The following is a 71,333-nucleotide window of genomic DNA, read 5'->3' on the forward strand; positions in this document are numbered from 1 at the left end:
TCGGTTCATTTGAAAAGTTTTTTGCATGATGCAGATGATACATGTTGAGATAAACATTGCAAATATTGTGTGTGTTTGCTGTTTGTTCAATAAGTTACAACAATTAGGATTTATTCTGTATTGTTCATTAATATAATTAACCAGAAAGTGATGGCATCGACTGTGTATTCGTTTGTAGCCTACATAACATTTTTAATGTATTTGTTCAGCTTTAATGTGACAGGGAGAAAACACAGAGGCCAGCTGAAAGTGAAAAATAAAAGTGCAGATTTAGAGATCAGTCGACATAAGAGACCTGACCGAAAGCTCACAAACGGATCCAGTAATAATGTGTTTTACGGTGGGTTTTATATGTTAGACAAATATGATGCTGTTCTAACACGTTCACTATAAGCAGCCTATTTAAGAAACACTCAGAAATATTGACACATAATCTCCAATATCTTAGGAATGATGTTCCTTCAGTGACAGGTGACATCAACTGTGTGCACAGAGTCACAGCTGTTCAAAGTAATGACTGTCAACACATAAAAGAAGTAACTCTAGATTTTCCTACAAGCAAATATCCAAACAGGATTTACATTCTCATTTGCAGAAAACCGCTGCAGATTAATGCGCTGCGAGACATGCTGTGGGTTCACGGAATCAGTTACCAAGTTAATGGACCCAGAGTTTCAGTCACCTCATGTTCTGAAACTAAAGATCAGTAAAGCATTTAAGCTGCATGGAATCATTGTCTCGGAAACAAGTGAACCGTCCAATTCTTTGTGTTTGAACTGAGTACGTAAAAAAACAGCAGGGGAGGGTCTGTGAGAAAAAAGAAATATGATCCAGAAAATCCAGTTCCAGCAGAGGTGGATGAGGTGTTCAGGGGTTATTGTTTGTAACCGCTACAAACGCACCAAACTGGGCCTGACAGAGGCTCAAAGGTCGCTTCCCATGCAAAGGTTTTGATCTTTAAAAACAAAACTGTACGGAAACTTTGACCCGTGTGTATACGAAGGATATGGAGACGCAGATGGGGAAATATTGTAGGAAATGATATGTGAGATGAATCATAAAATCAAGTTGCGTTGTATTTTTCATCTATTAAAAAAGCAATGTCCTTTTGACCCACGTAGAGCATCAAGTAGTCTAAGAGACGACCTGAACCAAAGGACCATTTTAATGTTGATTTCGGAACTTGAATCCTTTGGATAATATTTGCCATCCGCAAACATTTGAACATTTGGGACCTGAATACAAGATATTTAATTTGATAGTGAATATTCTATCTGTTTTAAAGAAGTTGTGGCTAAACAAGGCGATAACACTTTAATCAGTGAGCTTTGAGGTGCACGGAAGCAGAATTTTCTCTATCTTTTGAATAAGACTAGACTAGCTGTTTCCATACTTTATGCTAAGTTAACCAGCTGCTGGCTGTAGCTTCATATTCACTGTATTGTATCACGTAGAAATAAATATTTCTCCTTATATCAAAGTAGTATTTAAACAGGGACAGTGTTCTTAGGAGACAGAGATATGTGCAGCTGTTTGACGCCAACATGTTGACAGAAACATGAGTCCTATTGCAACGGATTCTCATACAACGATACGTATGATATCTTATGAAAAGTTACTCCTCTTTTTTCTTGCATTTTCCTACAAAGTCCAGAATCACGTGTCAAATTTCACTCATTAAATGCATAGACTCTTTTCAAAATAAACTTGCATTTTCACAGGAAACAACTAAGTTAGGGTTTAGCCAACAAAACTACTTAGGTAGGTTAAGGAAGAAGATAATGGTTTGAGTTATTTAACTACGGTAGTTACGTCACAAATAAATCAACGTTGACTTCTCGTCACAAACAACAGTCTCCTGGGTAAAATAAAGGATTTTTAGTTTGACCCCTCCACCTCCCCTTCTGCCCATCATGTGTGGGTTTTTGCAGTCTTTAAACTTCTTTGTTAATGATGACATGGATTACATACAAATTGATTTTGTAGGATATCTACTTATTAAAGCACATTCATTTTGGTAGGCATAGCTACGAACGCTGTATGAGAACAGCATCTACAGACTAAACAACAGGGGACCAAGAATTGATCCCTGGGGGGCCTCTAAAAACTGTATCAGCCTTTCTACAGATAAAAACAACAAGAGACAACAATAAGTAGTGGTCCTTTAGTATGACTTTCATTCAGATTCCAAAAACGTTCAGGTGGCACAGGTGATAAAAACTCAGAAAAAATAAGTCAATCATCATCACCTTTTACATGTTCTGATAAAGTTCCAGTGAAGACTTTTTCACATTTCTGTTGATTTCAGGACCACTGCCACTCCTTGTATAGTGACTTGTATAGTCAATGCACAATGAGGAGATGTATCACGTGACGTGTCTGAGCTTGTATTACATCAATAAAAAAGAGCCCCACCCCTTTTGGACTGGAGCCAAACGATCAGGGTACGAGTGAACGTCTCGTTGTGATCAGAGGGAATAAAGACCCTGATGGACGATACATAGAGGAGAATGTCACATCCTGTCATCACTGATCCTCACCTTTGTGTTCCTCAGGTTGGGTTCATATACACTGATGGATCTGAATTCGACTCCACTGAATGGCTTCCTAATCAACCAGACAATTACCGTGGACGAGTGTGGAGTCAAATGTTAGGGGTTAGGGAAACTAGATTATATAAAACTAACTTTTGATTTGGTAAAAAATCTGTAAACATGAGTTATTGAAAAGTGCATCTGGAGAACAACGATCCTCATTAAGAACCGGTCACACAAACAGTTTAGTTCTTAAATAGCACATGAGAGAGATTAAAGAGAAATTGTCACATTGACCAGTTTTTTGTTTTTTTTCTAATTAGAATAAGTTTCACCATGTCGAGTCACTTGCAGATTCACAAAACACTTATTTGACTTCAGGATTAGTATGACTTATTTGGAATAGATTTGGAGTTTAAAGCTGCAATAATCAACATTTGTATATGAACTATTATCACATGACTACCTGTATATGAAAGAAGTTGCTCATAGTGTCGAACCCACAGGAAATGATTCCCTAAGTTTGCAGTTCCCTTAAGCTCTACTGAGCATTTATCAACTTTACTGTTTAGTCATAGAACTGTAATGATGTGAACCTGACAGTAATATTAATATTGAGTAAACTTTCAGGACCCCTAACACTATTAGCACTAAATGTGTTATGTTTCTGATGATTTCCATGATGTGAAGTTTTTCTTTTTACTATCGGTGATATTTTCTTGAATGCAAGTTGCCCAAAAACAGAGTGGAACATAATAGTAATGATATGTTTATTTAGGATGGCACCTCTCATAGTCTTTTAAATAATGGCACTGCCATTATATGCTGTCCAAGATGGACAAGTGCTAGTCATGTTTGTGACTAGAAATGTTCCCACTTTCTATGCTGTTTTGAGGAATTTGATTTACAAATTTTTATGTTGACTGATTGACTCAAAAACCTCAATCATAAATGTTTTAACTGAGCAACACAAAGTGACACAAGGTATTCCTCTTGGAACATTGGAACAAATGTCTCTGTCTTTTAACCATTGGTGACTTTTGTACTGCAATGACTATACCTGTCTTTGTATTGTATTGTATTTATTTGTTGTTGTTTTAGAATGTCCTGCTTTGTATGGACCCATGTGTCTGAAATAAAGTTGAATATATTAGTCCACTTATTAGAGCTGAAATCTGGAGCAAAATTAATTTTAATTGAAATACTGTTGAAAGAACCAAGCAAAAACTAACATCCTCAAACTTATTTAATCTGTAGAAGCTATTTATATTTATTTATTCTTGTGTTTGACTACAAACTGACCTTTTTATTTGTTTTCTTTCTTTAACAATAACAGATTTTTTTTAAATGTTTGTTAACATTCAGGTTGGTGTTATCACAAATAATGTATATTTTCTGTGTAATGTAATTGTTGCAAAAATCATCACTATTTAAATTCTGTCCTTGTTATTTCATACATATATTTCATCCTTGAGGCCTTGTTTTCACATACGATATATGCAATACATTTTGCATATTTTATATGATTTGATTCCTTATTAAATTTACAAAAAAAGAAAAAGGTCTACGTTGTTATGGTTCTTGACCTCAGTGAAGGATACAAAGAACTGATGCAGACGGCAAAAGATCTGCAGACTCACAGGTAAAATACTGAAAGCATGTCGTCCAGTTTAGCTTTAAGTTCAATAACAAGTTCTACTTACATTCTACAAACATTCAATATGATGAAGACATATCATTTTATTTAATCTGATTATACATGCCTATACTGTACAAAGGACTCATCATTGTTGTTGGTGTTTTTCTCCACTAGGTGGCACTAACAGCTCATTAAAACACAGCTGAATGTTTGAACCTGTTGGACTGTTTATGAGTGGAGATGTTCTGTGTGTTCAAACAGAAAGAACTCAGTTTACTTTTAAACTTAAACTATAGCTTTGTGATAACGTCACAAACTCAAAGCAGTCAGCAGCTCTGACAATTCTCAGTTCATTCGTCGTTGTCGTTAATTCAAACACGAGAACACAAAGTAGTCGTACGGCATTTCTCTCATGTCACTTCACATACAAACATCAAACGTTCTTGTTGAACTTGGAAAAATGACTTTTTCATGAAAACATCATGTACAGTATGATAATATCAATGTGTTTTCAAAGTATATTTACGTTTCGCTAAATCTTTGTAAACCTCTGCAGGAACTTTTTATTATTCTATAAAGAGCTGCATGCTCCTCCTCTTGAAGAAATAATGTGTGTAATGATTTCCACTACTGGAGAGAGATAACTGAAGAACACTTTCTGTCCGTGTTAAAATACAGTCAGCATGTAGGCCCATTGTGATTGGTCCAGAGATAAGAGGGTTGTTCTAGTTCATTGAGATCGTGCACACTGAACTATCATCGTAAAGGGTTTATGTACCTTGTTTGGTGGAAAACTTCCCCCTTGATTCTTAACATTTATTCCTTCTAATGAACAAGATCCCAAAGATTCCCTCAACACACACACAGATGATTCTAGTGTCTCATCGGTATATTGGTCCAAAGCAGCATCTGATGTTCTGGTTGTGATGATCTGATGTCTGAATGAGCTGCTCAGTCACAGCTGGGGGGGTTATCTAGGACGGTTTTCATCTCCTTCATCCTCCTCTTCATCACTGTCTGTCCAGTTCCAGTCTGACCTCAGAGCTGGATAGATGACAGAGGAGACAGAGCTCTTGTTCATTACTCTGATAGGACGCCTCATCAATTCATTAGTCTACTTCTTATTATACTGCTGAAAAATGATGAATCTCTTGTAAATTCTCACCTTTATATTTTAATTTATTTTTGTCTGTTATAGCGAGCTGTTATTTACTGTCATTCTTTTAATGTCTGTATGTTTGAAAGAAAAGCTCACAGTTTTATTAAAGCCTATAACTGTCACCTTCTTGCATGAAACACATTAAAACTTAATATCTTTTCATCACAGTAATCAAAACATCTGTAGTAAAACTGTAAACTTATAAAAGTCCCACATTCAAATACTTTGAGTGAAGAGATAAAGTGAAGTATTGTCATCACAATGTAGTCAAATGTACTTAACATCTGTTTAAGGTGGAGCTTTAATTCTGATATGATGCTGAATAGTTTAAAGGATAATATTGCATGTCATATTTTAATTGTTTAATCTGTTAGGAAAGTCTGAATGTGCAACATAACCATTAATATTTCTTCATCAACTAAATGTTTTAGTCGCGTGTTTTCCTCTGCAAGTTGTTTGAGTTGAACATATTTGTATTTATATGAATAATTATTTTTATATGATAAATATTGAGTTAATTAAGTGAGTTATGGAGAAGGGGTTTGACAACATATGTGGAGATTTCTTCCTGCTGCTTTTTTGAAATGGGAAATTTTTGTTAATATTTGATTTATTATTTTTTTATTGACCGTTTCCTATATTTACTGTTAACTGCTATGTTCAACATGAATAAATACAAATACAGTGAAATAATATGATCCACTATATCCATTAATATCCACATGAATCCCACTAATATACATCATGACTGATTAAAATAATGAAAGATGAAGATATCATTTGTGCTGTAAGTCGTTTAAAAGTTGTTTTGGACACAATGAGTCAGAACAACAAAGACAATCAATGAAAGACGGTGAATAACAGCTGTAACAGACAGGATCAAACACAGTGAGGGTAAACTATGGTTCTATATTAAATATAACAAACTCTTAACGTCACTGTGTTCATGTGTGACTATGAGAGTTGATTTGATCTGAACTACCAGAGAGGAAGCTCTTTAATAATTCATCTCTATCACCAGTCATGTTGTTGTGAAATGGAACATTACTGTTAACGCTTTAAGTTTGGAAGAGAACTGATGATTGTTTCATAACAGCAGTAAAATGCTGGTTTTACCAAAAACTACAACCTGATGCTGCTTCAACTTTACTTTCACTTTCAAGAGGAACACAATGGATGATGCAGCTCCTCCTGCAGCAGACGTTTGGTGTCCTCCTACTTCCTCGTGTTAAAACATATCCATATCCACTCAGGCGCTCACCGAGGTTATCAGTGAGCGCCTGAGTGGTAAAAATAAAGGGTAAATATCAACATAACATGTTCTGCCGTTGTCATGGTAACGTGATATGTTGCAGCAAAGTGGTTTAAAAAAATAATCTAAAACAATGAATGTAACATTAAGGTGAATGCTGCACGAGAACAGCTTGAAATATCAATGTTTAATCTAAATATTCTCAAATTACAGACACATGAAGGAGGAGTCATGATAATAACAGAGGTGGCTCCGCCCCTGAGAGCAGAAACAGGTTCACACCTGAGGCGAAGGTGTTTTAGATAAGACAGAGACACAATACAGAAATAAATCCTTCTTGTGAAGACGTTCTGTCTGGACTTATTGATACAGTGAACTATTGATCTCTACAGACTCACTGTTCTCAGGATGATTGACAGGTAGGCTCCTTCTCTACTTTTAACATTTAGTCCTCACGACAGACAAAGGAAGACATGCTTCACCGAGAGGAAGTCCATCAGAACCAGTGAGTTGGGGAAGGATCGTCTACTACTGTGGACTGGTACTAACAGCAATTGGACCAATGCTGTGTCTTTGTTGGGGTTTCTGTCGTTCTCTGCTCAATAAAATAGTTCATACAAAAATGTTACTTTGAAAAAACAAGATCCCAAAGATTCCCTCCACATAGACACAGATGATTCTAGTCTCTAATCGGTATATTGGTCCAAAGCAGCGTCTGATGTTCTGGTTGTGATGATCTGATGTCTGAATGAGCTGCTCAGTCACAGCTGGTCGTAGCGGGTCAGAGGGGTTATCTAGGACGGTTTTCATCTCCTTCATCCTCCTCTTCATCACTGTCTGTCCAGTTCCAGTCTGACCTCAGAGCTGGATAGATGACAGAGGAGACAGAGCTCTAGTTCATTACTCTGATAGAACTGGTCTGTTACAGCTAGCCGTTTTTTTTCTCCCATTATTTCTTTGTATATATGTTTTAAAGTTAAGCTCATAGTTTGTTAATGCCTAAATTCATTTATGAATAAGTCTGATTTTACCATCAGATAGATAGAAGATAATTACCGAGTGAATTATTTGAATTAAAGTGTTTTGACTATAGGGGGGAATTTTTTCCTACTGCTTTCTGTAAATGTAAATTGGATGTTGATATTTTATGATTTATATGAAAATGTACATTTTACTATATTAACTGTTCATTGCATGTTAAAAAAATAAAAAGAATTAAGTGAAACAAGATGATTCTCTATATCCATTAATATCCACATGAATCCCACTAACATACAGCATTTGTCACAATCTTGGTTTTATTTGAGTATGTTTCCTGTTTTATTTTGAAGTTCCCTGCCTCTTGTGTCTTGTGTCTATTTCACTTCCTGCCTTTGTAATTGTCTGCCCCTCCCCTGATTGTATCACCTGTGATGTATTAGTCTTGTCAGCCTTGTTCTGTTCTCTTGTGTTTCTCCACCAATCAGCTCTCAGCCCTCATGTCTGCCCAGCTGTGTCTTGTTGTCTGATTAGTTTCTTGTGTATTTATAGTCCTGTCTTTTGTCTTTTGTCTGCTGGTTGTTGGTTCGTCTGTTATGTTCCCGCTGGTATGTTCTTGTTCATGCCTCTGGTATGTTCCCGCCTTGTTCATGCCTCTGGTATGTTCCCGTTCATGCCTCGCCTTCATGCCTCGTCTATGTTTCCTTGGATATTCCTGGTTCTGTTTCTCCTCGAGTAAGTTCTGTTTGGACTTTTGTTAATTAAATCCCTGTGAACTGCTCCTCTGCTCCTCTGGTGTTGCTGCTTTTGGGTCCGTTGCCTCTTTGACACCCTGACACTAAACATATGATCTTGATTTGTTAGCCCTTCGCTGATGGTCTCTTTTTCCACCAGGCTGCGGACTTTATCTCCTGTAACCTTCCACAAATCACAGTCAGCATGTTGAGGAACTGGATGATCCAAATTCAAGCTTTTTGTTAGCAGTCTTTTAGGTGCAACAAATTATGAAAATAAATCAAGAATACAACCTGTCACCTCATCTGCTGTTTGCCTCTTTAGTGGGTAGGCCTCTGCCCATTTGGTGAAATAATCAACCATGACACGTATGTACTGACTGCCACCATCTGTTACTGTGAGTTTTCCCACTAGGTCCATACCAACCAGTTCAAGAGGCTCCGTTACCTGGGAGATAATAAAAAGACTTTAACATTACAGAATGGTTCAGGTGTTTTAAAGCTGACAGTATATGAATCCTTTACCTCGATTGGATGGTACTCTTCTTTCATGTTGGCCCTCTTGGACTGGCACTGTTGACACTGAGCAATCTAAACAGAGCAACGGCATTTCAAACTGATGAATATGTTATGTTGAAAATTTATAGTACGATTTGATGCATACAGAATCAGCATTTTCTTTCCTAATATACACATTAGATTCCTCTGTGCGCTACTTTTGAACCTGAATATGAATTCCACCTCACTACTTTGAAGATACTAACTCACCCACTTGTGAATGTCATCCTCCATGCCAGGCCAATAACACCGAACTATGATGGCACAGTGAGTGTTCTCTACTCCACAGTGACCACCAAAATGGCTGCAGTGAAATTCCTCAAAGATTTGGTCAGCTTCCTCTGCAGTGGAGACAACTTTGACAAGGTGCTCTGATTTGATGTATAAGTCTCCATCTGGTGTTTAAATATCATAGTATTGGAGTCTTTGGGAGTTTTACTATATCAGATGATCACTGTGTTTTAAAGTCCATGCGGCATGCATCCTTACCTTTTACTGAAGGTGTTAGCTCTCTTAATAACATACTTTTACTTGCTTGTTGACCCCCTCAGGATACCGATTATGGACTTTTAGATCCATCACTTGCTTAATCATTTTGGGATCCATTGTTTTATTAAAAACACCTATACTATACTTTATTATACTCTGTACTATAACTCTGTCTACGTTTTAACTTCACTTGATCTCTCTATCTATACTTCTCTACACCATTTACTCACAAAGCTGTGACATGTTAACCAACCTTATATAAACTAATTCATTCATTATGATTATAGTTGTCTACACCTGCACGTAGTTGTTCAATTAAAACCTCCTGCACACCAAACGAGAGTTTACATTCCTTTCTCATCCGGATGAATGTGTGCTGAATAGTGTAGAATATAGTTGTGATGAGAGAGATGAGCGTTTAATATGAAACATGATCGATGGTGGAGAGCCTACAGATGTTGAATTACAAGTTAATCTGAGTGGATCAGTTTGCCACAGTTGACATCTGCATTCGAGTTGGGTGAAAACAACTCTGTCTGTGTGTTTGACTTCAACACTGTATGAATTGTAAACGGGTCTCAAATCGACTAAAAAGCAAGTTCTTAATGCTACATGACACAAATATCACTGACAACAAGAACTATGAAGACTTTATTGACGTTGGTTGTATTTGAACAGGCATCAACGGAGTCACCTACTTCTCATTCTCTTTTCATCAAGTTACTTTAAACATGCTGAGATCGGCCTCACAGACGTGGAATGAATGTTCCAGCAAACCGGTCCGACCGTAATGTTACATGACTATAAATATTCTCACAATTACAGACACAGAAGACTAACCAAACACAAAGAAAGTCCCGCCCCTTTTGCATGAAGCGAGATTCACATTCCTCACATAATAAACTCTGCTGTTTCTAAACCAGTTCATCATATTGTCTGTACTGACAGTGACTCATGTTGAAGAGATGTTCTTTCTGGACTTATTGATCTCTACAGACTCAGTGACTCGTGTAGTGAAGACGTTCTTTCTGGACTTATTGATACAGTGAACTATTGATCTCTACAGACTCAGTGTTCTCAGGATGATTGACAGGTAGGCTCCTTCTTCTCTACTTTTAACATTTAGTCCTCAACACAGACCAGCACTTCATACTTTATCTATAGGGAGAGGGTTAAATGGTGGAAGTGACACACAAACATTTGGGAATGTTTAATAAAAACATTAAAAGTTATAAAAACTTGTTTTAAATCAGAAGAAAATTACAACTAAACAGTAGAACAGCTTATAAATACAGTGTGTGTGTTTTAAGAAGATGATAATGAGAACCCAGACAGCATGTTGTGTCAGCAGGATTACAGAGTGTGAAGTCTAAGGTCCATGTTGAACAAAACTAAACCTCATCAAACATCCTGACTTATTTTTTTATTTAACTTAAAGTCTTTTCTTGGGATTTCGACTGCGTTCAAGGGAGCCGTCATCTGCGAAACCTCGGTCAAGCATTATATGAAATCAAGGGGCATCGAAAGTTCTTTTTTTATGAATTCAGTGAGTTTAATAAAAAATGTGGAAACAACACAGACGCTACAAAGAAGACGAGTTGTTTGACTGATGAAGGCGCGTTCACGTCAGTCGGGATCTCATTTTTGCCAAACAGAGGAAATAAAACCTCCTTCAGTGGATTGAACTAAACTGTATGTTGACCAAACGTTAACAGAAGAGTTTTCTTGTTGAAATGTGATCGTGACGGGTTGTAGTTGTTTTTATGTCAGACATTTATGTCCTTAAAGCAAATAGAAAGTGAAACTAAGAGCCACTCCCAACAACAACAGTGATGATCATCTGATCAGAGCTGGTATTTAAAGAATCCCAGTTGTTACACAAAGTTTTGTGTTTCTTCGTGAAAACTATCAATAAGTAATGTTCATAAAACTCTAAATGTATCTTTCAGACCAATAGTTAAATCCATGTCTTGTGTTTCTGGTTCATTTGGACTCGGCTGCTGGTTCATGTTTTAAAAGTATTAAAGTTTGAGAGAGACAGAGACAAATGTATACATGAGAATGATATCTAAATAATATGGAGGTTAAACCATAACTACATGATGATCACAGATAGATAATGAATCATTAAATAGTCTACTGTCTCAGAAGAACATACATGAAATAAACATTGATTGGTCCGGTAACATTTAGTTCCATTGAGTCTCTGTTGAGGAGACCTGAATGCAGCTTCATTATTTACTTCTTCTTAAACCAGGCCAGTGTTTCCTCGTTCTCCTTCACTTTAATCATTCTAATCTACTGAAGTGGCTCCATCTGGTGGCAGAAGTTCAGCACTGGTTCCTGGCTTGGTTTCGGTCCTCTGGTCAGTCATGTGGTCACCAGAAGCACAGAAGAAGAAGTGTTGTAGTGACTAAAGACAGACTGTAGGTGGCGTCTCTTGAACTGTGATGTGATGCGTTGATGACTCTTCTCCTCTGTCTCCTCTCTCAGGGAGAAGATGATCTGCAGCATCCTGCTGCTCATCACACTGACCTCCTGTGTCTCTGGTTAGTTCACAGCTTCACTTTGTGATCCACACACACTAAACACACCTTCAGCCTCACTGACACACTTCATGACCTCCACTTTAAAATGTCAGGGAACAAACACTGGAGTTATTGTTACATCATGCTCCTCTTTCATACCTTTGTGTCTCTAAAGCTCAGGATCAGTAAACATCTACAGGTGGAGCTTAAAGGCTCTCATGGTGACGTTGTCAGTTTGTCTGCTCCTCACTTTCCCTCTCTGTCTCCTCAACAGGATCATTTGTAGTGAATGTGACACAGAGCTCCTATCAGGCAGAGGAGAACCACGACATCACACTGGAATGGACGTTCTCACCCAGAAGAGACGGTTCCACCAACTCCCTTTTTATCCTCTGTAAGATGTTAACGGTTCTCAGACCCTTCTTCCTGTTTCATCTATATCAAGGCGTCGAGGTTCCAGAGTCTCAGCATGAACGGTTTTCAGGACGAGTCCAGTTTGACAAAGACGTCCTCAGAGAAGGACGACTCAGACTCCACATGTCCAGACTCAGGACTGATGACTCGGGTCTTTACCTTTGTGATGTGCTCAACGGTGTTGATGTTGGTTCTAGGGAATGTCACCTCAATGTCACAGGTGAGTTGGTTCCTGGATAAAAAAGAACCTGAGAGGAACATTATTGTGGACTTCCTCAGTTTAATCTGATGTGGACATTTAGTTTTATTTGTCAGTGAGATGTTTTCTCTTCACATCAATGACACAGACTTGTTTGTTCTCTTTACAGCAGCGAGGGATCGGCCCAAACCTGAGACACCAAACACAGCAAGTGGAGGAAGAGATGCTTCACCGACAGGAAGTCCATCAGAACCAGAGAGTCTGGGATGGATCGTCTTCTGCTGTGGACTGGGAGTGGTACTGGGACTGTTTATAGCACTAATCTTCTACAAATTCATCAGGGTTGCCATCACTGTCTGGGTGGTGGAAAAATTCATAAACCCCTCCATCTATTCTAAAGATTCTCTCTAAATACAAAGGATTGCAGTCTCTCATCGGTATATTGGTCCAAAGCAGCGTCTGATGTTCTGGTTGTGATGATCTGATGTGTGAATGAGCTGCTCAGTCACAGCTGGTCGTAGCGGGTCAGAGGGGTTATCTAGGACGGTTTTCATCTCCTTCATCCTCCTCTTCATCACTGTCTGTCCAGTTCCAGTCTGACCTCAGAGCTGGATAGATGACAGAGGAGACAGAGCTCTTGTTCATTACTCTGATTGGACTCCTCATCAACTCATTAGTCCACTTATTAGATCTGAAATCTGGAGCAAAATTTATTTTATTGAAATACTGCTGAGAAGTCTTGTAAACTTGTAAAGTCTTTTGTATTTAAATGTATTTTTGTCTGTTACATATATCTGTTATTCTCTGCGGTTATTTCTTTGTATATATGTTTTAAAATGAAGCTCATAGTTTATTAATGCCTAAATGAATCTTTCAGTCTGATTTTACCATCAGACTGTTTAGTTTTAAACCAGCTCTCACATCTCTATCAACCATCACAGCAAACTTACTCTATTATTTGGATAAACTGACATACTGTGAGTCTAAATGGTTACTTTCTCACATGAAAACATATTAGAACTTAATAACTTGATTTATGAGCAGCTTTAGTAACAGTACTCAAAACCTTCTTATGAAGTAAAACTATTAATATATTTGTGAGAAAACCGTCAGAATGTGCAACTAACCAGGAACGTTTCTCTCTCAGGTAAATGTTTTAGTGTTTTCCTCTGAGGTAGAAGTACAAGTTCTGCAAGTTGTTTGTGTTGAGTTTCATATTTTGTGTTTGTGTGATAATTATTTAGTGAATTATTTGTATAAAGTGTTGGAGGGATATTTAGTCCTACTGCTTTCTGTAAATGTAAATTGGATGTTAATTTTATTGAAATACTGCTGTAAATGAATTCTTGTTTACGTTGCTTTTAATATATTTGTGAGAAAAGTCTGAATGTGCAATATAACCAGTGACATTTATCTGTCGAGTAAATGTTTTAGTAAAACGTGCTGAAAGTTGTTTGAGTTGAGATGCATATTTTGTGTTTATAAGATGGATATCGAGTTTATTGTCTGAGTTATGAAGAATTGGTCGGACCACATATGATGAGATTTCTTCATGCTGCTCTTCATGAATGTAAAATTGACTGTTGATATTTTTTTATGAGTTTATTTTTTGACCATTTGCCATATTAACTGTTCATTGTATTTGTTCAAAATAAATAAAGACTAAATTATTCTCTACATCCATTAATATTCACATGAATCCCACTAATATACATCATAACTGTACATTGTGCTGTAAGTCGTTTAAAAGTTATTTTGGACACAATGAGTCAGAATAACAAAGACAATCATAAAAGATGGTGAATAACATTTGGAACAGACCGGATGCTTTGTCTCGTCCTGTTCCTTCAGGTATGTTCTACTTTATTTTGCCACTTCAGTATTTCCTGTTTTACCACGAGTCCTCACGGTGTCTCTTCATCAGAGAGAAGGATGTTTCTTCAGCATGGGTTCAGTATAAAGTCAGTTTCCTCATTCAGCTGTTTTCCCCTTTAAACCTGCTAAAGAAGCTGATAATCCTGGAACAAACAGACCAATCGCCCTCACAGCAGTTATTTGAAAAAAGAATATGGAACTGTTACGTGCAGTGTTGTGCTGCCCTCTGCTCTCTCTGCTCTGTCTTGGGCCCTTTCTCAATACCAAGTATCGTCAAGTTTGGACTTGCAAACTTGCTAGTTCAGACTTGGATAGTTCGACTCGGGAGTACAGACTCCCGAGGACGCAGTACGTCATTACGTCATTTTGCAATCGGAACAGCAGCGAACTTGATGACGTCAGCAGCTCGGCTCTGGTCCTGTCTACTCCGGTTATCTTCACTGTAATATATATTGACAATAAAACGAAAATGATATAATTATAATATAATAATGTAAAAAATGATAAGGACATCAAATTGGATCAGAGGCTGGTTGCCGTTGCTGTCGGTGCGCTTTATAGAGCAGCTGAAGAGGAGGGGCCATATTAGCCTGTCTCTCTAGCTTTGTACGTTTGTCTAATCATCCTATGCTTTTTAACCTGTCTGCTATCATTTATATGTAGACTTGACAGTTTACTTGGCACCCCTAGGTTAAAAACTAATGCAGTTTAATATTGTATAAAGTCTTTATTTAATGTTTTAGAGGTGGTGATTTATTTTTTGTCAGCTTGGTTTGTGGTGCTGTTGAACTGTAACGTTATACTGAGAGGTGTTTCTAATATTTAGTCTACCCTTCATATACATGGGATGGACCAACACCTCTGAAAAACTATTTACATTTTAACAAAGCAACATCATAACCTTGCTGAAGTTAACATGTATACACAGGACTGTTATATTAGACTACATTAGCTTTATCTAGGCCGACCTGATAAACTGGCCAGTTCAGGGGAGGTTTGATACTTTAGTTTAATATTGGAATGGATTAGCACACATTCCACATACAGACCTGCCATTTGTCTTCTTGGTACTCAACATAAAGAGGCTGATACTCAGTCTGACAGGCCTTGTACAGTTAGGTGCACAAACATCACAATACATCAGTGCAGAAGTAGCCTACCTGTACTTCATCATTAGTCATTAACCAGGACAGACATCAACAGAAACAGGACATTTCATGTCTATAATACAGTCATCATGTAGGCTACTGTAACTTTTGGACTCAGAACCTGGGAGGATAGGTGTGCTCTTACACTGCCTATCAAGCAATGAAATAAATAGATTACATTAATAACAGGAAGCACCGGATCAAACAGGTCAGAGGTTAGAGGGAAACTTTATTCTGGTAGACTTCAACAATTGATAGACAATTCATATTTATAACACAGTTTAATAAATATCAAATAGTAAAAACACATAAATAAGCAATAAATATGATACATAATAGACCGACTGTACCAGCTGGCCGTGGTTCAGTCAGACGGATGCTGCTCCATTAGTCCGCCCCTGGTTGTTGCAGCAAACTTGTTGTTGTTCTGTTTGGCAGTTATCTCCAGGTCAGAAGAGGTTACAAAGTCCCTGGAAAAAAACATAAACAAAGAGTGACACAGAGTGACACAGAGTGACACACTGCCTCTTCAATAAGATATGAATCATCTGAATGGAGACAGGCCTGTCTCCATCCCTTGACCCAGTCATACAGGCAATGAGGGCCTGGGTTTCCTCAGTTGCTTTAATGTTAGTTTGATTGCACAATAATAGCAATTATAACACGTGTGTATAATAGTGAATAAAGACAAGCAAAACAAATCGGTCTGAAGCACAAAGGCAGGGCTCTAACTTGGTGCAAAGTTAAAGTTGAACAATATAAATGTAAAGTTATGCTGCTTAACTTTGAGGCCTAGCCGAGATCAGGCTGCTGTCAGCGGGCTGCATGAGCATCACCGCCCGGTCTCCTCTCTGGTCCTCTCATAGATATATCTATATATATAGATCTATATATATGGATACTCTATATATATATATATATATATATATATATATATATATATATATATATATATATATATATCTCATATCTCCGACAGACGTCGGGCTGTTTTCCATCAGTCTCTATCTGGATAACTCGACCGCAGATTTGAAGTCTTAACAACATTCTCGCTTAAAGAAATGTTAAAACTAAATTCCGTTACACAACAACAGCAGTATTTAGAAAATGATAACTTACAGTTGTGAGTTGTCTCCGTTATTGTTGTGAGTCTACAATATTGAACTTTTTCACAATATTCTAATTTTCTGAGATACTGAATTTTGGCTTTTCATTAGCTGTAAGCCATAATCATCAAAATGAAAATAAATAAACGCTTGAGATATTTCACTCTGTGTGTGAGGAATCTATATAATATATGAGTTTCACTTTTTGAATGGAATGATATTCTAATGTATTGAGATGCACCTGTGTATATGGTGGTGGAGGGATGATCTCAATAGCAGTGATGGAGACATATAGGATATGAAAATCAAAAGTGAGAAACAGGATTTTAATAAGTGAGAGCTGTCAAACAGATAGTAACAAATACGCCATGTAGTCATTATCCTGATCAGAAAGCATATGAATCCTATAATGACGAACATTTTGTTATAGTTTAAGAAGAAAAACAATAACAAAGTAATTGTCTTTTCAAAAGATTGAAGAAAGAAAGTCAAATGTCGTGTTTAAAGTGTATTAAAAGTTAAAACATTGTGAAGCACTGCTGTTACTTTCGGTTTCACGCAGAGTGACGTCAGACCCTCCTCTGGTGGAGAGGGTGTTAGGTTACCCGAAAATATTCTGCAGGTATTATTGGACACCCAAAAAGCTCGAATAGCACAAAGACCAATATGATATAACAAGTCAAGAGCAAACATTATGCTGTACATTGTATAACATCCAATTATAATATCATATAAAAAGTCATATTTATTTGTAAAAATTGTATTAAATAATATTATGTTATAATTATGTTATTATGTTATATAATGTAATATGTAGACCCATATAATGTAATAAATAATAATTATATATATATATATATATATATATATATATATATATTTATTTTTTTTTTTTTTATTTTTTTATTTTTAAATATGTATTTTATTGGTTCGCTACAATTTCCACTGGATTTCTGTTCAGGATGACTCTGACTATGTCCATGTCGAATTTCATGTGATTTTACTGTACAATCAAAATAAATAAATAAAGGCAAAGTGAGCTCAAATGGCATTCATATTCTGAATGTTCTTATATTGAACCTTTAATACAAGAATTCTTTAAGATATTATAATAAACTTTCACTGGATTCCAATTAAGGAAGACCCCTACTCTGTCCATATCTAACTAAAATGTGATGTGAATGTTTACTGTACATTTTCAAGAATAGGAATTGAAAGCCTGCTATTGTTCAACGTTGACATTCATGATTTCCTGTGTTGAATCAGGATGTGGTCAACTACCTTGTAAAACTTAGAGAAGACTGCGATCGACACAGGATGGAGATCATGTCGCTCAGCCTAATGTTCTGTAAGTAATTCACCTTGACTTCACTTAACTTTACAGCACTTTTAATTTGCTAAAACTAAAACTGCTCTAAAGTTAAGTAATTATTTGAAGATGCTAAATGTTTATCATTAAAAATAAAAACTGAATTGAACAATTTCATGGTGAGGAGAGAAGTAATGTGTTATCTGAAGTCACTTTAACTCCGTCTGGAAAAAGTGATTCATTTCTAAAGATGCATTTATCCATTTTCAGAAGACAATTAAAACCAGACACAGTAACATTATCATCCCTTTGATGTTTGTCCGTTGATTAAAGAGTCCACACTTTTTTTGCTCTGGTTTGGTCTCCACCACCAATTCCTGAGAGGAATCTCTGGCTTTTAAGCTGCTAGATGTTCCATTCTTTTCACAAGTTAGTTTCTAACTGTGTCTGTCTGCCGTTAAATGGAGGACAGGGAGTGGTTGCTGTTCCTGCTTCAGAGCGGAATGAGGTTGTAGGGCTGAACATTTCACATCTGGGTCAATGTCAATTATTATTATTTATCTGTTATTTATACTGTTATTTATCCAGCACATTGCACTGCACCTTTACTGCTTCTTTTGCACTTCTGGTTCGATACTAAAACTGCATTTTGTTGTACTAGTACTTGTACTCTGTGCAATGACAGTAAAGTTGAACCTAATCTGTGTCAATGTGGTGTAAAACCAAAACGATGAGCTAAAGTAGGTCAACAAGCATCGTAGAGCTGCAGAGTTGGTCTTTATTCTCTGTTCTCCCCTCCCCCCTCCTGCAGCCACGCTGAGCATCACTCCCAACAGATCTCAGTTCTTCTGGCATGAAGAGATCTCTCTGAAGTGTGTGGCAAACTCCAGCGGCTGGAAAGTGAGAAGGAACACCTCCTTTAAAACGGATGATACATGCAGGTATGGCTGGGGGATTCCAGGTGAGTCCTTCTGCAACATTCAGGACATCTACCCATCAGACACCGGAGTGTACTGGTGTGAGAATCAGCAGGGCGAGTGCAGCAACACTGTCAACATCACAGTGGCAGGTAATACCAAATGTGCATGGATATTCTGCAATTTAACAGACTTTGCAAAGTTTAATACTTTAATACAAGTATGTAAATGTATTCTTTTATTTACCAGAGGGTCTTGTGATCCTGGAGAGCCCTGCGCTTCCTGTGACGGAGGGAGACGAGGTGACACTTGGCTGTTCCTACAAGGAAGCAAACGAAGAGAAGTCATCAAATTTCTCTGCTACGTTCTACAGAAATGACGAGTTCATCGGCACCGAGCCTGCAGGAAAGATGGTCCTCACCAAGGTGTCCATGTCTGATGAAGGCATCTACATGTGTCAACACCCAACGAAGGGGAAGTCACCTCGGAGCTGGCTGGCAGGTGACATGATGTCCTGCTTCTCTTTACAGTATTCACATATTTAAGATGTTTAAGGTTTAAGACATTCGGGTGATTTCTAAGGCTGCTTCCAGTGTTTCTTGTCTCCATAAAGTTAAACTTGACTATTTTTAAATATAGAATTCAGTGTTTTCTGAATACTTTATATCTATTCGTGGGAGAATAAGGCTTTGAAAAAGCATTTAGACCAAAATGTTAGGAAATTAAATTAGGAAAACAATTAACTGAATTTATTAAATATAAACGTGAGGGTGGATTTAGACCCATGACTTCAGTATTTCTAAAACCATGTCTACGGTCCTGCTCCACACCTGCACTTTAAGTCAATCGATTGTTTTTTATTTTTGTGCTTGATTTACTTGATTCCATTCATCAATATAAACATTTTAAAAATGTTTCCATCACAAACAATAAAGAACAACAGGCTGTACGAGGGGCAGGGGAGATAAATAATATAATATATTAATAATAATATAACAAGGGCAGCAGCTTCACACATTGGGGCACCAACAAGCAGGAAGTACCCGAGAGGGAACTTTATCAAGTTTTCTCCACTGGAAGAGAATCCTAGAGGGAACGTTATCAAGTTTTCTCCACTGGAAGAGAATCCTAGAGGGAACGTTATCCCATTTTCTCCACTGGAAGAGAATCCTAGAGGGAACGTTATCCCATTTTCTCCACATGACAGCCCAACAATGAGAATCCTAGAGGGAACGTTATAACATTTTCTCCACTGGAAGCACCTCAGAGAAATCCCATTTTCTCCACTGGAAGGGCCCCCGATGCACCTCATGAAATTGACTCCACTGAAGCCACAGTGACCTCCACCTTTACATTTAGATCAGTGTTCATAAGGCCTTATTGGAAAAAGTAAAATTTGATTTAAGATTTGAATGAAACCAGATGTCATTATGTGACATGTTTGAAACTCATTTGTTATCCTCACAGTGAGACCTCAGCCTAAAGACGTCCATCCTCCTCCCATCATGCCTCTGCCCAGGCTGCTGTGTACCATCCTGCTGTTCGTCCTCTACACTGTCATACTCATAGTGTGTATATGCATGTACCGAAAGATGACACTTCTGAAAGTATAACAATCATCATCATCTTCTCTGTCTGCCTCTTCCACAAGAGGTCAGAGGTAAGGAAATGCTCTCTTGAGAGATGGATATTAGGCAGACTTTGTATTTGTGTTTATTAGAGCCAGAAGTATTTGTGGGAGAAATACTTAATACTTAAAGTTCGCAATTAAAAATCTTTATTTCGTTCTCTTTGGGCGGCAACAGTGGCGATAAGCAGTAATTGCAGGTGTGTTTTTGGCCGTTTACTCGATCGCCGTTGTGTTACCTCACTGGATCATGGATGGTGACTTTACAGACTTTTATCTGTGTGACAATCTTGGAGAATATTATCCCTCACAAGTAAAAGTACTAGTACGACCCTGTGAAAATACTCCACTTCAAGTAAAAGTCATGCATTCAAACGTTTACTGAAGTAAGATATTATATCATCAAAAGTGTATTAAAAGTAGCAATCTTGATTGAAAAGTAAAATGTTTTACTATTATATCAGATATTCAGGATTAATATTTCTGCTGGATTTCTGTTGCATGTTTTTAACTAGTTTAATCTACAGCAATGCATCATATTCTAAAGATAATCATGTTTGTAACGTTGCTGTCCTGTGAAAACCACGTATCTCTAAAAAAGAAAAGCAGCCGTGTTTTCAGCTTCGATATGATGCATTGTCCAGCTGATCCAAGAGGCTTTCTTCGTGTTTAAACCAGAACTAGTTGTTTGTTCATTAGAGAGGCAGTTAAAAAAGTTTCCAGTCCGAGTTCCTTTGAGTCTTTGTTGTTCATGTTGGTGCTTCATATCCTGTTTCACTGAAGTGTGAAGATGGCCTCTCTTGTTACATTACATTACATTACATTACATTACATTACATTACAGTCATGTAGCAGACGCTTTTATCCAAAGCGACTTACAGGAAGTGTATTCAACATAGGTCATAGGTATTCAAGAGAACTACTAGTCACCAGAAGGTTTGATTCTGTGTTATTTTCAGAGGGAGAATGAACCACATTAGAACATTTGGTGGTTTTTACAGGAAAGTACATGAGCTGGTTGTCAAAAACAATACAGCCACATTGAGTTTAAAAGCAGGAAGTGAAAAAAGAAGCAGGTGATGTGCTCACTTTCCTTAACGCATTCTCTCCTCTGGTCGTTCTGCAGCTTGAGCTGAAGCCGAAAAGTACAGCTGATCATCTCACGCTGGAATGAAGAAGAAGAAGAAGAAGAAGAGCTACAACTTTTTTCTATAATTCTGTGTTTGGGGTTTGGGTTCTTCTGTATCTTCTCTTAGCTACTATAACATCTATAGAGGCTAGAACCTGACAAAAAAAATGTTTTTTATTAATGCGTAGATTAAAAAAATTGTAGTTAAATTTAGAAATACATTTAAAACAAAAAAATGCTAAATTGATTTATTTATTTATTTAAGAAAATATAAAATAAATAAAAGAGGAAATTAAACAAAACAGGTTCATAAAAAGGCAAATGAAAAAAAGAAGAAATTAAAACAGAAATATAAATGTATGTCACATTCTATTAATTAATTAATTATTAATTATAAAATGTGACTAATCATTTATTTATTGAGTAATTATTTTTTTCTTCCTCCATAAACATGATGCCTACTTAATAATCTTTCTACACGCACTGAGCACTCTCATGACTTATGTTTAAACAATGTTAAAAATCATTATATAGTTTTCCTTTCTTATTTCTAAGTTGCAATATATACATATATCTGTGTACCTGTGCTGTCCATGTTCATTTACAAGCCGGAAATGAATAAACGGCTTCTACGTTGAGAAACATTCACACAAACCTCACAAAAAATAAGCTCATGAACATTTTAACATGTTATGTTATTTTCCCAAAAATATTGCGAATTTGTAATTGTACGCTTAAAAAACAGACACCACTGCACTTTAACTTTTTATTTGATGATGCTGTAAGGTCTTTTGGTTACACCTTAACGCATCATTTACTTTGATTTGGAGGTCACTCTGCTTCTCTCACCAGACTCTGCTGCTTGTCCCATAAAATATATATAAAAGTGAAATCTGTCAGTTTGCTGTATTTTCCCCGAAACAACTGCTTCAGAATGTTTTTACTCATGTGACGTTCCTGTTTTCATTTTCATCTGTATTATATTGTTTATTGTTGATTTCAGCCGGCTCATTTCAAATTTCACCCTTTCTACACCGATGCATTAAGAAAGATTTGCCAGCAGATGTCCCAATTTCCAAACGCTTTAAATCTGTTTGAATGGAATTTGTTGCATTCAGGTACTCGCTCATGTTATTGTTTTATTTGGATGCTTTATGGGAAAGGTGGGAACATTTTCCGCCCGTCTGATAGGGTCCTAAAGGAGACACCTGAATCATAACCTTCTCTTGAGTTAAATAAAATATATTCAAAAAGACTCGTGTTTTAAGTTCTATGTGTTTGGTCAGAAATCACCAAATTATAATTCTAATCACCCAAACTGTTCTTTAAAATATAACTGTTTATTTACTTAACAATACTGAATAAGAATCATTACTATAAATCAAGAAGCATCTATTCTACAATCACAAGCTACAATGGTGCGGCGTCTTTTCTTTTTACATGTAGCACTCTCTCTCTGTTTCCCCACATGATGAACTCCCAACACATGCAGTCGTTCATAATCAGGTTAACGTAAAGACAGAGTGCCTCATCCTCATCGTTTATTGTTTATCACGTCAATGTACAATCTTTTATTTCCTAATCATTCGAATTTAGGTGTTTTTATGCAAATACTCACTATGTTCACCAGATATAACAAAGTAAAAGGACAACATTAAGAGTTTTTAAAGGTTTACATTCGGACAGCTGATTTCAGAGTGGTTGAAATTATTTTTGGGATGGTGGCTGAAAGAATAGTCTGAAGCCTTGCACACCAGCTGCTATCACAAAAACAAAAATCTATCTGTCAATATGGAGCATCAACGATCGGCAATTGGTATCGGTGGCAAAGAAGCGTGATCACGGATCTCTTAAAGATATGTTGGATGCCTTTATTATTTTGGTCTGATCTGATCGTTGATCTGTGATATGATCTGAACGGTGAGTTTTATGATTTATGATCTTATTCAACCTTTATGTATCCAGATCTTCAGTTCAAACTGACTTAAGATACTCAGACACTTTACATAATGAGCGAAAAGCACACACGCTAATCTAAGACAGTTCAGTATTTTTAATATTAATGTGCAAGATATGATGGGAATAACATTTAGTCCGATTTTCAGTTCAGCTAAATACATACAGTCATACAGTAGAATCAAACAACAACAAAAAGAAGCCATTTCCTAAATGTCACAGGAAACAATTCACACAGCCGAGTCCTTAAATAAACTGAGACCTTTCTCTTAGAAGTTCACAGATTTCTGTCCGGAGGACTTGACGTCCGGTTGGGAGGAATCAGAGGCAGATCCAACAGACAGGCAGACAAATCATTTCATTGAAAATAACTGATCTGATTTCCCTACATCGCTGTCCAACATGAGCATCAGTTTGTGTTGTTGAGCGAAGCTTCAGTTTCAAGCTTTTAGGAGCACTGGCATCTTGATTTGATAAACAAATGCGATTGGTGGATGATTGGACTAGAGCTGGTGTGATTGGCCCATCCGCTCCATCTGATTGGTCAGTTCCAAACGCTGACAGGTACCATTACACTTTATCCTCCATGTTGTAGATCCGACACATTACTGCCATAGCACCCGGAAGAACGGCAGGACCTGCTGTTAGGGGCCTACATGGCCGCCAACAGATGGTGTGGGGGATGGTGGGAGCAGCTGATTGGTCAGTTGATCAGTTTGGGGGAGGGGTGTCACCCTCCAGAGCGTCAGAGATCATCAGGCAGAGCTGAGAGAACGAGGGACGATCCTCGGGTCTCTGAAACAGAGAGAACACAGGATGTAGTCATTTAAAGTGTGAACATGACCTCATAGAAGTTCACCGGATGTTACAAGTGCTCCATCTTCGTTTGAAGTTGTAATGTGTCTCGTGTAGACTGAGGCTGTGTGATAAAAAGGATAGCGCTTGTAATTTGCTCAAGCAACTGAATTTTGCGTATTCGTTATGTGCTTTTTGCATCAATTCATCTTCTTATTGCTGCTGATAGTGTGTATCCCGTGGTAGAATAGCGTGCTCCCTCCGTGGCCCATAAACCTTGATAATGGAGGGTGCTATGAGTGAAACATGAAGTCATCTAACAAGTGTGTATTGTTCAGTTGCAGCATTAACATGTGATACAACAACAAGAAATGAGTGCAGACGGTGAGGATATCGTTGATAGAAAAGGTCAGCATTTTTTCGTAATTCATTTTAATGACCTCCTCATAAATGATGACGTCTGTTGTGAACTTTGTAAAATGTATAGACTGTGAGTTTTTAGCTGCTATGACTGATTTATAATATCTATTTTTTAATGACTGGAAGTCAAAAGACAACAGAGTGAATAGAACAAATAGCTCACATAGATTGCAAAAATCGCCAAAAAAATAAAAAGGTGGGTGAAAAATGTTCTAAATCCCAAGAAAGAATCAACCCTTTTAACACATGCATAATTATAAGCACTCTCACCGAAGCCACTGATTTTAATAACGTGATGGATATTTGTTTAAAAGCTGCCATAATCAATAGTTTTAGGTTATTTACGCGTCAAATTACTGTCATCCTGTTCAATCAATGTCCATCCCATATAAAGACAAAATACAGATCAAAACTGGACTCTGATCTGACAAATAAAAGTTATTATTATTTGGAATTAAAAACAGAGAAGAAGTTTGTCACGGGTCTCACCTCGTGCCAACTGAGCTGCATGATGTCATAGATGGCGGGCGTGGCCATTTTGGGCCTGTACAGGCGATGACCCTTGGTCACCATGGCAACCACCTCGTGGTTCTGATTCTGTTCGAACGGCATGCGACCCTCGGTGAAAACCTCCCACATCAACACACCTGGAGACAAACAAACGTTACTGTTAGAACACCAACGTGTTTGTAGCTGATAAATGTTAAAGAATATATAAAAAGAGGCTGATAGAGATGATTTATTGGTGTTAGAGTGAGCGTACCGAAGGACCAGATGTCTGACTTGCTGCTGTATTTGCAGAAGTTAAAGACTTCAGGAGGAGACCACTTCACTGGAAACTTGGCACCCGATGAGCTGGTGTACTGGTCGTCCAACACGTATCTACAAAACACACATTAAATGGGACCGGAATGGTCACAATGCAAAGTCTGCACTTCAATTTGGGTCAATCTGGATAAAAAGACGACGGTTAAACATGTAAATGTGTTGGGATGAAAGTCGTACCTGGTCATTCCAAAGTCAGACACCTTCACCACCAGAGAGTCGTTCACCAGACAGTTTCTGGAAGCCTGCAGAGATGAAGAGAGAAAGTCTTTGTATCTGTTTGTTGTTCGCCGTGTGATGGCAATGTCCGGACTGAAATATCTCATCAACTACTAGATGCAATAGCCGGGTTTCAACCACTAGAGGTTAGTGTCTATGCATATATACATACACACAATATGAAAAACAAATGGTTAGATTATAACCTGAATCCATCAAAAAACACTACTAAATACTTATATATGTTGTTTTTCAGCGGGAAAAAAATGTGATTTGGGATTAATTTACTCTTTAAAAGTCAAACTTACTGAGATTGCACTTTTCTATGTGTTCTATACTGCAATAAATTCTTTGACCATTGATGAAGGAGACACAATGACTAGAATATTGGGTTAAGTTGCAAACCATTCTGTCAAAACAGAAGAAAAAGTGCAAATTCATCATTGATATTTAGGTCAAGTTTTTAGGTTTTCTTTTAGGACGGACATTAAATGTCAAACGAGGACTCGTTCCAGCTGGAACCCAGACTGGAGTATCAGAGGAACCTGCAGTTACCAGATCTCTGTGGATGAAGCCGTTGGCCTCCAGGTGCTCCATGCCCTCGCTGACGTCCAGGCAGATACTCAGCAAGGACCCCAGACTGAAGCTGCCCCGCCGCTGCCTGAGGAAGTTCAGCAGGCAGCCGTGCTCCATGAACTCTGTGACGATGTAGATGGGCTTCTGCTGGCTGCAAACTCCGTACAGCTGCACCAGTTTAGGGTGGGACAGTCTCCTGTAGGAAACACTCATTATTGTGGACATGGATGCAATGGACAAGAAGAAGAATTCTTACTCTGAAATGTTCTTCAAGTTGTTTAAACACAATGTGTTTGTGTCTGGTTAGCAACAGCACGGACCAATCAGGGTCTGGCAGAGCTACTGGCAGCTAGGGGCGGGGCTTAAGTGTGTGTTAGACGACGCGTAGAGGCGACAGTTTCTTCATTGAAAGATAAGCAAAGAATGCCACTGAAAGCTTTTCTAGATGGAAAAGATGTTTTCTCTTCTCTCCCGACTTCATTAAGAGTTTGATTGACCGAAACCTGAAGCTTATTGTTTAACCCAAAGTCTATTTTCTGTCGTCTTTGCTTTTGTTTTATTTCACCTGTTCAAAAAATGGTGAACCTGTCGAAACTACATTTTTCGATCTCAAGTTTTGCCACAGATTCAACACTGGAAGACATCCACTGAGTATTTAATGGTAAGTATGTTACCACTTGTTTAATCTTTATACTTCTGAACCTCATGAACAACTATTTAAACTAGTTGTTACAAACTGAAGCAAAGACCAGACCGGCATCGCGGCATCAATGGTCGATTAGTGAGGCCACAACCATCACCTGTCAAGGCACTATTCGCGCTGAAGGTGGGGTCAACCACTCACACGTCTACACCTTCACCGAGACCAAGACAAGACCAAGACTTTGACCTTACATCATGACTTTAGCCTCCTCGATGAAGTCCTCCTCGTACATGGCTCCCTCTCGGATGGCCTTGATGGCGACTCTGTGCTGAGCCCTCCACTTGCCGAGCCTCACCACACCGAACTGACCGCTGCCCAGCTCCTTCATGAAGGTCAGCTCAGTGGGGTTGATCTCCCACTTCTCTGCAGGGAGGGAATGAGAGAGAAAGAGAAACGAGGAAGTAAAGATAAAGAGGTGAGTTAATGGATGAATAAATGTTTAAAAACTGAGCCAGTGGTCTGTTAGGACTCACCGTAGCTGAAGCCGGCGGTGGACGGAGCTGACTTGTCCTGTTTCCCTACTGGATACCTCAACCTGACAACAAGACCTGAAATATGAACAAATTATATTGAGAATTCATGTATGAAAGCAAATTTCAAAGCCAGGATGGCGGGCGCCAGTGTGAAGAATAAATATTTGTTGGTGATTTTAAAAAGTACATTTTGCTTATTTATTGTAGCCGCTTGTTTATTAACATAATTAAGTATATGGCCGAGGCAAAACAAAACCAATTGGATTTTGTCATTCACCATCTTGTTTTCGGGCCAGCGATATCTAGGCTTTTGGCCATCGCCATCTTGATTTGCAGCCGGAGCCATCTTCTTGGTTTTTGTCGGTCGCCATTTTGGTTTTTGGCCATTGCCATCTTGTTTTTGACCATCATAATTTGGTTTTTGGCCATCGGCATCCTTATTTTCGGACGTAGCCATCTTGATTTTTGGTCATCGCCACATTTGTTTTTGGCCCTCTTTTGGCCGTCGCCATCTTGGTTTTGGGCCTAAAGCATCCCCTGCTTTATGGTCTGTTTGACTCTAAATGGAGCATCATTTACTAAATGAACATCATGCTGTATTGAAGAAGACTTGAAACTAGAGATTGAGACCATAAACTCATGTTTACAATGTTTACTGAGGGAATAAATCAAGAGAGAAGTAGAGTCATTTTCTCATAGACTTCTATACAACCAGAGGAGTCGCCCCCTGATGGACAGGAGAGAGAATGCAGCTTTAAGACACTTCAGTTTCTTCAGTCAACTTTTCAGAACTGGAGGTCGCTGCTTGGTACAGCCTCACAGATCTGCTAGCATGGTGATAGACGGGTGACGAGCTGTTTACCTGCTGCGTTGTGTTTGTGGTACTCGATGAGGTCGGGGATGGAGCTGAACAGGTGTTTTTCAGCCAGGTAAAACTGCTGAGGTGAGCCTTGAGTCTCCTTGATGTGGTAATGTTTTATAGCTGCACCTCCCTCCCTGCAAACACACAACAATAATATAACATCAATGAGACTCACATCCAGGAGCTCAGGATGCACCCATTTCATTTTAATTATCTCCACAATAGTGTACAGATTCATAAAATATCACAGTTGAATTATGTCGAACAAATGCTAATTTCAGGAGAGCATCGTAAAATACCCCTCTGCATGTTTTAGCTTATTTATTTCAAACTTAAATATACTTTACTCACCCTGCAGCAGACTTGGCGTAGAGGGACACGGTGTAGGTTCCCGGAGTGCTGGAGTCTCTGACGATGAATGCTCCTTCTTTGTCCTGCAGGGGGCGACAGAGAGACAAACACAGACTGACAAAATGTACCTTTAGTTTGTCACGTGACAAAACAGACGTGGATTTATTTTTTCCAGATCACAGAGTAGTTTCTTGGATATTAAGAAATCACATTTAATATTTTGTGATTTCAACATAAATATGCATGTCCTTCTCAGCTTGTTGTGAGTATTTCAATCTTTATTGGAGTGTTAAATGCAAAAGAGTGGGGAGATGGACGCAACAAATGTCCTCAACTCAAACATTTAATCTCTAGGCCTTCAGAGAACTGAAAGCTTTTCTGTAAATTTGGATGGTTTTGCATCATAAAAAGACGTAAAAACTAATAAAACATGTGTTTCCAGTGACAAGTAGAGAGAAAGGGAAAAACAACAAAAAACGTAAAGACAAAGTGTAAAAAAAGTAATTATACATGGAGGGAGGAAACAAAGAGAGTACGCTCACCTCTTTCCTCAGCAGCTCCTCTGCCTTGTTCCTGTTGACTTGTTTACTGAACCAACTACAACAAACAACAAACAAACATCCCAATAACGATCACATCTTCATGAAGATTGTTTTATTGTCACTAGACTTTTTACCAGTCTGGTATGAGCTTTACAAGATAAAGATCTCGCTGTGAAAAGTGATAAACCGGCTGGATCCAAAGTGAAAACAGTTTTGTGAACAAAATACATGAAAAATAACATAATGCAAGTGTTTGTAACTTATTGGTAGTTTGACATGACATGTTATATTAACGAATGATTAACAAACTCACACAAACTGCACCAGGTTTCCAGACCTCTTCTCCGTTACATAGTTACTTGGGATGTAGCCTTCCTCGCTGTGAAACACAAACACAAGGAAATATAACCGTCCCGCCAATGTTGTTTAAATATTTCAGACAAAGTTGATATATAACTTTTCTGCTTTAAAAAAATCAAAAAACAACTAAAAATTATGAGTTTTGTACGCCGTATACGTCTCTGGTGTCGACCTGTCAATCAGTGTGTAGCCCCGCCCTAAAGCATCCCCTGCTTTATGGTCTGTTTGACTCTAAATGGAGCATCATTTACTAAATGAACATCATGCTGTATTGAAGAAGACTTGAAACTAGAGATTGAGACCATAAACTCATGTTTACAATGTTTACTGAGGGAATAAATCAAGAGAGAAGTAGAGTCATTTTCTCATAGACTTCTATACAACCAGAGGAGTCGCCCCCTGGTGGACAGGAGAGAGAATGCTTCACTCCACCTGGTAAAAACCTCCTGAAGGCTTTAACACTGAAGGAACTCTAACGACTCCCATGATCTTAACGTTTTGATATTAGACCGTTAGTGGCAGTAAATGACATGTTGCCCGTTTAAATGTGACAGAATATTCAGAACTCACCCGAACTTGTTTCTGGCCTTGTACCAGTTGACGTCACACTTGTCCAGGATGACGTACTCGCCTCCTTTGACCAAACTCAGGTCGTGCGGCTCGGCGCCGGGGAAGTCGTACAGCGCCACCACCACCTCCTCCTCCTCCTCCTCTTCCTCGCATTCATTGTCGTCATAGTCACCATCCTCGTCATGGTTACCCTCCGAAGGGACAGGAGGAGGGGGCCGCCGCTGCCGGGGGAGGAAAAACGACAACATGTTCGTGGGTTGTGATCGATATGGTTTTTTTTTTTCTCTTTCTCTTTCTCTTTATTTCTTATTTTTTTAAACAAAACATAAATAAATTAAATTAACAGTCACATATGTGAAAATTAAAAAAATAGATTTTCTTGGAATTTTGGCCCTGCATAGATAAATACATCCATGACTAAGAAAAAAATTATCACAATAATAATGATAAAAATGGATAATAATAATAATAATAATATTTTTTATATTTATAATAATTATAATAATTATAAATATAAAAATTATAATTACTATAATTAAAAAAAAAAAAAAAAATTAAAAATTATGAAAATTATAAAAAATTATAAAAATTATAAAAATTATAAAAATAACAATTATAATTAGAATAATACAAATTATAATAATTATAATATAAATTATAAAAATATTAAAAAAATACAAAAAATTAATAAATAGATAAATATCGATATGTTAATAGTGTGTGGGTGTGTGTGAGTGGTTAGCAGTTACCTTCTGGTTTTTTCGCCTCTCACCAGGAATCGGTGGTAAAGGTTTTCTGGAAACTAGAAAAAGAGGAACAGAAACGGTAAACCAAGCAGAACAGTTTCAACAGTTTCTTTTTTTAAACCACCTTCTCTGCCGTTTGATCACTGCGACTTCTGACCTCTTACTGCAAAAAAATGCATATTAAAAGACCGACACGTGTATTTTTAGTGCATTTTATTTTTAGTGCATTTTATTTTTAGTACATTTACTAAGACACTTTATATAACTTTACAAGTACTGCACTGTACTTCATGCCCTACAGGTTTGATGTACTTTACTGTGAAACCCATTTATCTGATTGCTGATAATACTACTGTACTATAAATAGTTTACATGCAAAGCATTAGATGAGTTTATTTAGATGCTATAGCTTTAACTTTTAGAAAGTATATATAAACTAGCAAAAACAGGACACCTAAAATACTCTTTAGACATTAATTTAGAGGCACGGAATGCAATTTCACTGCAGAACAAGTACTCAAAGTACTTTAAAATAAGTATTAAAGTACCTAAAGTGTCCTAAATCCATAGTGTCTATGTGGAGCTGGAGAACCATAACTATGAGCTAAATAAGGCTAAAAAGAGTTGATATAGAAATAAATATAAAAAATGTGCATTTGGTGGTATTTTTACAGTATAATGCCGTATTATTACACAGTTTTTTTATGAAGTAAATCATTCTGAATACTAGTAGTGATGCCTTTTGTTAGAATAACTTTGAACTGAACAACAGCTTACTGTCTCCAAACAGGTTGTACTCCTCGCAGCCCGGAGCCTGTTTCTCCTCCTGGCGGCAGCAGAGCCACGCCCCTTCCTGCCAGAACTGAGGGTGAAACTTGGCCGACACCACAGCGTTGTCTTTGATCTCTACAGAAAGAAGGTTTCTGTGATTAACGTCATGGGTTTTATGGAAAAATCTTTTCAATGAGTTCTTTCACATTTGAAAGAAGCTTCACTTGTGTGGCTCATGTGAACAAAAAGCTGTATTACTTACTTAAATGCTTAAATGTAAAGAGTGTTCAATTTCCCCCAAAGTCTTTTAAGACAAGGAGATGAAAAATGCCTTTTCAACCCTTTTAGATTACCGCGTTCATATTGTGCACTTATTTAATAATTTATGCAAAAATATTTTAAAAAACAATCATATTATTTATTTATTTTATATCAAAATCCAGTCATCTTTTCTAACTTTAAAACTAAATATGAGCTGGTACCAACCAGTAAAATGTGTGGAGCAAGTAGCAACCTCCAAATCTGAACAGTGAAGTCAAAGCTTCATGTCTTAAAGCTGCATTCTCTCTCCTGTCCATCAGGGGGCGACTCCTCTGGTTGTATAGAAGTCTATGAGAAAATGACTCTACTTCTCTCTTGATTTATTCCCTCAGTAAACATTGTAAACATGAGTTTATGGTCTCAATCTCTAGTTTCAAGTCTTCTTCAATACAGCATGATGTTCATTTAGTAAATGATGCTCCATTTAGAGTCAAACAGACCATAAAGCAGGGGATGCTTTAGGGCGGGGCTACACACTGATTGACAGGTCGACACCAGAGACGTATACGGCATCTCTAGGTCACTCCTCCTCAGTCCTAATTTGGTCACTTCCTGTTCATTGGCGGCAAAAAAAACGAGATGGCGACGGCCAAAATGGCAAAATAAAGGCTTCAAAACATCCACAAACCAACGTGTTACGTCATGATACAAGTTAAGTTAATGAGTGGGATTGTTGAAGACAATTTCAGACACAGAACATTATCTAACCAATGGTGTCCAGACTTGATTTAATAAATGATCTAGAAGGCTCCATTCTTGCTGTTGTAAGTAACATTAAAACTAAATGTCCTAAAGCTGATTGGAATTTAAAGGAGCAACCTGACCTGGTTTTCACTTGTCTGACCACCACGTCTCCAGTAAAAGTCGTGCACACAAACATTCGGTGGTGGAAACAGTGGTGGGCTGCTGGAAACTTTGTCCCTCGTGTGAAAACCAGTTTCAGACGTGTGGTTTAAAAGTGTGAAAACAGCTCTGCAGCAGCTCAAATTTCAAACTGTGAGAAGTCCTCTACGTTCACACCTGTATACGCTCCTCTGCTGTTCTGCCTCAGTACAATAGAGTAGAATGAAATAGAGACTGACCCTCTTTGAGGCTCTGGACCCAGAGGCTTCGGCTGTCGTGGCTCGGAGCGAACACGTAGAGGGTGTTGGTGTCGTACACTACCTGGACACAAACAAAAATGGTTGAAAAATACTATAAAAATGCAAGAAAATTGGTGACATATAACAGTTTAAGACTACATTTCCCATAATTTTCTACCTGCCTACAGGAGGGGTTGATTTATTATAATTTTTTCTCAATGTCTGTCTTTATTGAGCTTGAAGGTTCATTCTTTAATCAGACCTAAAATCCCACAATGTCCACTCCAGAGCTTTCAGCCAAATTGAGATGAAGGCCATGAGCTGTGGCTGAAAGCTCCTGGTGACCAAGAATGTCTCTTTAAGAAAGGGGCAAAAAAGATTTACACCTTCTGAGGTTACATTATTATCAGGAATGTATTTCTGTAAATTTGCTTAGAAAACCTTATAAAAAGACGCGTCAGAAAAGTCAGAAAGTTTTCTTCAGTATCAAAGTAATCCACTGATAGTTATCTGAACACACATGAGTACACTGCAAAAAAGAGCTGCTGAGGGCTAATTCAACATGGTTTAAATGGTGTCAATTCACAAAAGCATCATGGGAACTGTAGTTTAAAAATGAAGAGCATGATTATCCTTTAAATGGACAGTGTGTACTAACTATGGTGGCCTTCAGGTAACGTAAAAATGTGAAAGGCTCTTTCTAGATTGATTGATTGTTTGGTTTGTCCCTTCTGGGCTACTGTAGAAAAATGTAATAGAAGTCTAACACATAGTAATAATGATATTAAAAGTGGAACGGAGGAGGTTGTTTTCACTTCATTCAGAGGTGAAACTTGAGCTGAGCACACCTGAAAAGTAGGTCAAATTTGAAGCAGGAAGTAGTTGCGTAATAATACTGTTAATCTTTGCTTTATATTCTAAATAAGTTTGTCTTAACTTGAAGTTGTTCACTGATTATTACTGAGAGAAAAACTACAAAAAAAGAATTATCCTTTAAAGTAACACACAGAGCAGGTTAGATATAACTTATCTGTGTGTGTTTGTACCTGAAACGGGTATTTATTCTGGCAGGGGATGATTCCTCCTCCGTTCTTGACGATCTCGGCACATCTGATGCGGCTCAGCTCGATCGAGCCTCTCCTGAACTTCTTCTGTTGACGGAAAAACAGCATTTTGTTACTATTTCTGTATATATAAGATGTAAACTACACACTGATACATTTCACTTTCTCTTGTGTTGTTGTATCACGTTTAATTCTGTTCTGTTCTGTTCTGCAGGTGAAGCAGTAATTGACTTCACTTTGTTTAAAGTTTTTGGTAAAAATAACTGAAACTAAAACCAAAAGAAAATGAAGTCAATGCTTCATGTGTTAGCATTGACTATCTATATATCGCGAAAAATTTGAAGGGATATGGCGTTCCACCAATGTGGATGAAGCGCGGTTAGTCTGGCGAGACAGTCTTAAAATATATAAGAAGGCCCTCCGTAATGCTAGAGCAGCCTATTATTCAGCATTAATAGATTTAAATAAGAACAACCCTAGGGTTCTCTTCAGCACTGTAGCCAGGCTGACAGAGAGTCACAGCTCTGTTGAGCCGTGTATTCCTATAAACCTCAGTAGTAGTGACTTCATGAACTTCTTTAATGATAAGATTCTAACTATTAGAGAAAAATGTATAATCTACTGCCCTCAACCAGTACCGATCGATCCACAGCTGTAGAACCTGAAATATATTTAGATGGCTTTTCTCCCATCGAGCTTCAACAATTGACTTTAACTATTTCTAAGTCTAAACCTTCCACCTGTCTCTTAGACCCGATTCCGACTAGGCTGCTTAGGAAGTTTTACCTTTAATTAGCAACTCCTTATTAGAAATTATCAATCTGTCTTTACTGACGGGCCATGTACCACAGGCCTTCAAACTAGCTGTAATTAAACCTCTTCTTAAGAAACCTACTCTTGATCCAGAGGGGTTGGCTAACTATAGACCTATATCTAACCTTCTGTTCCTCTCTGAGATCCTTGAGAAAGCAGTAGCAAATCAGCTGTGTGGTTTTATGCATAACAATAGTTTATTTGAGGATTTTCAGTCAGGATTTAGAGTGAATCATAGCACAGAGACGGCACTGGTGAAAATGACCAATGACCTTCTAATAGCTTCAGACAAAGGACTTGTCTCTGTACTTGTATTGCTAGACCTTAGTGCTGCATTTGATACCATTGATCACCAAATCCTGTTACAGAGATTGGAGCATCTAATAGGCATTAAAGGAACCGCACTTAGCTGGTTTAAGTCGTATTTATCAGACCGATCTCAGTTTGTATATGTAAACAATGAAAGCCCGCCTTGGTCCAGCCCCTAGATATGCTGCTATATGCCTAGACAGCCGGGGGACTACCTAGGATACGCTGAGCTCCTCTCTCCTCTTCTCTCCCTCCATCTTTATGTATTAATCTCCTATTTATGCACATTACTGATTTTGCTTCTTCCCCGGAGTTCTTGTGCTTTCTCGCCTCGCAGGTTCCCAGGAATCGGGGTTATATTTGGACTGTCATCGTGCCACCTACTGAGGCCCTGCTGACACCCACTACTACTACCACTATCATTATTAGTCACATTACTATTATTATTGCCTGTACTATTACGCTTATTGACTTGCTTGTACCCTGGAGTCTTTGTGCTTTCTCGCTTCGCAGGCTTCTATAAATCGTGGCTGTACCTGGACCGTGGTCGTGCATCCTGCTACGGCCCTGCTGACACCGACTGCTACCACCATTATTATTACTAGTCACATTACTATTACTATTACCTGTACCATTAAGCATTTTAGCTTTACTTCCACCCTGAAGCCCTTTTGCTTTCTCGCTCTGCAGGTTTCCATGAATCGTTGTGGTACCTGGACCGTAGTCGTGCCTCCTGCTGTGAGCCGACTGACACCCACTGCTACTTCCATTATTATTATTAATCACATTACTATCCCTATTTTCATAACTATAATTCTACTGTAATAATTGCTGCTGTTATTATAAGTAGTCTTATTATATGAATCATTTATGTCATATACATTGAATGTGTTGTAACTGTTATGCTGTTCATTCTGTACACATGACATCTATTGCATTCTGTCCATCCTGGGAGAAGGATCCCTCCTCTGTCGTTCTCCCAGAGGTTTCTTCCTTTTTTCTCCCTGTTAAAGGGGTTTTTAGGGGAGTTTTTCCTGTGCCGATGTGAGGGAAGGACAGAGGATGTGAGGGTCTAGGACAGAGGATGTGAGGGTCTAAGGACAGAGGATGTGAGGGTGTAAGGACAGAGGATGTCAGAGGATGTCGCATGTGTACAGATTGTAAAGCCCTCTGAGGCAAATTTGTAATTTGTGATTCTGGGCTATACAAAATAAACTGAATTGAATTGTTAAAGCTGCATTCTCTCTAATGTCCATCAGGGGGCGACTCCTCTGGTTGTATAGAAGTCTATGGTCTTGATTTATTCCCTCAGTAAACATTGTAAACATGAGTTTATGGTCTCAATCTTTGACAAATTTAACTGAAAGGAAAAAGTTAGTTGCGTATCGGGAAATACGAATTTATACCGTAAATATGAAGCCACAGCCAGTTAGCTTAGCTTAGTTTATAGAATAAAAACAAGGACAAACAGCTAGCATGGCTCTGTCCACAATAACAACATCCACCTTCACTTATTAACACGTTATATTTTGTTTGTATATTCAGAAAAAAAACTTTTAATAAAGAAGAGTAGTTCTTGGCTGGGAGCAGTGACTTCCAGACAGAAACAGGCTAGCAGTTTCCAGTCTTAATGCTAAGCTAAGCTAATTGGCCAGTGGTTGTAGCTGCATATTTAACTGGCAGATATGAAGGTCGCATTGATCTTATAGAGATAATACATGAGACATGTGAAGCAAGTATAAATCACACCTGTATGTGTGTAAGTCGCTTTGGATAAAAGCGTCTGCTAAATGACTGTAATGTAATGTAATGTAATGTATGTGAATTTATCTTTAATAATAAAATATAATATAATCGACCTCTCTCCTTCCGTCGTAGTAGGTCAGCTGGCTCTGGGTGAGGACAAACAGCCTCTCCTTGTAGTTCAGCGGCGACGTCCTCTTCTTCTGCTGCGAGCGCTTGATGAGCATCTCCTCCAATAGCAGCTGTGCACTCATCCTGGCCCCGCCCACGCCCTCAGCCCATTGGTGGATGTTGTCAGAAGGAGGCGGGCCGGAGCTGAGCTGAGGAGAGAAACAAAGATGTTATTTTACACACATTTTGACATGTAGTACAGTAAAAAGTACAATATTTACCTCAGAGATGTACAGTACCAGTCAAACGTTTGGACACACCTTTTCATTCAATGGTTTTTCTTTATTTTTTATTTTTTTCTACATTGTAGATTAATATTGAAGACATCCAAACTATGAAGGAACACATATGGAATTATGTGGTAAACAAACAAATGCTCAACAAACCAGAATATGTTTTATATTTTAGATTCTTCAAAGTAGTTGAATGAGAAGGTGTGTCCAAACTTTTGACTGCAATATTTACCTCTGACATGTAGTACAGTATAAAGTACAATATTTACCTCTGAGATGAAGCGGCTGTGGCGTAGTGGAGAGCAAGGTAGTTCTCCAATCAGAGGGTCGGTGGTTCGATACCCGGCTTCGGCAGTCGATGTGTCCTTGGGCAAGACACTTAACCCCAAGTTGCTCCTGAAGGCCATCGGTGTGGACTGGATGATGAATGTTAGTTAGAGTCTGATGGTGGCACCTTGATGGTAGCCTGTCATCAGTGTGTGAATGGGTGAATGATATGTAACATACTACTGACTGTAAGTCGCTTTGGAGAAAAGCGTCTGCTAAATGACTGTAATGTAATGTAATGTAAGTAGAGTTTAACTCGTGTTTTTCATTAAACAAAACTAAAACACAGCCCAATGCACCGTGTTAAATAAAGAAGATTGCAAAAATAAAAATAGCCCAAAGCTTCCTGAGCTGGAAACGGAAATATCTGATCAAAGAACAAGTAAACAAGAATATAAATATCTCAACAGATGTTTATGGATAACTTAACACGAGGAAACAAAGATTAAATCTGAGTTATGGATGTTTTTATGATGCAGTTAAAGATACAGTGTTTGCATGTTTGTAAATACTATGAACTCACCATCTATATACTTTGTAAATTTTTAGGTATTTCACATATTTCCATTTTGTGCTACTTTATACTTTTTACTCACTACATTTATACAGCTTTTAGTTACATTGCATAACATTAATGCACTCATAATCATATACATTAATAAAATATATATGCAAAACATGAGCATCTGCGTAATGAACACTTTCACTTATAATACTTAAATATATCTTGATGCTAATTACTTCACTGATATTTAGAATACAGTATATAATAACTCTAAGCATTGATACTTTTACCAAAGTGAAATATCTGAGTACTTCACTGGTTGTTTAACGTGTTCTTTGGGTTTTCCGACAGCACTTGAATGCAGCAGAAGGAAGCGAAACGCACGCTGGAGCTGCGTGGACTGTGGACACCTGCTCACAGGTGCTTTAGGCTCATTCAAGGTGATTTAAATGATTAAAATGATTAAAATGATATGTATGGAACCAAACATAAGCATCAGGATTCATATAATACTTTATGACGGCCTCATATTGTGCTTTAAGACACTTTAATGTACTTTATGGTGTTTATTTCTCACTATAAGACACATGAGTGTATTAATATTACTTTCATACTCATACTTTGTATTTCAGGTCATGTTTTCATGCTTGAAGTCGTTTATTATAACAGAGCTGAAGGACTTGAGCTGCTCTGTTCATTCCACGCGCAGGTTGAGCAGCAGAAGTTAAGTTATTATATTACTATAATATAATAACTTTAATAGAGTTTAATGAAGTGACGTCAACAGACGCAGGTGTGTTTTTCTTACCTTGTCTCGTCATGTCACAGGTTAGGTCGTCGGTGTGCGTTTGTTTCCCATGTCGGTGTGAAGCAGAGGATTCAGGAAATGAAGAGAGAGAGAGAGTGAGAGAGTGAGAGAGAGAGAGACAGAGAGAGACATAGAGAGAGAGAGAGAGAGAGAGACATAGAGAGAGAGACATAGAGAGAGAGAGAGAGAGAGAGAGACATAGAGAGAGAGACAGAGAGAGAGAGAGAGACAAGAGAGACAGACACAGAGAGAGACATAGAGAGAGAGAGAGACATAGAGAGACACAGAGAGAGAGAGAACAGAGAGACATAAGACAGAGAGAGAGAGAGAGAGAGAGAGAGAGAGAGAGAGAGAGAACAGAGAGAGAGAGAGACACAGAAAGAGACATAGAGACACATAGACATAGAGAGAGAGAGAGAGAGGGGCGGACACTCAGCCGACCTTCACACACACACACACAAAAACACACACATAAACACACACAAACACGCATAAACACACACACAGACACAGAGACAACACACACACATAAACACGAGACACACACACACGCATAAACACACACACACAAACACACACGCATAAACACACACACACATAAACACACACACACAAACACACACACACAAACACACACACATAAACACACACACATAAACACACACACATAAACACACACACACACACGCATAAACACACACACACATAAACACACACACACACACGCATAAACACACACACGCATAAACACACACACACATAAACACACACACACACACACACACATAAACACACACATAAACACACACACACACATAAACACGCACAAACACACAAACATGCACAAACACACACACACACACATAAACACGCACAAACACACAAACATGCACAAACACACACAAACACATAAACACGCACAAACACACACACACGCACAAAGACGCACGCACACTGCGGTAGAGGCGTGTGTGTGTGTGTGTGTGCGTGCGTCAGAGAGGAAGAGGTCAATGAGGTCATCAGTCAGAAAGCAGAAATGTAAAATATTCCAGCGTTTGAAGAGTGAAGACAGTTTATTTATTTTTAATAAAGACTTTATGGAACATTTGGACAAAAACATGTTTTTGGGAGATGGAGACGTTTAAACATTTAAAGTGTCCAGAACTGAGAAGAGTCCAAAAGAAAGATTGTGTTTTTGGAAATTGAGGACATTCTTTTCAAAGTGAGGTCAAATTTGCAAAAGACGACATTTTTGCAAAGTGATTTTTGGGACATTATTTTAGTCATTGAGGAAGTTTTTTGTTTGTTTTAAACAGTGAGGACATGTTCGGTGGGTCACTTGGAAGCTGAGGATGTTTTTGACAAAGAAGAGACTTTTTTTAATTGAAACTTCCGAGGACAATTTAAGAAAGTGAGGAAAAATGTTTGACATGTTTGGGACACTTGGAAAATGAGGAAGTTTTTTAAAATGTAGGATGTTTTTTGCAAAGTGAAGACAGCTTTAACATTTTTGAAAGTGAGGACTAATTACAAAATTGCTGCTATTTTTAGAAACACCTAACTCCTCATTTTTAGGAAAACGCCTAATTTTCCCAAAATGTTTTTCTATAAATATCAACAGGTTTTGAAATGAGGACATTTGTAGAAAGTGAGGACATCTTCAGAATGCTGAGCATGTTTTTTGGGGGAAACAGTTAGAAATAAACTGAAGGTGACATTTTAAGAAAGTGACAAATAGTTAAAGAAATGTTTTTTGACACTTTGAAATCAAAGGATGGATGTTTTTGTAAAGTGAGGTAACATTTGTCGGACCTTTCTTTTGTAACTTTGGACAGTTTGACAGTGAAAACATTTTGGACATTCATGAAACTTGGAAAGTGAAGAGTGAGGACATTGTTTCCAAATGACGTCTTTGGGGGAAGTGAAGAAAGTTTCATTGAAAAGCAGGAACCTAAAGTTTGCAGTTAGAAAGGGCAAGATCTTGTCTAGACGTCGGTACTCACAATGTCAGAAGTACAAGTGTGTGTGTGTGTGTGTGTGTGTGTGTGTGTGTGTGTGTGTGTGTGTGTGTGTGTGTGTGTGTGTGTGTGTGTGCTGTACTTCTATGCTAAACTGTGGATTAGAGGAGCTGGCAGGAGCTGGATCATCTGTATGTTGAGAGCTGGAAAAACCCTGAACTCTGTGTGTGTGTGTGTGTGTGTGTGTGTGTGTGTGTGTGTGTGTGTGTGTGTGTGTGTGTGTGTGTGTGTGTGTGTGTGTGAAACTGAAAGCTTTTATGTAAATCAGTTAAGTTTAATCATAAACAGCTGAGCTCTGTGAAACAGCTGAACACGGCTCAGGATTGAAGCTAAATATGCTTCATATATGAAAAAATTGCTTTCCTTTTTAAAAAATGGTAAATCAACAAAACTTCAGTTCTTTTACTTTGAAAATCAGATTGCAGAGACATGAAACTTCCTGTATGTACACAGTTCATCAGAGTCCACTTTTATGGCACCATCAGTATTATTATTATTATTATTATTATTATTATCATGAGAAGCAGCAGTATTTGTCTTTATAGTGGTGAAGTCACATTTGTGATAGAAGTGGGGATTGTTTTGATTTGTTGCCTCTTGATGCGTTCATGGACAATCAGACTTCTGAGGTTTCTTAATCGGCTACTAAACAGCAGCGTATATAAAGATAACACTGAGATGTTTCATTTCTCAGTGTTCCTCTCTGTGTTTTGTTTTCATCTGATTGAAATAGTTGGCAACATAAATCATTTAATCTAAATAATCTAAAAGCTTCTCAATGAATCCGATGTGCTGTGACTTTAATAACATTACTACCAGGTAATGTTTGCATCATGACTTTTACTGTGTGTGTGTGTGTGTGTGTGTGTGTGTGTGTGTGTGTGTGTGTGTGTGTGTGTGTGTGTGTGTGTGTGTGTGTGTGTGTGTGTGTGTGTTGGTGGAGTTACTCAGAGTGAAGGATGCTTTGTGGTTTCATTCACGTCATTCTTTCACTTCCTGTCTTTCTCTTTATCTCTTTATCTCTCTCTCTCTCTTTATCTCTCTTTCTGTCTGTAAACACTTCACGTATAAAAGATTAGTTTTTAAATTGAACTTTATCGGTGTGGTTGAGACAGACAAAGACAGATTGATATCTCGTTTCTCCTCACTATCTTCTGTCTCTACTTCAACTTCTCTACTTCCTCCACCCACCTGCCTCCCTCTCTCTCTCTCTCTCTCTTTCTTTCTCTTTCTCTCTCTCTCTCTCTCTCTCTTTCTGTGTCTTTGACGCTCAGCTTTTGCAAAGTTTCCCACCTGAGCGGCATCACATGAAACTGATCGGGGAGATATCAACGCTGACCTTAAAGATTTGAGCTGAAGGACAGAAAAGAAGAACATGAAGAGGAGCTGAAGAAGAAGAAGAAGAAGAAGAAGAAGAAGAAGAAGAAGAAGAAGAAGAAGAAGAAGAGACGTAAACACAAGTCCATCATGATTCAATCAAGTAAGCACCTTTACAGTTTCTGCAGATTAAACTCGTAATAATTGTAGAGGCTTTAACAAACACAGACATTTAACTGAGAAGAAATATAACTTTGAAACAGCTGCAGGATGTAGCATGCCAAAAACTAAAGAGTGAAGTGAACAAATATACATAAGCGAGGCGACGTTTTGAGCACAAAGTGTGAATAAAGAGTTTGAGAATAAACGTGATATTTCCACTCTGTCATGGTGTGAAAAGTAAGAATAAACTCCCAACGATCAAGAGAGAAAATGTGCTTAAAACGTGCACGTTGAGACGAACCAAACGTCCAAAGTCTACTGAAACAGAAATGAACAAGAACGTGAAGTAAACAGTAGTTATGGCAGCGTTGGTGAAAAGGCTGACAGATCTTCAGAAACGGCGACGTTCTGAACATCTTGCACAAAATTTCCTTTAGTGCATTGTAGAAAAACTAGAGATTTAAAAGAGACGGTTTGGTTTGACTCGTCATTTTAACAACACAGACTTTACTGTGGTTCTTTCTGCTCTTTTAATATGATCCTATTGTTGAGTGTTGGAACATGCAGAGAGCTTGAAAGCTGCACCTAACGCCTCTGATGTGACGAGTACGTAGAAACATTTAACGGCTAAAGTGAAGTTTCGGTTGTGTGTGTACCCAAAACAGAGATGAAGTCTAACGATGCTTTTGAAAGTCAGAGAAAGTTCATTCACGTTTGAGTCTCTTGTGTTTTCATCATTACAACGGAAAGCATCTGTTTGAAAGTCTTTGAACACAACACCAGCAGCTCTATGAGGTCGTATTTAAGCCATAGACTGTATATAAGAAGTGGACGAAGTCATCGTGACGTCACTTATTGGTTTGTTGACTTGTTTTTGAAGCATCAAGTTCGGAGATTTGGCCGTCGCCATGTTGTTTTTTTTCGCAACCAATGAAAAGAAGTTACCATATTTGGAAGGCCGAGGAGTGGCGGATAGACGGGTCGTAGTCCAGGGGGAGGTCGTCCAGGCAGTCTGCGTTCAGCTGGAGGAGGAGACAGTAGAGTCAGAAAACACGTTTCCATCAATGATCATCGCTATTGATGTCAATAAACTCGATCAATAAATTATTTTTACTTTACTAGTTTTTAATAAGTTTGAGAAACAGTTGAGAGCTTTGACAAAATTAGACAAAAAAAGAAGTTCAAGAACTTTTCCCAAGTAACAAAATCATGATTTACACATAGACTGTATATATGAAGCTTTTCGCCGTCGCCATCTTGGTTTTTTGCAACCAGAGGTGACACGGGAGGGCGGAGCTAAGTACAACGGATACAGTTTTTAGGCATCCAAAATGTTACAATTGACTTTAATGAAGTGAAAACACACTGTGAAAGGGTTAAAGTTGTAAGAGGTAAAACACGGACAACGTCGTGGTAGAGACCTGTCAATCAGTGTGTAGCCCCGCCCTAAAGCATCCCCTGCTTTATGGTCTGTTTGACTCTAAATGGAGCATCATTTACTAAATGAACATCATGCTGTATTGAAGAAGACTTGAAACTAGAGATTGAGACCATAAACTCATGTTTACAATGTTTACTGAGGGAATAAATCAAGAGAGAAGTAGAGTCATTTTCTCATAGACTTCTATACAACCAGAGGAGTCGCCCCCTGGTGGACAGGAGAGAGAATGCAGCTTTAAGACACACTTATTTGTGCTAATTTGTCAAAATGAAAACTAATATGACCTTATGCATCTGGAGCCAGGACTTAAATTATTAGAGAATCAATGTTCACTAAACTGTAGAATACAATGTATATGGTTAGAAACATGATATCTAAATCACAGGACCAGATGAACAGTGGTGGAAAAGGTATTTAAATACTTTACTTGAGTAGAAGAAGCATAGGTTAAAGTATTATGTGCTTTAAGTATCAAAACCGATGCATTAATGTTGAAGCAGCATATTTACTGTATCTGCTGGAGGTGGAGCTGGTTTAACGATTTACAACTATGCAAAAGCCTTAATCATATAAACTCAGATCTGTCTTTAATTGGGTCCTTAATGTGCCTTTTTTTGCAGCAAAGTGAGATATTTCAACCAGTTTTTAATCTAAATGTTTAACCATTGAGTGTCTCAAAATAAAACAGAATGAGATGAAAATGGTTAATAGAATGGAATATGTTGATTTTCATCAGAAAAAAGGTTGAAATGGTCCTAAAACAGTGCAGTTTTTCATAAGAAAACTAGACTCAAGGACTAAATTCTAGTCTGAAATGAGCTGATGAGAACAATCCTGCATCATAAACTGCATGTTTTGTGTGAAAAATAATCAAACCTAAGCTTTCAGACTAATGTAGTGGAGTATAAAGTACAATATTTCCTTCTGAGATGTAGAGGAGTAGAACTATAAAATTGTATAAAATGGAAATCGTTAAATTGTACTTAACTGCATTAAATATATACGTTCAAAAATAAAATATATAAGTTCAAAAAGCATGAAAATCCAGTTTATTTCGAGTGATTCTCTTGTAAATTGTTAATAAAAGCTCCATAAGTTTGTCTTCATTGATCCAAATATTAAACGTTCAGTCAGGATCTTCTGGTTAGCCTTCAGAACTGTCAGAGAGTGAGCGTTAATGGGAAGTTGGTTCACCACAAACCACCAGAAGAGTTCATCTCTCCTGGTGGCATCGACTGGTGACGATGGCACGCCAACAGATGGTTCTCTGGGGGCTTTTATTTTGGCGGTTAATCACATGACTCCCATGGTCCTGTTGCTATGCCTTTGTCTTTGACACAGTTTAACTCATTTAAGGTGAAACAGGAAGACATATAACACAAACTCTGAGAAAATGACCCACGCACGCACACACACACACACACACACACACACACACACACACACACACACACACACACACACATACAGATCAAGAAAAGAGTGTGTTAGTTCTGTAGAAAAGGAAACTATACTTCCTGACATAGACCTCCTACTCAAAACCACAAAGAGAGTTCAACTAAAAACAAAGCCAACCATTCAGCAAACACAGCCTTTGAATGACAACAGTTTACAGACATTCACTTATTTTATTGTATTGTTATTTAATGAATACTTATTTTATTGAATTTAAGTTGTTTAATGTATACTATTTTATTGGTATTTTATTAATCACTTATTTTATGGTATATACGTTTTTTATTTCACACTGTTTCAAACTGTTTTTACTACTGCTGTATTACTGCTGTTATAGCTTAATATTATGCATAGATTATTATATTTAATTAAATCTAATTATTTTACTGTCTCACATTAATTGGTATCAAATTGTTACATTTTTAAAAATAAAGTTAAATTGATTGATTGATAACTGAGTAAAATAAAAGACTTAAATGGATGTTGCAACGGAGCCATTGATCTTTATCACTGTTAATGTAGTAGCTCCGATTCTGATGAGCACAGTGAGCTTCAAAGTTTGGTTGCGTCCCATTCTTCTTAATGTGTATGCTGTAAAGAATTATTAACTATTATTATTTATTTATTTTATTTTATTTTTAAATAGTATTATTGTTAATATCATTTATTTTATTTTATTGAGGCTGTAAAGCATATTAACTATTATAATTTTAATTATTTATTTTTTAAATTAACTTTATTTATTTATTTTATTTATTTTATTTATTTTATTTATTTTATTTATTTTATTTATTTTATTTATGTATTTGTGATGATGCTTCATTCAGCCTTTTATCCATATGAAATCAGAATGTTCCATATTTTATAGTTTGTTTTTTAGAAAATCCCAAAATGATTTTCCTTGAGTGTGCTTTTGTGTTTGCACTTGATTGATTTTCATCTTTAGGCTCATAATTCTTCACATTAATCATCATAGGTTAAATGTATCGCTGGGTTTATGCAGCTCTGAATAGCTGTTGTATTTGACACGTTTTTAAAAATACTCTTCTCGTGTTTCCTCCTGCAGATCAATCCGTCCACTCAGTCTTCTGCTGCTGCTGTGCCATGCAGACCAGGTACCAACATCATCACATGACCAACCATGCAATGTGAAAGCAGCAAATTCAGTATTTTACTCTGATTCTGCAGCTCCAGTGGGATTAAAGGCTGTTTTTTTAGTCCCGATTTAGCAAATATCTCAAGTGTTTTCCGTCCCTTTAATATTCATATCTTAACCACACACTTGTGATGTATTTGTTTAGTTATTTAATGCAAATTGAAATGCAAATTCAGAGAAATGTCAGCTAGATAGATGGATGAATATGATATTAATATAGACGGATTATCTCTCTGCAGCAGTTTCACATATCTGCAATTTTCAAAGTGTACTTTAATGAAAGGAAACCAATTGCTACCTAAAAGGAAGGAAGGTTTAGTTCATAGTTATGGTTAATTTGTATATGTATGTGTATATATATGTGTATATATATATATATATATATATATATATATATATATATATATATATATATATATATATATATATATATTGATTGGTTGATTCCAGGGAGATCAGCACTCGCATGGAGCTGGAGGGAAGCACCTCTCTGTGTTTCCGGAGCAGACGATACCCAGGGCATGCCTGTCGGGTAAGACTGTGTGTGTGTGTGTGTGTGTGTGTGTGTGTGTGTGTGTGTGTGTGTGTGTGTGTGTGTGTGTGTGTGTGTGTGTGTGTGTGTGTGTGTGTGTGTGTGTAACTGTTAATATCTTTCCTCTCTCAGGTCGACAGGTCGAGGAGGAAGCTCCCCCTCCCGCCTCCCGATGACGAGGACGGTGAAGGTCACGGGTTGTTAAGTGTGGTTGCCATGTACGACTTCACCGCCAAGGAGGACACGGACCTCACACTGAAACAGGTAAACACACACACACACACACACACACACACACACACACACACACACACACACACACACACACACACACAGGCAGCAGATGTGATGCAGTGTGTTTTGTCCACAGGGAGAAGAGTACATCATCCTCCACAAACAGGACCAGTTGTGGTGGAGAGCGCAGGACAAACACGGGTAACTAAACCCATTTATTACAAAACAACACAAATCTATTGGAAGAGTTTATAAAGCACATTTATTCTGTTTCAATTTTAATTTGGGGACATTAAATATTAAAATATCAAAGTTTGGTTCAGACTGAATTTTTACTGGATGGTGAACATGGTCAACATTAGATGTTAGACCAGGCTGAGCAGGTTGTTCACGTTGCCGTTCTGCTGGTTTCCATCAGGAATAAAGGATTCATCCCGAGCAACTACGTGACGGAGAAAAACAGAATCGAGGCAAACTCGTGAGTTTTATTATACAATTAATCTTTTTTCATGTTTGCTTATTGAACAAAAGGTTGTTGTTGTTTTTTTTATCAAACTGCAGTAACATAGGCAACAATTCAACTATGAATTCTGTTTCTGTTTCCTTTCTGCAGGTGGTACTGCAAGAACATCACCAGGACAGAAGCTGAGCAGCTGCTGAGACAGGAGGTAAGCTACCTGTCTGTCTACCTGTCTGTCTACCTGTCTGTCTACATGTCTACCTGTCTGTCTACCTGTCTGTCTACCTGTCTGTCTACCTGTCTACCTGTCTGTCTACCTGTCTGTCTACCTGTCTGTCTACCTGTCTGTCTACATGTCTGTCTACCTGTCTGTCTACCTGTCTGTCTACATGTCTGTCTACCTGTCTGTCTACCTGTCTGTCTACCTGTCTGTCTACCTGTCTGTCTACCTGTCTGTCTACATGTCTGTCTACCTGTCTGTCTACCTGTTGATCTACCTGTCTATCTACCTGTCTATCTACCTGTCTGTCTACCTGTTGGCCTAGTCTATCTGTTGATCTTTTTACATTTTACAGACCATCATGAACAGATAATGGATAATGAAAGTAACTGTTAGTGGCAGTGTTAAATTACCAGTATTTCTGTTTGTTTTCCAGGACAAAGAGGGTGGTTTTGTGGTGCGAGAGTCCAGTCAGAAGGGAGTCTACATCGTCTCCCTCTATACCAAAACATCAGGGTGATTCACTGCACGTGAACTAAAGTTATGATTGAAACATTGTCTGAGAAGACACGACAGAAATCCAATTATATAAAGTTAATCTTTACTTGTAAACTAAACTTTTCTGTTTTTTTGTGCCTATGTGTGCAGTGCTAACGGGGATATCCGGCATTACCAGATCAAAATAAGTGACACGGGACAGTTCTACTTGGCTGAAAAACACACCTTTAACTCCATACCTGATGTCATACACTACCACGAACACAACGCAGCAGGTTCATACACTCACTTTCTGTGGATGTCACGATCTAGTGCTTCATATAAGGCTTCAGTTGATATGGTTTGGTCCGTGTGTTTAGGTCTGGTGACCAGGTTGCGGTATGCAGTGGGTCCTATGGGAAGGTGTGTTCCCGCCACATCAGGATTCAGCTCAGGTAAATAAATGAATACACATGAACACACATTTACTGGTACATTTTAACATTTTGATCCTTCATATGTACTATTTAAACTTTTAATAAATAAAACACACTATAATGTATTTATTTGTCAACAAATATACCTCCTCATCAGTAGTACTCTATAGGGTTAGGGATATTATATTAATACAGAGTCCCCCAGAAGCAGATAATTACAAAGTGTGAGTTTAAAGTTATGATATGTATCATCCCACAATCAATAATAATACATTTGCTAAATTTGGACTAGGTGAAACAATTTTCTTCTGATAATGATAATAATATAAATCATGATATTTTTGGAATCTGCAATTCTTCAATTAACTTACATGTTCTCTGTTCTTGCATTTCTTCCTGCTCCGTGTCACTAGAAATCTATATTTATGAGTTTGTCATAACTTATTGCCACGATGGTGGAACGTCTCTCCATTGAGAGGCATTCCTTGATACTCTGGCAAGAAAGTGACAGATTGGCAGCTGAAGTTTTGCACCCTGTGATTATGTTTTGTACTTCGCTGAGGTAAAAAAGTTATCACCTATGAGTTGCGTGTCATTGGTCGTTAAGGTTTGCAGATGTTAACCGGACTGAAATAAACAACACTAAAGTAGTTTAATACATACACACAAAATTATATATTGTGCGTTTAAAGATGTCTTGTGTATCATCTCATATTAATAATTCAATAATAATACCTTTGCTGAATTTGGACTCCGTAAGAGATATGTCTTCAATAAAGTTATATTTTTAAAACTATTAATAATAATAATAAATATATATATTAATTTTTTTTTTTTTTTTTTGCATTTCTTCCTGCTCCGTGCCACTAAAACACTTTGCATAGGTGGAATGCACCAACAATTCACAGGACAAAAACAAGGGAGTATGCCCTGATACTCAGCCAAGAAACTGACAGATTGACTGATGAAGTTTTGCACCCTGTGAATGTGTTTTGTTCATAGCTGAGGTGCTGAAATAGTTATCACATATGAGTCACGTCACAACCCTTTAATCCATTCCAATATAAAGGCCTATTAGATGTGCACTGTTGCAGAAGTAGAAAGGTTTCCAGATGTGAATTGGATTGATTTGCAAGGGAGAATTTCTAACTTTTCATTGTACATCTTTTCATTTTGGTGAGTACATTTTGTGCGCTCGGAAGGCAGTTAATAACTTTTAATTTAACTTTGTAAGTTTGAGTGTCTATATATGCAGACGATATCGTGCTTTGTATCTCAGATTTTGTGGGCTCTTTCCCTTAATTCCTAAAAGGGTTCACATAAAAAAGTAAATCTGTATCTTCACAGATGTTTCTTTACCTGGAAGGTAGAACAATGCACTAATCAATTTAAAACACAGCTATAAGTATTCAAACATGTATGTGATGTGTTATAAATGAGCTAAATCCCCCACAATGCTCTTGTAAAGAAAGGGGCTTTGAGATAGGATTGATTAAAGATGAAAACTTTCTCTTTCTTCTGTTTCTACTACATCTCTTCCTCTTTTCTGTTTAATCTCCTGCTTCTTCTTCTTCTTCTTCTTCTTCTTCTTCTTCTTCTTCTTCTTCTTCTTCTTCTTCTTCTTCTTCTTTCGTTCCCTCCCTGCAGAGAAGTGGGAGATCAACCCCACTGAGCTGACCTTCATGAAGGAGCTGGGCAGCGGTCAGTTCGGTGTGGTGAGGCTCGGCAAGTGGAGGGCTCAGCACAGAGTCGCCATCAAGGCCATCCGAGAGGGAGCCATGTACGAGGAGGACTTCATCGAGGAGGCTAAAGTCATGATGTAAGGATAGGTAATATTTACCTCTGAGATGTAAAAACTCATTGTCAACACGAGGAAGTGAAACTGTATATATTTGTTGTCTCTCCCAGGAGGCTGTGTCACCCTAAACTGGTGCAGCTGTACGGTGTTTGCCTGCAGCAGCGTCCTCTACTCATCGTGGCCGAGTTCATGGAGAACGGCTGCCTGCTGAACTTCCTGCGGCAGAAGAGCCGGACCCTGAACGAGGCGTGGCTTCTGTCCATGTGCCAGGACGTCTGTGAGGGCATGGAGTACCTGGAGGCTCAGAGTTTCATCCACAGAGACCTGGTGGGTCCCCGGGTTTGTTGGACATTGATGCATTTTCCAGCTGATCCAATAGGCGTTTTAAAGAGTTTATTTATCTGAAGAAGTAGGAGGATTTTCTCAACACATAAAGGAAACACTTCAGTTTATCACAAACATTCAACATCAACACATCTGGAGATACGTGGTTTTACCTGGACAGGAAGGAAATGAAAAACTTAATCTGAGAAGAAACCAAAGCTGTCAGACAAATGTAGTAAAAAGTACAATATTTATCTCTGAGATGTAGTACAGTAAAGAGTACAATATTTACCTCTCAGTATAGTGGAATAAAAGTACAATATTTACCATTTAAAAGGAATATTTAAAGATGAATGTGTGGCTTCTCTTCTCCTGCCACCTAGTGGTCAAAATGTTCAGCTGTATATTTGAGGTTTCTGGTTATTTTTCTCCTCCAGGCAGCCAGGAACTGTCTGGTTAATGAGCACAATGTTGTGAAGGTCTGCGACTTTGGAATGACCAGGTATGGCTGCCTTTTTATTTCAAGTTTTACAGCAAAAGTTCAACACTTTGGGGAGGATGGTTATTCGTGTTCACACAACTATTTCTCAGTTTTATGGGATGTTACGTGCCGAATAACTTCTTGGCTCCAAACTATTGGCCCAAGACACAATCTCACACATTAGGCCCCGTAAAAACCTACATTTCTATCTTTGGTTTTGTTTTGTTGAGCAAAATTAAGATACAAAAGCTTTTTAAAGATCTATGCTAGCTGTTTCCCCCTGCTTTTAAAATCTATGCTAAGCTAAGCTAATCAGCTGCTGGTTGCAGCCGGTAGAGAGTTATGAGAGTGGTATCGCTCTTCTCAAAAAAACTCTCCACCAAGGAGCGAATAACAGTATTCCCCAAAATGTCGAATTCTTCCTTTTAAGGGAACTGAACAACTGGAATTCAAGTTAAAACGTTACATGTGTTGTGTTTCAGGTGTGCTTTGGTAATTGTATTGTTTTGACTCTGTGTTCATGTTTGCAGGTACGTTCTAGACAACCAGTACACCAGTTCAAGTGGTGCAAAGTTCCCAGTGAAGTGGTCTCCTCCGGAAGTTCTCCACTTCAGTAAATACAGCAGCAAGTCTGACGTCTGGTCCTACGGTGAGGAACCACAGACCCACTTTATAGACACCTTTACATCCAGAATCATGACGTCATGGTTTTCAATGTTTACTTTCTCAAGTAAATAAGTATATTCTCGATGCAGTAGTGGGAGTACCTGTATTATGTTTATGTATGTACTGTTTGAATACGCAGGTGTGGTGATGTGGGAGATCTACTCGGAGGGTCGGACTCCCTTTGAAAACTGCTCCAACCTGGATGTGGTTAACGAAATCACCAGAGGAGTCCGGCTGTACCGACCGCACCGAGCCTCGCAGCCGCTGTTCGCCATCATGTACCGCTGCTGGCACGAGGTACTCATCCATTCATTCATTCATTTATTCATTTATGTATTTATTTATTCATTCATTCATTCATTCATTCATTCATTCATTCATTTATTCATTTATTTATTTATTTATTCATTTATTTATTCATTTATTCATTCATTTATTTATTCATTTATTTATTCATTCATTCATTCATTCATTCATTCATTCATTCATTCATTTCATTTATTTATTTATTCATTTATTTATTTATTTATTTATTCATCTAATCATTCATTTATTCATTTATTCATCCATCCATTTATTTATTCATTCATTCATTCATTCATCCATTCATTCATTTATTTATTTATTCATCTAATCATTCATTTATTCATGTATTCATTTATTCATTCATTCATCCATTCAGGGTTTTTGTTTCAGCAATAAAATATCAGGGACACATCTAAAGATTGTTTTGTTTTTGTTTTGATAATCACACCATTCTTCTTCTTCTTCTTCTTCTTCTTCTTCTTCTTCTTCTTCTTCTTCTTCTTCTTTTCTTCTTCTTCTTCTTCTTCTTCTTCTTCTTCTTCTTCTTCTTTCTTCTTCTTCGGTGGTGGTGGTGTAGAAGCCTCTGGGTCGGCCATCTTTCTCAGAGCTACTGGAGGAAATCAGAAAACTGGCAGAAAATCCGGATTAACAAACACAAATATTATTGTTATCATGAATGTAAAGATTGTTTGTTGTCATTGTAAATAACTATTTTTTTCACTAAAGTTTTTCAGATAACTTTTTTACATGTTTTATTTTTTAACTTTAAACTTTTTATAAAATACATGTAAAACTATAAAATCAGAAAATATAAGTGAATCATAAGCTTTATAGACATATGATGATCATATCACATTTACTGTACTTATAGCTTTACCTCTGTGAAATAAAAAATGCACATTTGAAGCTCTCATTCAAACACAGTAATGGACTGTTTATTATACTATCCGTTAAAGGTACTTTTGAGTACTTTAAGGCCATTAAAAAAATACATATGTTGGAAAACTTTCTATTAAATAAATGAGCGCATTTTTTGTCTAGGTGTTTGTATATGATCGCATACGTGTATTTTGTGCATATCTCAGTTCCAAGATAATAAGTCAAATTATGACAAAGATGTCCTTAATAATGAGACCAACTTTAACTTCAAGATGGATTTAATAAGTGAATAATATTCAGCCTCTAAACCTAATATTTACACCAAAAACTGAATATTATAACTTTATGAAGGGAGGATTTACTGCAGGACTGTATTAGACTTTATCACTATTAAACCTAAAGTAGAAACTATGACTGTAAATGACAAAAGGAGTGGCAGTGCACTACGAATATCAGCAGGTGGCGCTAGAGAGCTTCAGTCAGTTTGTTTGTGTTGGAAGGAAAGTTGTTGTTTATCAAGCAGAAATTGAAAAAAAAAAACGTTATGACTTTAATCATAACTGCAAAATATATATTTTTCCATTAATAAAGAAAGAAGAAAAAACATCAGAATGCAGTATAAATAATAATGATAATTAAGAAGATGATGATGGTTGTTATTTATTTTTGAATTATTTAAACTTCTTTAGACAAAACCTCTCTGAGTGGATTTTAGTTACTGACATTTCTTATTTTTTCTCAATTTATTTTTAATTCCATTGATTAAAAAAAGAAGAAAAAATATCCGAATGTAGTATAAATAATTATAATAAATATTACTATGATGATGATGATTATTATTTATGTTTTATTATTTAAACTTATTTTTTCTCTATTAATAAATAAAGAAGGGAAAATGCTGAACGTAGTATCAATAATAAATATAATAATAACAATAATTATGACGATTATGATGATGTTATTATTATTATTGTTTATATTTAGAATTATTTCTTAATAATTTAATCTTCTCCAGACAAACCTCTTGGATTTCTTATTTGTTTCCACAAACAACATTCAGATTTTACAGAATTCTTTGTGTAAATCGAAACCGGTGACGTCACGTTCCGTCTGTCTACGTGGGAGGGTTACCGGGGCAATGCGTGACACACACACACACACACACACACACACACACACACACACACACACACACACACACACAGTTACTCCAGTGTTGACGTTGATAACGGGAGTTCACCGTGGAGACTCAACCGATAACGGGATTCACCTGCACGGTAAGTGTGTGTGTGTGTGTGTGTGTGTGTGTGTGTGTGTGTGTGTGTGTGTGTTACAGTGTGTGTGTGTGTGTGTGTGTGTGTGTGTGTGTGTGTGTGTGTGTGTGTGTGTGTGTGTGTGTGTGTGTAAATAATATAAGCATAAAAAAATAGTAGATAAATAGATTGATTGATTGATTAATTGATTGGTTGGTTGGTTGATTGATTGATTGATTGATTGATTGATTGGTTGATTGATTGATTGATTGATTGATTGATTGATTGATTGATTGATTGATTGATTGATTGATTGGTTGATTGGTTGGTTGATTGGTTGGTTGATTGGTTGGTTGGTTGATTGATTGATTGATTGATTGATTGATTGATTGATTGATTGATTGATTGATTAATAGGCTTATAAATGTGTTTTTTCTATATTGCATGAAATAAAGCAGGCTACTTATATTTAACTATGTTTAGACTTCTCTACCTCATGAAATAATTAGCAGGTTTGTATTTAAAAGTGATGACTAATGATAATTTACATGAATAATCAATTATCCAAATACTTGCTATAGTAGTTAGAATTGTTTGTGCTTTATTATTCTTAATAACCAAAAAAAGGTATTAATACATATTATTACTATTACTACTCTTCTCTGCATACAGTAATAGTAGATTTATTTATGAAAGTACATTTTGACGATAACATATCTGTGCTTCATTTAAATGCAGGACTTTTATTTGTAATTGATTATGTAACAGAATACTAAGATAAAACAATTGAAATGTAATTCTAATATATTATAAATGATTATAGAATATAATCAATCTCATACACACTTTTGGCACGTTTTCCATTACTTTTAGTTCAATTTGTAAAATTGTGTTCATTCATTTTTTTTTCCTTTTTCAACTTTATAGAACAAATTTTTGCTACTTTTACTTTTCTTCTTATTGTCTTTTAATATTTCTCACTTTTCTGTCTCTTTCTATATTCAGTTTACTTTCTTTAAGCTGTTTGTTTGTCTGATGAAACGATACTGTGTTTAATTTACAGCATTAATAGATTAGTCAAATGTATTTTAGTGATGCTGATGATGTGTTGTTGTTCCTCCAGTGTCTAATGGAGCGCTACGAGTCTCTGGGTCTGGTCGGCGAGGGCAGTTATGGCACCGTGCTGAAGTGCCGCCACCGAGAATCCGGTCGACTCGTCGCCATCAAGAAGTTCGTGGACTCGGACGACGACAAGACAGTGAAGAAGATCGCCCTGAGGGAGATCAAGCTTCTGAGGGTGACTGCCAATCCATCCATCCATCCATCAATGAGTCAATGAGTAAAGGACAGAAAAAAAAGCAGATTGTTGCTTTAATATTAAGAAAATTAAACTTGGTTCTAGAGGATGTAGCTTTCACCTTAAAATTCAACTTTTTATTGGCATTTTTTTGGACCATGCCTTCATTAATTATTTTACTGTAACATGTTGCACAATAACATCTCCATTTAATGCAGTATACTTATAAACAAAAGTATAACATATTTAACAATAACGACCAAGCTTTTTAGACTTTTGTTGCACACGTATGAGACTAAAACCATTAAAATCAGCGAAGTGACAAATAATTTTTTGCCACAAATGGAAAGAAAATCCCCAAAAGCTTCAGGCTTGATCACATATTGTTCACTCAAGGTGTAGGAAGTTGGCACAAACTAAAAAAAATGCTTTTAAATCACTGGGCAATTTAAATAACGTCTTGCAAGACTACCAATAGTAAACCCTACAATATCTATCGATAACGACGTATTTGGACAAAAATACCTTGATATGTGATTTTATTGTCCAGCCCTACTTTAATATAAAGCTAATTTCTCCATTATCATCATTTTAACCAACCAGCAACTGCGTCACGACAACCTGGTGAACCTCCTGGAGGTGTGGAAGCGCCGCCGCCGCTGGTACCTGGTGTTCGAGTTCGTGGAGCGAACCCTTCTGGACGATTTGGAGCAGAACTCGAGCGGACTGGACCTGAACACAAGCCGGCAGTACCTCTACCAGATCCTGAGGGCTGCCGCATTCTGCCACCAGCAAAACGTGAGGAGACAAAAAACACCTTCAGAGAAATCAACCACGTCTTCTCAAAGCGCCCAATGGCGTCCAATGTGGTTGCCAGAGGAAGGATACCAACATTTCCCGTATTTTTACCGTCAATTTCCTTCCTAGATCATCCACCGGGACATCAAACCGGAGAACATACTCATCTCTCAGGGCGGCGTGGTGAAGATGTGCGACTTTGGGTTTGCCCGGACCATGACGTCGCCCGCCGAGGGGGGCGTCTACACGGACTATGTGGCCACTCGCTGGTACAGAGCACCTGAACTCCTGGTGGGAGACACCAAGTATGGAAAGTAGGTGTCGGCGTGTGAACCTGAGGACGTGTTGGTGTTTGTTTTCTGTTGATACAGGTGTTAACAGGTGTGTTTTTGTGTGTGTAGACCGGTAGACGTGTGGGCTGTTGGTTGTCTGTTATTGGAGATGTTAACGGGTCAGCCACTGTTTCCTGGAGACTCCGACCTCGACCAGATATACCACATCGTCAGGTGCTTCGGTAAGTACATAAGCTAGAAATATGCAAAGTCTCCTCTTTTAACTCTCTCAACACAATCGTACTCTTTTTGGGTTCTCCTAGGTAACCTGACGGCTCATCACCAGGAGCTGTTCTACAGGAATCCTGTCTTTTCCAGAGTCAGACTGCATGAATATTCTGGAAAAGTCCAACTGGAGCAGCGCTTCCCAACAATCGCATCCACCGCCCTGGACCTGGCTCAGGTACAGTTTATAGACTTTGACTTTAACAAAAACAACACAACTATTTAGGATAACTGAAATACACAATCAAATAAAAAGTCAATATCATCAATCACATCATCAAGAGAAGAAGTAGTCCAGGCACAGTATCCCGGATGTACCAATCCAGGGAGCAAACATGATCAAGATTAATGATTCCTAAAAGCAGTTTCTATATTGGCACCAGACTCTTCGGTTCTTTACTAGTTGTTTCCCACTTCAGATCCTAAGTAATACATCAGTAATCAGTAATACTTTCTTTTGTGTTGTCTCTTTCAGAGTTGTCTCCAGATGGATCCAGAAAAACGAGCTCAGTGTTCGGAACTGCAAGAACATCCTCTGTTCACACAGGACTCTTTCCACATCAGGTATCCTTGCAGTTTAGCGTGTAGTGTGTTAGTTGCTATTAATGTACCCACCCAAGATTATTATACATAAGAACTTGTGAAATCGGACATCCAAACCATTCATCTCAGGAATGCCTTGAAGACGTTTCCTAAAATTTGGCACAGACCCCTTCGGACTGAACGGGTTAGAATTTGTTGGTGAAAGGTGAAGGTCACTTAGACCTCACAAAACATTTTTTTATTGGACCAAATCCAGAACTGATATGCTAAATATGGAAATTTAACACAAATGTCAAATAAGATAGAATGATGAAGTGCTGACATTTTGGACAGACATGGATGTAAACTGCAAATGGACTGGTTTGGCGAAGGCCTACAGCTGTAAGGCGGTTATTCTAGGTTGTTTTTTTTACATTACCTGGTCTCCCAGTTCTGACACCTTAGAGTAGCTGGTTCACTTTTAAATCTGTGTCAAACAGATCAGTAGTGATACCAGCAATAAAAACATTGTCATTTTGAATGTATCCTCCTTATCTGAGATTCTGAGCTACTTCATCTTTCTCTGTATCTACAGATTTTTGGACGAGCTGAATGCCAAGATTCAAAAAGATCACAGAGAAAACTCTACCCTTCCCAAAATAAACAAAACTCCAAGACGAGAAAGGAATGAAGGAGATGACAAGAACCGACGAAGCAAAGACAAGAAACAACCTGAAAGTGTGGAGGAAAAAGTCAACAAGGAAACCAAAGGAAAGCAACCGATGAAGCTTTCTAAAACTATTCGGGACAACTCAGAACCTTTGATGTCCACCAAACAATCCAAGACATCAGGCGCAAAGATGATCAATAATGCAGCAAAATCGACGGTGGCCATGAAAGGTAAAGCAGGAAAAGCTGCTGGTGCAGAGCTAAAAAAAGAACAAGAGATTTCTAAATCAACTAAAACCCTTACTTCAGATTCACTGGAGGTTACCAAAACTGCAACAGATCTGAAAGACAATGAACCAGTGGCAGCTGAACCTAAAGATGGGAAGGTTGGGAGGGACCATTTGAAAACTATGGATTCAAAAGACAGAGATCCTAGTGGCTTGCATTCTAGTTACTCAGACAAAATTGTGTCAAGTGTGATGGAGAACAATTTAATGGGGGTCAGGAGATCTTCAAAATTGGAGGCAAGTCAAGACTTTGGGAAGAGCTGGAACAACTCAAACTCAATAATGCCCCAATTGTCTAAAAGCTCAACCACTGAGCATCCAAATGGGAGTTTATCTCCAAAAGCTTTTTTGAAATCAACCATTGATCGCACAGACACCAACTTAACACAGAAAATGGGTAAAATGTCCACCGCAGAAAACATTGAGGGTGCCTCAACAGCTCAACCGTCAAGCAATGACCACAATGAGGTCACTACCCCAACTATCCCTTCTGTCACCAAGCCACGCAAGACAACTATGATTTCAGAGCATCGTGCAAACATGGAGACGGAGCAAAGAGGGACACCTGAATGTCCAAAGGTCTTACCATCCAACCCCAGACCACCCAAGACTACCTCACACTTTGGTCCAAAAATGACCCAAAACAAGACATCTTTGTCCACCAGTCCTTCGAAGACTCTTACCTCAGATGTTTCAAGGGAGTCCTCCACAGTGTTTATGGAAGCCAGTCCTGCCCATAGCATTATAACACACTTCCCAAATTCAATGTTGACCAAAACTGGCTCATCTTCAAACACTCAACCCACAAATGATACTGCATGTGTACCCAACAAACCTTCGAGAGGCCTTCCAACAGACAGGGAACTTTCAGAAGTAACTATCGCAAGCAAAACTCAGCAGGATAGTTGTTATACATCGAACAAGGACTTCAAGGAAGATCACCAATGCTTGAAGATGAGCCCGTCGACCAAAACAGCTGCAAACCACACTGAGATATCTGATGTTTCAGATGGAGATAACAAAGGGAGTCCTGAGTTCTTGGAGCCGTCCAGCGTCCATCAGGATTTCAGTAATTCTAAATCCACCACAGAATCCAGATCCATGCCGAATGAAATCCTTAAAACCAACACTTCAGGAGGGGCGGCTATTCTGAAAACAATAAAAGTCTCAGACAAAGAGAACAGGGAAGATTTAGCGCTTTCTATGTCCATCAGTCTGGTAACCAAGTCTTCAGTAAATCAAACCTCAAAGGTTTCTAGAACCTCAAATATTGAGCAAAAGAGCAACAGCAATGAAACTGAAGCTGACATAAAAAACTTGAAAAATCCTCACTTCAAGTCTTTTATCGGAGACGCTAAAAAGCCAACAAAGTCCAACCCAACCATGACCCGAAAGAAAACTACATTTCCTACAGAGGCAAGAAAGAAAAGAGACAACCCAGAAAGGGACGACACAACAAACATATCCACAATCACAGATTCTACTTCTTTCACCTCTACAGCAACTCCAGACCCCAAAGCTTCAACCAGAAGCTTAGTCTTTCACAACACGGAAACCACAGACGTCAGTGGACCTCAGTCCTCTCCACCACCTCCTCCTCCACCTCCTTCCTCCACTCCTCTTCTACTCCCTCCATCCTCCACACCCCTCATCCCCTCTTTCTCTGTCATCAGCCCGGCTGCCAGCGATCACCTTTCCCTGGGAACAGTTTTCCATTCAGGGAGCCACAGCTTTAGGTACTCAAGTTCTAACACACAAATAAAAAACCACCTAAGAGCTATTTAGGCTTAAGCCCAATATCTAAATTGTCATATTGTCAAATTAATTTTCCATTGACTCAGAGGCTAAGGTAGAAGTCACTAAGAGCAGTATAATTCTGAAGGTTGCTTACAAAAAACTCTGCAGATGTGCTGATCTCATTCATACTTCATACATTTATTTGTTGCTATTTTGCATAGATGTAGCTAAGATCTCATTCTTGGTTCCATTGGGAACTGATGTCAATGGCCAAAACACCAAACCTATATGAACCACTGAACAAATCTGAGATGTGGCCTTGATTCAGAAATCTCAACCAGGCTTGACAAATTGGGCCCAATGGAAGTTTTAACATCGACAGTAAAACTAACTAATTATTGAGTAAGTTTCAATATTTTAGAGCCAAACATGCACGTAAAAATGATATTCCTTTGGGTTCCAGCTGAGCTTTAGACCCCTAACTATGACTCAAATGTTTTGTAATTTTCTATGTGTTTTGTCACAGGTGTGTTGACAAGCCGAGGCATCACGGTGGCGTTTATAGCCGACTCTCCAGCCACATCTCAGGATCACTGACTGCACAGGTAACAGTTTGTGTTTCACTTACTTGAGGATAGAATCACGATCAATTTGAATTTGTTACCACTGCCTCTCCTTTCAGGGTTCAGAGAAGAATCTGATCAGCGAGCGCCCCTTCCTGTCCGATCGCTGTAACCTTGGTAACAGTGGAGGCATTACAGCGACCAAAAAGAAGTCAGACATCCATTTCCCAGATCTGAGAGGCTCAGTGCTGCCAGAGGTCAGAGGAAGAGAAGGTATGCAAACACACATTAGCATAGAGCTCAACTGTGACTGCACAATTTATGAATGACCAAAGTTCTGGAAGTGAATTTCAGGAATCATTGACATTTCAGAAAATCCTTCTATGAAGATTTTTAAGCATAGAACCAAGCCAACCAATTACCAGGTGGATTGTGACCATAAAACATTTGGTACAGAGCTAAAATGATGAATTGGAAAAAGGAAAAAAGCAACACATTTTGGAGAACTATTTTCGGAATACAACAGAAAGTTTCCAAACATCCGCCATGTTGGTCTGATCTAACTAGCCGATCAATCAATCAAGCAAAAGCCAGTCTCCTTACATTCATTTGAACTGAACACACCCTATTTTGCTACAAAAATGTTGAAATGACTCATTGTTGAGGTTTCTTTAAGAACATTTTGTAAAGGATATTAACTTTTGCACACAAAAGAAACATTTCAGGACTTGAGCAGAAGTCCATTCAGATGCATTTGAGATATTATGAACCAGGTTGACCAACAGAAAACATTTCCTTACTTTATCTCACTATTTGTACATCAAACTAAAATATTCCCCCAATCTAAAAAATGCTCAAAAGGACCATTAACTAAGCTATTTTTTCCATTGGTTCTTATCAAATGAAAATATATGTTTTGCAGATAAAGAAGTCATACATTATTGTAGATTGGATTTAATTGTTCCTATGTAGTCGCTACACAAGATATTTATTCATACTTACACCAATCAATCTAACAGTCACTAGATAAAGTGATAATTCTGATGTTTTCTCAGGCAAACACAACAAAGGCCCTTCCAAGGATCAGAGGAAAGACAAACAACCAGGTCCTCCATCAGAACCAGAGCAGCCCGGACACAACAGTACTGACACACAAAGACCGTAACAAAAGACATTCATCAAAAGTCGTCAGCTTTGTTTTATTTCGTTGCAACTTTTTTAAAGCAGCAAACAGGTTATTCATACAGTATTTGTACTTTTAAAAGTTGGTAAACAAACAACAATTGTTTTACGTGAGAATTATAAGAATAAAGACGCTTTTTAAAGGATGAAGATTGTTTTTTTGGTTAATGGGAGCAGCTAAGCTAACAGCTGTAACTAACATACATACATGTAAACTTTCCTTGAAATCTTCATTCTTAATGCACAATATTTAGTATTAACAACAAACAAAATGACTCGTGAAGCAGGAAGCTACAACGTTTGGCCTCTCGTGCATTGTTACTTTTCTTTCTGTTGTATTTAGTTGTAATCTTGGGATTTGGGACGTTTTTTGAAGGAAAACCCTTTTCAGAGAAAACACCAACAGGTTTACTAATCCATAAAGAAACTTTAACTTTAAACTTTAAAAACTAAAAGTTTAAGACTCATCACTTGAGTCCTCTGAAGAACTGGAACCTATTTGCCGTCTGTTCTCGTTGTTAGGCAGCCCTCCCATTGGCTGAGAGATAAAGCTGTTAAACCCTGGGAGAGAACCAGCTCCGTGTCCCCCGCTATTGGCCAGGAGGTAGTAGAGGAGGCTGTTGGTGATTGGTCCTGCCGGAGCTGGCTGTGGCCTGATTGGTGGTCCAGGGTTTTTGGTTTCTGGTTTCCTTGGTGCTGCTTGGACAGCTGGCTTTTTCGTTGTGGCCACGACCTGCTGGAAAATTATACATAAGACATTAAAATATGACAAGGCAAGTTTCAAACTCAAATGCAATTCAAAATGTATAAAATTGTACCGGAGAAACATTTAAAACACAACAAAGTGGAAAGTCAAAGAATGTTAGCATGCTGATGCTAGCATTTAGCTAAAGTGCAGCCTCACAGAGCCACTGTAGACTTTTAGACTCGTTAATTTAGATATGAAGGTTTTTGGCGCATTATAATGTATCCCTTTTATTGAGTCAAAGTCAATGTATCACCTTGTTATAATGTAGTAAAATACAATTTCACCTAAAAGCCTTTAAACGCACATGTTAAAACCATTCATTATTATTAGGCAAAAAACAACTAAGAAACTTAGAAACAAACAAAAATTGCATTTTAATACTGCACACATAGCACACATGAGTTGTAGATGTTCAACAAACGGCTTTTTAAATTAGCTAGCTTGACTTTTGTGGTCCATTTTTGGGGACACAGAGAGCCTACAGCTATACTTTTAATCTTTTATTACCTTCCTGGCGATGGGTTTGGTTGTGGTTCTTTCTGTCGTTGTGGTGGGTGTGGTTGTGGTTCTTTCTGTCGTTGTGGTGGGTGTGGTTGTGGTTCTTTCTGTCGTTGTGGTGGGTGTGGTTGTGGTTCTTTTTGTCGTTGGGTGGGTGTGGTTGTTTCTTTTTCTTTCGTTGTGGTGGGTGTGGTTGTGGTTCTTTCTGTCGTTGTGGTGGGTGTGGTTGTGGTTCTTTCTGTCGTTGTGGTGGGTGTGGTTGTGGTGGCTGGTTCTGGCGTGGGGACAATGATAATCCTGCAGGTGTCTACAGGAAAACCATCGATCTCTGGAGGCTCAAAACCCAACAGAGACAAGAAGGACCGATCTGATGGAGGAAGATTAGAGGTATGTTAACTACTGTTCTGCACTTAAGTCACTATGGGTCAGTGGTCTCTACAGCCATGTGTTAAAAATACAAATGAAAAAGCAGGGATTGTGTACCAAAAAAAAAGAGGAGGCGGAAGTCTATGAAGAAGAACCTTATTAGTTACTAGACACCAGAAGGCAGCTGCACCACATGGTATGCATCTTGAACTCTTTATAATGAAAGAAGCAAGTTTTACGACGTTCTGTTTCGTTTTGTTGTCAATGGATCAGATAGTAATGAAGATAAAAAAGGATAGAGTTGTTTTGTCCGAGACCGATAAATGCTGTTTTGTAATGATGTAAACTGGGAAAAGATTTGAAATTACATTTTACAAAACCAGTTAAGGGTCACAGGGGTGCTGGAGCCTATCGGAAAATGGATGGAATGGATGGATGGATTTTACAAAACTAACACAACATAGTTCAGAAAAAAAAACCTTACGCCAACAATGTTTGCATTATGACAACAAGCAGATTCTTCCTTTATTTGCACATTATTATAAGACATTTCTTTAGTTTTAACGGTTTCCTGATTTTTGTAAATCAACTGTTTGAAACTAGCTATTTAACACACGAACTAATGGATTTACAAACAGCTGCCAGCAATTTAAAATCACTAACCAATTATAAAAAGTCATCCCGAACAATAAATGACCACATGTTTGATGCCAACAGCTCCTCAAATGGGAGGGTTGGATTTTCGTAATTTGTTATTTGTCATTTGTTATGACATTTTATTCACAAAAATCTGAATAATAATTAATATATTTATTGATAATCGCCAGATGTTGATGGATTCATAGTTTTACAGACTACAGTTGCTTTTTTTTTAAACTTCTGCACCTTTAATTAAGTTTACCCTCTAGCTGTTTACGTGACAGTGAACCGTTTTCTTATCTGAACGGAGGTCAACCGGTGCTGTCGCCTCTCGGTGTCCGTGTGCATTAAGCTGTCTGTGCTGCTATCTGATCTGTCAGGCCACGATGCATATTTCATGATAACACCTCTGAGGTGTGTTTTTCTTTTGTCCCCGTCTTTTGTTTTCAGTTAAGCTGCCTTTAAGACAACGTGTGAAAAAGTAAGCTTTGTTCCAGGGAAATCACAAAGGACCAGTTATGACAGCTAGGTTCTTATTTATCTTGCAGTACAAATTAAAAGTCGGCTGTGAGTTTATAAAGATTCTTCAGATTAAGTTGAGTGTGTCTATACTCACCGTGAGTCGAGTGGATGCTCTGAACTCTGAGGAAGACGAGTAACAAGACAGACGAAGATGTCAACCTGCAGGACATGATTATAGAAAACAGCAAATGTAGAAAAATGGAAAATATAATAGAAGATAAAGGCAGGCTGAAAGAGTAAAAAAGAGGGAAAGTGTTGGAGGACAGACTGAAGACTGACTGATTTAAAGCGAGGAAGGTGATGGAGGATAAAGAAGGGAGGGAAGGCGTGAAGAGGAGGGATGAAGGGAACAGAAGGATAACGTCTAGACGGAGAGTTTTGTGGTTCTGAGTTGCATCAGAGTAGAAACCAGTTAATCCGCGCTGCTTTTTAAAAACTTTATTCATTCAGGGAAGGATGACGGAGCGACGTAAGCGAACCACGGCGACGCCCTGATTCACTGTGACGCTTCAGACTGAGTTCACTGATCTGGGGACAGTTTACAAAGTGTTAATATGGTCAATATAGTGTTCATACAACGTGACTGGTTGATGCCTTTATTTGGGGTGTGAAAAATCATCTTTGCTCCAGAAGAAAGAAAAATAAATTGCTACGTTATTGTTGAGTTTTGTGTGAAAGTACTCATGACCCAAAAAATATTCTATAAATAGATATTTACGTGTGAATACATTTTAAAGGCCTTTAAACTGTAATGTTTGGAGGTTTTGTTACAGTTCCTTGATACTTGCTGGTCTCATCCAGCGTTTGTTGCCATAGCTACGAAAAATAACGCAGAGCAATTGGTAAAATTTCACATTCTTTTCCTAAACATAACGAAGTATTTTACGATATTTTCCTGAACCAAACCAAGTATTTTAAGTATTTCACCATTTTTTGTTTAGATATCAATTTCTTTTAGCAGATTTCTTTACAGACACCTTTTCTTGGTGAATCCGTTTTATTTACTTGCTAACAGTCTTTTTTCATCCCGATATTCATCAACAGACGTGTTGACGAATTAATAGTCAGTCAGTTGTTTTTCTTTGCTATTCGGATCTAATTAAAGGTCAGTGAGCGTGACAGTTTGAATGTTTTCACCTTGACATCAGTTGTTATGGAAAGAGACAAAGAGACGTGACTTCTTCCACCCAGAGTTTCCCTGTCAGGTTTTCCTTTCATCAGTTTCACCGTCGTACTAAACCTCAGAGCAGCTTGTGTAACTTTATCCCAGCAGAGATTAGTGAAGCATAAAACCTCAGAGCTTCTTTTGATCCGTGGACAGATCATTTCCACTATGATGCAAAGAGAAATCTTAATCATAATGTTGTCTGGGATCCAGTCTGGTTTTCAGTTACTTATCTGCCAACATTGTTATGTTTTAGTGGCAGAAAGTAACCAAGTACACAAACAAAAGTATTTTACTTTCAAAACAAACACAAAAAAACATGATGCAATTTTCAGTGCAATAAATATTTCAGTCCTTGAAGGATTCCTTTTTGTCCTATTTTGTTGTTTTTTAATTTACAAAATGTCCTGTTCTATAAGAATTTTCTGTTTTAAGCCCAATTAACTTCTTTTAAAATTATTTTTCATAACTTTATTGTTTCTTTATAACAAGTACTTTCACTTTTGATACTTTTAAGTATGTTATGTTCATGTTAATTATGCTGATAGCATAACATTTTGAATTTTTGGGTTTTTTAATGCAGGACTTTTATAATGTGACGTTACCACTTGTACTAAAAACTCTGAATACTTCTTCCACTATTGGATATAAGTGACATTTTTATCTCCAGCCCAGTTAATGAAACTAAATTATGTTTTACGGCCATAATCAAAAAGATTCCTCTCTTTTCTCCTCGTTTATCTTCTTTTTACAAATATCTTCTACTTTAAATAGTATTTTCTTTGTCTTTTATTTTTGCTTTCACCATTTGTCAATATTAGATTTATGAGGAAAAAGTCCCGTCGTTTGGTTTAACTGTCTTTATTGACTCAGCTGTTGGGTCAATGCCTTGCTCAGAGGCACATCCAACGGTTTATGGAAACAGTTCCTCGTTCACCTCCCTCAACACCAGGTGTGTGCGTTCTGTTCTCGACCTGCTTCCCTCCAGCCATGACTGAGGTTACTCAACTGGAGATTTCATCACACATGAAGCGACTGTTTATATCCACGGTTGCCATGGAAGTGTCTGCTTACATACACACACCTACTGTAGTGTGTGTGTGTGTGTGTGTGTGTGTGTGTGTGTGTGTGTGTGTGTGTGTGTGTGTGTGTGTGTGTGTGTGTGTGTGTGTGTGTGTGTGTGTTCATGATCCTCTCCCATTATCTTGTCATATCGAACAAAAGGCACTTTGTTTTTCAGGCTTTTGAGGTTCCAGACGTAAATATCTCAACAATTATTGGATGGATTGGATTGAAATTTGATACAAATGTTCATGTTCCCCAGAGGATGAATCCTAAAGACTTTGGTGATCCTCTGACTTTTCCTGTAGCGCCACCATGAGGTTGAACATGTATAGTTTTCACTGGCATCTCTCAACTATCGGATGGATTACAATGAAATGGATTTACAAAATCATCACGATCGGGATGAATTGTTATACCTTTGGTGATCCTTTAAACTTTAATGTAGCGCCATATTCAGGTCAACATTTTTTATTTGTCCAATTCTTTGGTTTACCAGCAGTATTTATGACTTTCCCATCAGCTTTGGGTGTGCTATGGGTTCAGTGCTAATTATCAAATGTTAGCTTGCTAACATGGTAAACATTGTACAACATTCAGCTCAAAGATCTCTGTTCTGAACATTTATTACGAAAACTGAAGTTGAAGTTTTTGCCATTTTTTTATTCTAGTTAATGGCTTTAAGTTCATAAAAATACCAAATATGTTTATATTATATATAAATAGATATATATGGTGAATGGTATATGCAGTAGTGAAACTCAGTGGTGGAATGTGAGTAATGTACTTAAGTACAATGTTGAAGTACTTCTGCTTTAAATATTTCCACTTTCTGCCACTTTATTCTTCTACTCAAGAGGCAAATAATTTACTTTTACTGCATTGTATATATTTAATACATTTTAGCTACTTTGCAGATTCCAATGAATGCAAATATAAAATTAACTGATAAATGAATAAGTATTCTCAAAGATATATACATACAAATGAGTTACAATTAGCTCCATCTTTACATTAATGATGCTTATTTTACTTTTGGTACTTTAAATATATTTTGATGCCAATACTTTTAATTAAATACAAATGTGAACGTTACAATAGTGCAAATATTTCTACACTAAATCAACTTAAAGTTGAACTATCTTTTCCAAAACTCTCAACCACATCTCATGTTCTTTATCAGCAGCTTCTGTCAGCAATGACTGATGGAGGGATAACTCCCTCTGCTGGTGAAGACCATGAGACGAGGTTGAGAGCTCTGGAAAAAAGCTCCGACTGTATTATTACGTGTTGAAAGCTGCTTTAACCGCTTTTGACCACCCGGGCTCCTTAGTCATTTTAATTTATTCCATTTAATTAATGAAATGTGAGATTTTTATGACTCAAATGTCGACGTCAAAGATGTGAGAAGGATTAAAAAAATATATAAAACTGGCAGAAATATAAAAATGAAAAGAACTCAGATTCAGGATGTAAATTCAGTGTTTTATTTTTTTACACACTCATAAATATAAATTGTATTTGTGTGAAAAAGAAATTACTTTTTTTGTTCTGAACTTTAAAGTGTAAACATCAAGATACAGCTTATAATTAGTCCATACGATGAAGGGCTTTGGTGTTAGTAAGGAGTGAATAAATAATTAATAACCTAACAGTAAACAACAAATGTTTTAATTCTGCAAAGAAATTATCGGTATTCAAGAAATAGAAAATTACAAAAAATTACAAATAATATATGCAAAAAAAGTATTGGTGGTGATGAAGGTCTAGGTGAACTTCCTGATGAAGCGCAGTTTGAGGTAAGCGATGGCGAGGAAGCAGATGGTCATGATGCCCAGAGCCATGTGGTTCTGCCAGAAGCCCCAGGTGGAGAAATCGACGCCCTGCTCCTCCAGAAACTCCTCCCCCGTACACCTGGAAACACCGTGAGTTACTAACCCGTTACTGCAGGTTACGACTAGAAAATCTATCTAATAACTAACTAAATAAATGAACAATGTCACTGAAACACTAACCGACACATTTTATTTTTTATCTATTAACTTACACAAATTTACTTATACAATTTAAAAAGTAACAAACTACCTCATTGACTAACTAATTTAGTAATTAACTAATCTTCTAACTACAAAACTGACTTTTTTGACATTTTAACTAGATGTATAACTAACATGTCCATCTTTAAGTAAAAGAAAAAATCCATTTAACTAGTGAACTGAGAGCCATTTTTTAGGAAGTAACAAGTTAACTAACCGGCAGCCGTCCTTTTAACATGCTTATCTTTATTGTAACTAACTAACTAACTAACTAACTAACTAACTAACTAACTAACTAACTAACTAACTAACTAACTAACTAACTAACCATTCTACTAGTAAACTGGCATGCTAACACTTTAATGCCAACCTTTTATCAAATGTATAAAAATCTGTTCAACAAGTGAGCTGAGAGTCACTCGTTTTTAGCAAGTAAGCAAAGCGTCTTTTTAACACTTTTTATCACCTTTAATGTAAGTAACTAACTACACAACTAACTAGTTGGTTGGTTTACCAATTAAATAAAAAAAGTAAGCAAAGTACAGGTTAATATAAATATACTTACGAGAGTCCCGGTGGAACGATGCTGCTGTTGAGACTGCGACAGAAGTTCAGTCCAGTGAACTCGTTAACCTGCAGAGCCTGAAAACGCACAAACAACCACCATCATGCTTTAAAAATATTATATTTAAATTACAGAAATACAGAGTTCAACAGTGTTTACTGTAGATTAAGAGGTTTGTCTACTTTTACTTAATTTTTCTTTATTTTATTAGAGCTCACAGAAAAGAAACAAACCAAAAAGCTACATTAAATAAAAAAATAAAACACCCTTTCTAAAATAGACTTATATGCGAACATTCATCCTTTGCTTTTATGTTTTAAATATACATTTTGTTTTGTTCCTCTGACCAAACTTCATCATTTATTTAGATTTATGTCCTGTCCTGCTTCAATAAAAACGTCTATCTGATAAGATCACTTCTAATAGTACTAAATGAGTTACAATATCAATTTAATCAACTACAATAAACAAATTAAATCTTTAATTTGATAATGTTAAAGTGTGTTTAAGGTGGTTTGAACACCACAGAAGAAGGGAAACGAAGGAGCGTAATCAGCTACAGGAAATTAAAGTAGATTACAGTGTGTGTGTGTGTGTGTGTGTGTGTGTGTGTGTGTGTGTGTGTGTGTGTGTACGTACACCGAGGCCGTATCGTGGTATACTCAAGTATTTCAACCAAGAGAGCCAGCTGACGATGGAGGGAAGATTCACCAGCAGACCTGCAAAGATCTGCAGAGAAGAAGAAAGTTTACAGGTAAGGAATTAAACTTTTTTCTACAACACAAGAACATAAATGAAGTCTGTTTGGCATTTGGGCAGTCGCCATCTTGTTTTCTATGAACCAGAAGTGTGTGAGTTTTTTGTACATGTGTGTGTGTGTGTCTCACCATCATGAAGACGCAGGCGATGGTCATGAAGATGTTGGCGATGGCGACCACCGTCTGGTCGGCTGAGATGGCCAGAGCCATGGAGGTGGCGGTGTAGGCGACCAGAGTCACGGTGAACATGAAGGTGAAGAACGCTGCGACTGTCGGCTTCAGACCTGCACAAGGAAGCATCAGAGGAACAAGGTTATATAATCAGAAAAAACGTTGCTGTAAAATGAATTGTTGAAAAAAAAAAAAAAAAAAAAAGAATTTTACAAAATTGTGAAATCTCTAAAAATGTCTTAAAAAAAATCATTTTTAAACAAACAAAACAACTAAAATGAACACTTTTAGAGCATAGAAACAATAATACTTTTTTAAAAATAGAACTTACTGAACTCTGACGTACAATACTTGGTCAGAATTATTTTCGCTCACAAAGATTAAGGCCCAAGTAGCACTTTGTAAATAAAAAAATTATACTAACTCTTAAAGAAG

General features: G+C 37.7%; 5 protein-coding genes and 1 long non-coding RNA gene across 8 annotated transcripts in view; 4 read left to right on the forward strand and 2 right to left on the reverse strand.

Moving 5' to 3' along the window:
• The first annotated feature begins 10,348 nt into the window (after nt 1-10,348).
• LOC129093418 (uncharacterized) lies at nt 10,349-12,247 on the forward strand. Its single transcript, XR_008531290.1, has 3 exons — nt 10,349-10,436; nt 11,837-11,892; nt 12,146-12,247. It is a non-coding gene; the product is annotated as an uncharacterized LOC129093418 (long non-coding RNA).
• Nucleotides 12,248-17,914: 5,667 nt separating this feature from the next.
• On the forward strand, nt 17,915-22,818 carry LOC129093408 (Fc receptor-like protein 5). 2 transcript variants are annotated; one of them, XM_054601425.1, is made up of 5 exons: nt 17,915-17,961; nt 18,734-18,991; nt 19,089-19,340; nt 20,307-20,499; nt 21,593-22,818. In XM_054601425.1, the coding sequence occupies exons 1-4, from the start codon at nt 17,931-17,933 to the stop codon at nt 20,450-20,452; spliced, it is 687 nt and encodes a 228-aa protein (XP_054457400.1). In that variant the 5' UTR covers nt 17,915-17,930; the 3' UTR covers nt 20,453-20,499; nt 21,593-22,818. The 2 variants fall into 2 exon arrangements, with proteins under 2 accessions (XP_054457400.1, XP_054457401.1); XM_054601426.1 differs by having other exon boundaries at nt 21,599-22,818.
• A 208-nt stretch (nt 22,819-23,026) lies between these two features.
• tec (tec protein tyrosine kinase) lies at nt 23,027-39,206 on the reverse strand. Of its 2 annotated transcripts, none has more exons than XM_054601412.1 (18): nt 39,141-39,206; nt 37,213-37,416; nt 34,214-34,318; nt 33,168-33,249; nt 31,771-31,899; nt 30,997-31,049; nt 30,248-30,468; nt 29,631-29,696; nt 29,318-29,372; nt 28,776-28,858; nt 28,425-28,558; nt 27,563-27,637; nt 27,281-27,452; nt 26,366-26,582; nt 25,772-25,836; nt 25,530-25,648; nt 25,256-25,413; nt 23,027-24,346 (listed from the first exon to the last, which is right to left on the reverse strand). In XM_054601412.1, exons 2-18 carry the CDS (start codon nt 37,348-37,350, stop codon nt 24,263-24,265), a joined length of 1,956 nt encoding a protein of 651 aa, XP_054457387.1. In that variant the 5' UTR covers nt 37,351-37,416; nt 39,141-39,206; the 3' UTR covers nt 23,027-24,262. The 2 variants fall into 2 exon arrangements, with proteins under 2 accessions (XP_054457387.1, XP_054457385.1); XM_054601410.1 differs by lacking the exon at nt 39,141-39,206 and adding an exon at nt 37,770-37,922.
• A 2,981-nt stretch (nt 39,207-42,187) lies between these two features.
• On the forward strand, nt 42,188-53,645 carry txk (TXK tyrosine kinase). The gene is made up of 16 exons (XM_054601417.1): nt 42,188-42,638; nt 46,600-46,648; nt 47,140-47,221; nt 47,354-47,485; nt 47,592-47,656; nt 47,874-47,933; nt 48,069-48,123; nt 48,572-48,651; nt 48,784-48,908; nt 48,993-49,067; nt 50,697-50,868; nt 50,958-51,174; nt 51,609-51,673; nt 52,183-52,301; nt 52,458-52,615; nt 53,202-53,645. The coding sequence occupies exons 1-16, from the start codon at nt 42,626-42,628 to the stop codon at nt 53,271-53,273; spliced, it is 1,539 nt and encodes a 512-aa protein (XP_054457392.1). The 5' UTR covers nt 42,188-42,625; the 3' UTR covers nt 53,274-53,645.
• A 1,068-nt stretch (nt 53,646-54,713) lies between these two features.
• LOC129093395 (uncharacterized) lies at nt 54,714-62,351 on the forward strand. The gene is made up of 12 exons (XM_054601408.1): nt 54,714-54,780; nt 55,880-56,053; nt 56,657-56,851; nt 56,981-57,165; nt 57,253-57,365; nt 57,447-57,586; nt 57,884-57,972; nt 58,526-59,075; nt 59,124-60,622; nt 61,150-61,228; nt 61,306-61,459; nt 62,242-62,351. Exons 2-12 carry the CDS (start codon nt 55,886-55,888, stop codon nt 62,349-62,351), a joined length of 3,282 nt encoding a protein of 1,093 aa, XP_054457383.1. The 5' UTR covers nt 54,714-54,780; nt 55,880-55,885.
• A 6,485-nt stretch (nt 62,352-68,836) lies between these two features.
• The window catches only part of LOC129093400 (broad substrate specificity ATP-binding cassette transporter ABCG2-like), a 16,725-nt gene continuing 14,228 nt past the window's right edge, over nt 68,837-71,333 (reverse strand). The window contains 4 exon segments of the mRNA XM_054601415.1: nt 68,837-69,282; nt 69,970-70,046; nt 70,609-70,698; nt 70,857-71,011. Coding sequence (XP_054457390.1) covers nt 69,135-69,282; nt 69,970-70,046; nt 70,609-70,698; nt 70,857-71,011 — 470 coding nt within the window. The 3' untranslated portion in view covers nt 68,837-69,134.

Source organism: Anoplopoma fimbria, chromosome 7 (genome assembly GCF_027596085.1).
Source record: "Anoplopoma fimbria isolate UVic2021 breed Golden Eagle Sablefish chromosome 7, Afim_UVic_2022, whole genome shotgun sequence".
Classification (NCBI taxonomy): Eukaryota; Metazoa; Chordata; class Actinopteri; order Perciformes; family Anoplopomatidae; genus Anoplopoma; species Anoplopoma fimbria.

What these genes read in the sequence shown, in the direction of transcription:
- LOC129093395 (XM_054601408.1), top strand. Translation starts at nt 55,886, where the DNA reads ATGGAGCGCTACGAGTCTCTGGGTCTGGTCGGCGAGGGCAGTTATGGC. An exon ending in CCACATCGTCAGGTGCTTCG is followed by an intron (nt 57,366 to 57,446) that starts GTAAGTACATAA and finishes GGGTTCTCCTAG; the next exon opens with GTAACCTGACGGCTCATCAC. An exon ending in AGAGGTCAGAGGAAGAGAAG is followed by an intron (nt 61,460 to 62,241) that starts GTATGCAAACAC and finishes ATGTTTTCTCAG; the next exon opens with GCAAACACAACAAAGGCCCT.
- tec (XM_054601410.1), bottom strand. Translation starts at nt 37,907, where the DNA reads ATGGCCTTCAGGAGCAACTTGGGGTTAAGTGTCTTGCCCAAGGACACA. An exon ending in CCACAAACACAACGCAGCAG is followed by an intron (nt 27,638 to 28,424) that starts GTAAACAGCTCG and finishes TTCATATTTCAG; the next exon opens with GTCTTGTTGTCAGGTTGAGG. An exon ending in GAGGAGGCTAAAGTCATGAT is followed by an intron (nt 26,583 to 27,280) that starts GTAAGGTCAAAG and finishes TGTTTCCTACAG; the next exon opens with GAGACTGTCCCACCCTAAAC.
- LOC129093408 (XM_054601425.1), top strand. Translation starts at nt 17,931, where the DNA reads ATGGAGATCATGTCGCTCAGCCTAATGTTCT. An exon ending in TGTCAACATCACAGTGGCAG is followed by an intron (nt 18,992 to 19,088) that starts GTAATACCAAAT and finishes TTTATTTACCAG; the next exon opens with AGGGTCTTGTGATCCTGGAG. An exon ending in ACCTCGGAGCTGGCTGGCAG is followed by an intron (nt 19,341 to 20,306) that starts GTGACATGATGT and finishes TTATCCTCACAG; the next exon opens with TGAGACCTCAGCCTAAAGAC.
- txk (XM_054601417.1), top strand. An exon ending in ACCCAGGGCATGCCTGTCGG is followed by an intron (nt 47,222 to 47,353) that starts GTAAGACTGTGT and finishes TTCCTCTCTCAG; the next exon opens with GTCGACAGGTCGAGGAGGAA. An exon ending in AGCAGCTGCTGAGACAGGAG is followed by an intron (nt 48,124 to 48,571) that starts GTAAGCTACCTG and finishes TTTGTTTTCCAG; the next exon opens with GACAAAGAGGGTGGTTTTGT.